The sequence below is a fragment of the Cnephaeus nilssonii genome, assembly GCF_951640355.1.
Source record: "Cnephaeus nilssonii genome assembly, chromosome: 13".
NCBI lineage: Eukaryota > Metazoa > Chordata > Mammalia > Chiroptera > Vespertilionidae > Cnephaeus > Cnephaeus nilssonii.
This window is the reverse complement of record NC_137084.1, coordinates 69,482,117-69,554,205: the sequence shown is the minus strand read 5'-3', so window position 1 is coordinate 69,554,205 and position 72,089 is coordinate 69,482,117. Positions and strand designations below refer to the sequence as shown.

At 38.3% G+C, this 72,089-nt stretch overlaps 1 pseudogene across 1 annotated transcript; it reads right to left on the bottom strand.

Moving 5' to 3' along the window:
• Positions 1 to 35,788: 35,788 nt before the first annotated feature.
• LOC307110195 (GTP-binding nuclear protein Ran-like) lies at positions 35,789 to 39,415 on the bottom strand (annotated as a pseudogene). Its single transcript has 4 exons — positions 38,916 to 39,415; positions 38,327 to 38,485; positions 37,233 to 37,421; positions 35,789 to 35,907 (listed from the first exon to the last, which is right to left on the bottom strand). The product of its transcript is annotated as a GTP-binding nuclear protein Ran-like (transcript).
• Between the last annotated feature and the right edge of the window lie 32,674 nt (positions 39,416 to 72,089).

Below are 72,089 nucleotides of genomic sequence, written 5' to 3'. Positions count from 1 at the left end.
GCCAGGGAGCTGAGCCTTCCAGCTGGGCCTCTGCTGACTGATGAGGGAGAAATGGCTTCATCAACACAGCAGACTGTGCTCGCCGCCTGTTGGGGAAGCGGGTGGGATGTCACATGTGATTTGGGGGGGAGGGGGGCAAAATTAGAATTAACAGGAAAACTCTTACCCTGTTCCCACTCCCTCCATCTATTTGCACCCATCCTGTTTCTGATCTCTGAAACAGATGCCTATCAATGTTGAGAGCTCTGAGATTTTCTAAATCAGATCACTGGACTCCAGATTAACAACATGTCCTTCTAATCTCCTTTTTACAGGTGAGAGAAATCTTTATTCATATAAGGTGGTTGTATAATTGGTTTCATTCAACTGCAATAAAAAAAAATCACTTCCAAAACCTATGCTGATCCTTTGATTCTTCATGACCCTTGGCAAGTTACCCAAGTTTCAAGGACAGGCTTTTGTGATGATTCAGTGAGTAAATACTAGAAAAGTACTCAAATGTTTCGTGGCATATAGTAAGCATTCAATATTTGTGAATTACTATACTACCTAATAAAAGGGTAATATGCAAATAACCATCACTCTGCTACGCCCACGATTGGGCAGGCGGGAGGCTGGGGGGCGGGACTCGGGGTGGCCTCTCCAGCCGTTGAGAGGCACCAGAGGCTTTTGGCCTGGTGCACGAGCAGACACCAAGCTCCCCTGCCATCGAAAGCGGGGAGCTGGGTGTCTCTCTGTGCATACGGAGAGACTATAAGATGCCAAGAAAGAAACCACTACTAAGGAAAGGACTCAAAAACTAAAACTATGGAACTTACAGGTAAAGAAATAGGAGAAAATCTTTACTACTTTGGAGGTAGCTAGATAGCTTAGAAGGACATAGGAAACACTAACCATAAAAAAGTAATTATTAGATTTGTTAAAATTAACATCTTCTCTTGAAAAAAGACACCATTATGAAAATAAAAAGGCAAGTCATAGGGAGAAATTATTCACAATACGTATGTCTGAAACAGACTTTTATGGAGAATATCTATGAAGCAGTCTTACAATTCAATGGTAAGAATACAGACAACCCAATGTTCAAAATGTGCAAAAGATTTGAACAGACACATCACAAAAATAAGATCTATACCATCATGTGATGATTAATATCATTAGTCATAAGGAAAATGTGGATTAAGCCTCAGTGATTTTCTACAAAACACACTAGAAAGGCTAAAATTAAAAAGACTGACAATAACAAGTATTGGCAAGTATGAGGAGTCACTACAACTCTCATGTAGGTGGGAGTATAAACTGTTGCATCCACTTTGGAAAATGTATTGACAGTTTCTTAGAAAGGTAAACATTCCCTTACCATAGACCCAGCAATGTTACCTCTTGGTATTTAAAATAAATCAATAAATCATAACATTTGTTCACACAAGGATTTGTACACAGATGTCCATTGTAATCCTATATAATAAAGAGCTAATATGCTAATTAGACCAGATGGCAGAACAACCTTCCAGAACGATCAGTGGGCGGGGCTGTGAGGTAGCCGGGGCCACAAGGCAGCAGGGGCTTTGAGGGCTGAGTTCCTTGCACAAATTTTGTGCATCGGGCCTCTAGTTAGTAATAGTAGTCATGGTAGCATTTGTTGAGTGCCAAAGATTTTCAAATAAATGTCCTATCTCTAGCATTCTGTGATGCCTTTAAAAATAAAATAAATCCTTTTTTGAAGATTCATAGTCTCTATCTACTTTTTACTATTTTATTTTAAAGAGTAAATGAGAGATGGCAAGCAAGAGAAATTACAGTAGAAAGTTCACAAGGCTAAAAGTCAAGACAACTGGTACTCTGCCATTAGCTTGCTGAGTGACCCTGGAGAAGTAACTTTGCTTTTTGAAATGTTTCGATGACTTCCTCATTGTCTTATCAACTATCTCTTGAAGATGCCTTCTAGCTCTAACACTTCATGAATCTATGTTCTACACCAATGACTACATTACAGAGTGGGGAGGCATTCACCAACCTAGAGAATCATCTCTTTCTTTAGTGCCTCACATTTGGCTGACTTCCTCAAACCTGACACTGGAAAAATAAACTCAGAACATTTCAATTTATGGCCCAAATAAAAAGTACTCTTAATTAAAATGTAGAAGCCAATTCCATAGACAATGTCTGGAAGTGAGCCCAGGAGAGAGAGAGAGAGAGAGAGAGAGAGAGAGAGAGAGAGAGAGAGAGAGATTATGACATAATCAAATAAACCTGTAAAGGTATAAAAAGGGTTGAAGAGAAATTATTTTGTATCTATGTAAATCAAGGTAAAGTAAGGTCATTTGGGGATAAAAGAGGGTACAATTAACTGCCTTGTGCACATAGTCTGGGCTCAGCTTTGACCCTTTAGGTGGTCAATGTAATATACATAATTAATGACTCATTTTCACTTTTCAATTTGCAGGCTTATCTCTAAATAGAAACATATAACAAAGCACAGAGTGTCTGTTTCTTAGATTCTTACTAATGAGAGATATGAGAAAACTTTGGGGGCAATAAATTTATTATCTGGATTGTTGTGTTTTTATGGTAATACCTATCAAAATTTATCAAATTGTACACTTTAAATCCTGTAGTTTATAGTATGTCAGCTATTACTCAATAAAGCCATTAAAAATATACATTCTGTGACAACTAGTATAATAACCCAATTCTTCATGATCCTATTCAAATGTTTCCCTTGGAATTCTTTTGTGAGGATTAGTTCTGTCCTGGAACACAATTTGAACATCATTGGATCCTTAGCCAAATTCCATTTCAATAGCACCCCACATTCATCTCAGGTAATAACAAAACACAGTATCTTCACCTTTGTATAAGGCAATTTTTCTTTCCCAAGAGACTGTTCTTTCCTTCCCGCCCCCCTGGCTCACTGCAGCATATTGTGATTGGATGGCCCTCTGGTGGCCTCGAGAATAGTACCCCAAACAAGAGGACCAACAGTGGGGAAGCAGCCAGAACATAATGGATAGACCTTGAAACCAGAAGACATTATAGACAGAAAGGCATTAAAGGAAGAAGACGATTTCTAAGGAAGCCATAGTGCACCATCTGAACCCACACAGCCTTCGTTGGGTATAACTGACTATGAGAAAACCTATCATGCACAGCTTAGGGACCCAACTGACAGAGCTCTGCAGAAAACAGCAGCAAGATAAGGAAAGAGGATAATTTTATTTTATGGTTATGTAAAACCAAACGTAACTCAGGGAGGTCTTTGTTTAATGGTTGTTTGAGAAGACTTATAAATATTTATTAAGCATATGCTTTTTATTGTAATGTGAGGGGATTGTAATGTAATAATGCATGTGAATGTGCTTTGTAAAGTACAAAGCATGGATAACACTAAACACTTAGTGTCCTTTAGTACAGCTCAGAAGAACTAATGGTTTTATATAAAATGCATATTGATGATGTGGAAGGCATGAGTAGCAGAATAGAAATCAAAAGAGGTCTGAGTGTCTATAGGATTTATTTCTAGGATATTTAAAAAGAATCACATAAGCCAAAGAACTTACAAAGATAATAGTTTTTATCTTTGTAAACTATAAAGCATTACACAAATGTATACATATACATATACATATACATACATATATGTATATACTAGTATATGTAAATGTGTGTATCCATCTTTTTATTTGTATGTTTATACCTTGTTGCTTGTGGTGGTGGTGATGGTATATGCCTTAGTATTTAGGCTTCTACGTAAGTCTGGCTCTGTGGTTCAGCATCAATCTATAACAACTCTGAATATTAAAGATATATACATGTCATACTGATCAAGTTGGGGCTATTCTTTTGCAGAAGGAGCTATGTGATTTGACTTTAGACCGCATTGAAGAGTCCCTGAATTTGAGCTGCTCCAACTCACTTTATGCTGCAATGCATTAAAGATAAATTTAAATTATGCTTTTGACTGGCCGTGCTCTCATTGGGGAACTCCTCTCCGGCCATATCTAGTGAACGTAATGAGGACACTATCTCCTTGACTACAGTGGTTAGACACATGATCCAGGCTGGGCCAATGAGAATCATACCTGAGAGTTTTTTTATATAATTATTGATCCCTTTTCACTGTGGTTATTAAAGTTATTAGCCTGAAGCTACTGGTGGCTATCATGCCAAAGATAATTTATTTCATAGTAAAACAAATATACAGAAAAGAAAGCCAGCCTAGAGATGAATAGGTAGTACTTTTCATGTAAACTTTTGAGCCTCTGGATGCAATCATTCCTGAAATAGGATGCATAACTGTATTTTGCAAGTGCATAAGCCAATAATTTCTGTATTTATTAAATGAATTTGAGCTGGATTCTCCTACTTACAACAAAAAAAACCGCTTACCGATATTACAGAAAGGATTTAAAATGCAGGTCTCTCATAGCTATGGATTTTACCACTGATGCCAGCTCATTAAGTTCTCTTCCTACCCAAATGTCAAGAAAAAAATAGCTTTCAGAATAGTAATACTTACTTTCAGAAGTCTTAGAGATCTTGGTCAAAAATTCTAGAAGAACCATTGTCAAAGAGTTAAACCTCATAGAAATTCAGGAGCAATGCATTGTCCCATGCCTTCTTTTGGACAGATTGTGAAATATGAGGCATTGTATATATTTGCATGGATGATTTTCAGTTCTGTTTATCCAGTTAAGCAAATGAAAGTATTAATTTATGTTGACCATTTCTATCTTACCATATTGAAGAAAGTTGTTTGTATTTTACCTATTGTGTAAGCACTCTAAAAAATATATACACTAGTGTGGTCATTGTTGCAGTCACCATAAGGGAGACTCCTGGGATCAGGATGGGGATCAGTAACTCTGGTCTGTGGGTGTATTGCAGTGTGTGCAGCGAGAAGCAGGAGGAAATTCAGGCACTTCTTACATTTCCTCATTGTGCCCATGAGCCTCTATAATAGTTATAACAAGGAATCATATCCTGATACAGTACAAATTTTCATTCCTCTGGAATAAATATATAAAATATGGAGTCCAGTACATTGCTCATCTCAAAAAGTCTCCAAATGAGAAGAAACCCCTTTAAATCCATTTGGTAAGCTGGCTTTGTATTAGCCAGCGGGGAGCCCACATCCCTGTCATACCTGATCAACATAATTTATGTCGCAGAAATTTCACTGTATAGATTTTACTGGAATCAATTCTTCAGAGATGAAATTAAAATCGTGTTTTTCTAAATCAATATGAATTCTCAGGCCTGGAACTTTCCTGAATTTAGAAAATATAAACTAGTCTTTGAATACAAATTAGACTCCTTGATAATATGAGTGCACATACATACATGCATGTGTGCGTGCACACACGCACACTTTAAGACTAACTGACATCTGAAGTTTATTTACATTTACTTGCCCATATTTACCTTTGGGTATCTTTTGGCTTCTCCTGTTGTTCTCTGTCAGTGAGGAATAAATACATAAGTACTTGCTTGCATCCAATTCTTTATATACCATTTATTCTGTTTATCTCAATCAATTGTTATTGTGTGTGTGTTTTTTGCTGCCACAATTCAATATTCAAATACATAGCAATTTTTCTGTATTGTAATATGAGAGATCCAATTCCACTATTTTAATTTCCAAAGTAATTTGCCAGCTTTTAAAATAATGAAATATATAATCTCTTGAGTAACTGACCAATAATTGGCATGAAGTCCATTTCCAAACATATATGCTAAACACAGATTCCTCCATGAATTTCTTCCATTAGAAATGGATTTTAAAACGTGAGGTGAATAAAGTGATGAGTTAGGGAAGAGGAGATTAACTGTGAGGTCAGTAGATGACTATAACAAGAAGAGGTAGCTGATGGCATGAGACTCAAAACTGATGATTTCAGGAAGGAAGGGGAATAGGACTAGCAGTGAAAGAGCAAAGGAGACACCTACCCTACCTCTCTACCCACTGGCATGAGGGTTGTGGAAATTGGAACCAGATTTCAGTTAGAATGAGACGGTGGAGGAAATATTCAGAACAGGTTCTGAAATTTTGGGAATATTGCTGACAACTGACCTTGAGTTTCAGAAAACACAGTTCATTGGTTTTTAGAAGCTAGAAATAAGATATCGAGTGAGAAAGGTGATGTGAGTAGCTTGATGGGGATGAAGGTAAGAGTTGAGGAGCGACTCAAGAGCCCTGGATGACTGATACAAACAGTAATGGGAATAATTCTTAAGATGGTTTATAATTTCTGTGATGCATTACATTAGTAAAAGTACTTTTAAATTAAATATTTCCACACATTCTGTATACCCTGTTGATTTACATTTAGAAAACAAATATTGCAGAAATATGATTTTTACAGAGCAGAAATTGATAGAAACGTTATGGAAAAGATAAAAATGATTTAGACAAAGGCCCATTACATTTTTGTGTAAGAAAGAAGGAAAAATAAGAAAGATATGGGTATGTGTCTTAAGTGTTTGTTTTAAGAAACAAAATCATCCAAAAACTAATAAAAATGGTTGACCAACAGATACATGCAAAAAAATGAAACTAGAACACCAACTTACACCATACACAAAAACAAACTCAAAATGGATAAAGGACTTAAATGTAAGACAGAAAACCACAAAAATCCTATGAGACTTCATAGGCAGCAAAATATCAGACATATGTTATAGCAATATCGTTACTGATACAACTCCTAAGGCAATGGAGACTAATGAGAAAATAAACAAATGGGACTACATCAAAATAAAAAGCTTCTGCACAGCAAAAGAAACCATCAACAAAACAACAACAACTGCATGGGAGAACATATTTGCCAATGTTATTTCAGATAAGGATTTAATCTCCAAAATTTACAGAGAACTCATACAACTTAACAAAAGGAAGATAAACTATTCAATCAAAAAATGGGCAAAGGACTTATATAGATACTTTTCAAAAGAGGACATACAGAAGGCCAAGAGACATATGAAAACATGCTCAGTCACTAATCATCAGAGAGATGCAAATAAAAACAACAGTGAGATACCATCTCATACCTGTCAGAATGGCTATCATCAACAAATCAACAAATGACAAGTGCTGTTGAGGATGTGGAGAAAAAGGGACCCTCGTGCACTGCTGGTAGGAATGCAGACTGGTGCAGCCACTATGGAAAACAGTATGGAGTTTCATCAAAAAGTTAAAAATGGAACTCCCATTTGACCCAGTAATACCACTTCTAGGATTATATCCCAAGAAACCAGAAACACCAATCAGAAAGGATATATGCACCCCTATGTTCATAGCATCACAATTTACAATAGCTAAGATTTGGAAACAACCTAAGTGCCCATCAGCAGGTGAGTGGATTAAAAAACAGTGGTACATCTACTCAATGGAATACTACGCCGCTATAAAAAAGAAGGAACTTTTACCATTTGCAACAGCATGTATGGAACTGGAGAGCATTATGCTAAGAGAAATAAGCCAGTCGGAGAAAGATAAATATCACATGATCTTATTCATATGTGGGATATAATGATTAACATAATTTGATGAACAAGAATAGATCCAGAGACAAATGGCAGGGGAAGGGTTGGGGTTAGAGAGCAACCAAAGGACTTATGTGCATGCATATGAGCATAACCAATGGACAGAGACACTGGGGCGGTGGGGGCTTGCCCTGGGTGGGAATGGCTGATGGTGCGGCGGGGGCGGGGGGAGGGGCAGGTGTCAATCAGGGACAAAGGAGACATATGTAAAACTTTAGACAATAAATAAATAAATAAAGTGGTTGACCAAGAGATTAATAGAAATAAACTGAAAGAATTAGTGATGGGAATAACAATTTTCTGAGTATACTCTCTTATAATTTTCACTTTTCAAGTATATGTTGTACATATTCAAAAACTAAGTAAAGTATATTTTAAACCCAAACAAAAACATTGAATGTAAACAAAACTAAGTATAGCATGATATCAAATTGACAATACAGCTACAAAGAAAAATAATATTAATTCAAACAACTTTTGAACATGATTCTCTGACTATACATCCTTAGGAGGATATAATCTAAAGACAAAAATAGCAGTAAGATATTTTGAACTATATTTAGTCGATTTGTTGTTGGTCATGGTCTTGATGTTGTAATTCTGAAACTATTTTATGTATGTTGAAAGATAGAACAAATGATTCAAATCATTCACATTTGAGGAAATGGGGTTTTGATGGTAGGAGAAGGAAAATAGAAACATGCAATGGAGTAAGGTCAGAAAACGTATGGCACTGAGATGTGAACTTTAAATGTTGGTATTTATTTATAGTGCATTTCTTCAGCTCTGTTCACTGTCAGCCCTTAGAGGCAATACCTGATTGCAGTGAGCATGCCTATCAATAATATTTTGATTTCTAAATACCATTCTCCACTCCAGAGCTCCTTGAAGAAACACATGGCTGATTGTAGGTATGGAGGAGAAAAAAATACAACCTTTTGTTATGCCAAAAAGCAAGGAAGTACTCAAAGAATTATGGGGACATATCAATATGACAGAAGCAGGCCTAAGGTGCTCCCATAGTTATAGTCCATAATTATTGTAATGGACTATAACTGATCGAAAGAAGAATTCATGAGTTCATAGTGACACTACAAAAAGAAGAGGAAAGGGGTGAAAATGCTTTGCTCCACAAAATAATATCAAGCTATATGTGGAGAAGAAGTGATATCATTAGAAAATCTACAATTTGCAGTTACCAGTATAATAATTGAGTCAAGCATAGAGCATAACTGGATGCTAAAACTGCTTAGTGACAGTTTGTGGGAATTCCACTTGATCTCAGTGTTTCATGCAACTATTTATTAATTACAAGGAACAGGAAGCTCCTTTACCACAGAGGTCTTTATCTATGAGGGCTTTCAGATCGCCAAAATGACCTAGTGATCGATGGTGAAACAAATGGACATTTATGCTTTCTGACGATGTAATGGGAAGGGCACATACATCTGTGGTATTCTTATAAAAATAACAAAAATGTTTTCCTGAACCTATTCATGAGGAAATAATCATACAAATAAGATTGGAGACATTAAGCAAGACAACTGACCAAGCTTCTTAAAAATGTCAATGTCAAGAAAGGACTGGGTGGAGAGTGGGGGATAGAAGTAACTGTTCTAGAATAAAGGGAAGTAAAGAGACCTGGCAGCTAGGCTAGATGCAATGAACTATCCTTGGTTGGATCCTGAATTTTTAAAATAGTAAAAAAGAAAGAAGGAAAAACATAAGTACAGAGAAAATTCAGGGGAAAACTAAGGATTTTTTTTTCATTTGGACCAAATTAGGATAGCACTATTATATATTTTAAATTTCTTGGGTGTGATAATGGCACTGTGATTATTTGGGAGAATGTCCCTGCTTTTAGTTTAAATGGGTATTTAGCTATGAAGTTTAGAATGTTCAAATGGTCAGCAAAAATAAAAATGGAAAGGGAGAGGGAAAAAAGCAAATGTGGCAAATTATTAACAATAGAGGAATCTAGCTGAAGTCTATATGGGTGTTCATGTTATTAATTTTTAAGTGTCTGTAGATTTGACATTTTTTCAGTAAAAAAAAGTTAGAAAAGAAAACCTCAGCTCTTGATGTTGGTAAGTCTTATATTTCAGCTCAACCAAAAAACACCGTGTGCCAGTACCCTTCATAAATCTCTTAAGCTGATTTTTGCGATTTCTCTTTAATTGGTCAAAGTTGTTTTAATAAATCCACAAGATTGTTTCTGGTTAAAATACAGAGAAGTCACATAAAAGAAAAATGGCATCTGGGATCCAAAGAAGGAAAAATCATTCATTAAAATGTTAGTTTAATTCATGTTTTTCTTGTGCCCAGCAAGTTATGTCACTTAGTTATTTTTAATTCCAGTTAGAGAAGTTTAAATTTATTTTAGAAAGGCAAGTGAAAGAGACCCCAGCAGAATCTGTCTGTATCAATTTATATCTCTATTCAAGCTGCAATGTGTTCTGTTTAAATGTGTTTTAAAAATTTTAACCTAAGGATAAAAGTCCCTTTAAATTTTTGATGTAAGTTGAAAGACTGATAAAGCTGTATGGTTTTGTTGTTGTTTTTTAATATATGTCCTGTTTTGGAACTTCTTGATTTTTATTATGAGAATAGTTAAGGAAAGAAAGGGTGACATTGGAGAGATTAATAAGTGGTTTCTAGAAAACTCTGTCTCATTTGGAAAGAATGCGCACTGTGTGTCCACACCTTTCCTTTTGTTTACATTTCAATTTTGCCACAAAGAGGGGAGTGGAAGCAGGGACTAGAGCAGGTAATTTATATGAAAAAGTTAATCTCTTGCTCAGCCAGAACTAAATGTTTGACCTAATGGGAGTTTCTTGAAAGGCTTTTGATACCAAGGTGCTCCTGAGTCCAGAAGGAGATCTAGAGGCAGAATTACAAGAAACTTAAACACCTTTACTCAAGAACTTGCTCCATGCAGTGTGAACCACAGCACCAGCACCACTTAGGAGCTTGTGAGAAATGAAGAATCTCAGGCCTCACTTCAAAACTAGAGTGTCAGAACCTGCATTTTAACAAGACCCGCCCAAGTGATTTATATGCCTATAAAGTTTGAGAGACTGTACTGGAAGAAGTGGCTCTCTGTATTAGCTACTAAGGCATAGAATCACGGAATAAAAATTACTGATGTTGGCTGTGGTAGGCTAAATTGTGTTCTCCATAAATGATACACTGAAGTCCTAACTTCCAGCAGCTGTGAATGTGACCTAATTTGAACTAAGGTCTTTGTAGATGCAATCCAGTTAAAATGAGGTCATATTTAATTAGGGTGGTCCCTACATCCAATTGGTGTCTTAGAAAGAAGAGGGTGATTTGGATACAGAGACAGAGGAGACATAGGGAAGGCCATGTGACTAGAGAGAGAGAGATTGGAGTGATGCATCTGCAAGTCAAGGGTTGCCAAGGATTGGTGGCAGCCACCAGGAGCTAGCAGGGAGCAAGGAAGAATCCTCCCATAGGGCCCCAAAAAGACCATGGCCCTGCTGACATTTTTATTTCAGCTACTGTGAGAGAATACATTTTGGTTGTTTAAGTCAACAAGTTTGGGTAATTTGTTATGGCAGCCCTAGGAAATTAATACACCTGTTTCTCACCTCCAGAAATTCTGATTTAATTATTCTGGGCTACATTCTGTAGATTTTAATTTATTACTGCTTAAAGTATTACATATATCTCCTTTTTCCTCATTGATACCTCCTTGGCCACTCACAACCCCCAGCACATGCCCTCACCCTCCTACTGCTGTGTCCATTGGTTATGCTTATGTACATGCATACAAGTCCTTTGGTTGATCTCTTACCCCTCCTCCCACCTGCCCCTGACTTCTCTCTGAGGTTTGATGGTCAGTTAGATGCTTCTATGTCTCTAGATCTATATTTGTTCATCAGTTTATGTTGTTCATTATATTCCACAAATGAGTGAAATCATGTGATATTTATCTTTCTCTGACTGGCTTATTTTGCTTAGCATAATGCTTTTCAGGTCCTTCAATGCTGTTACTGATGGGCACTTAGGCTGATTCTAAGGGTGCATATATTCTGTCTGATTGGTGTTTCTAGTTTCTTGGGATATATTCCTAGAAGTGGGATCACTGGGTCAAATGAGAATTCTAATTTTAACTTTTTGAGGAAACTGCTGTTTTCCACAGTGGCTGCACCAGTCTACATTCTCACCAGCATTACAGGAGGGGTTTTTTTTTCCCCTCAGCATCCTCACCAGCACTTGTCATTTGTTGATGTGTTGATGATAGCTATTCTGACAGGTGTGAGACGGTACCTCATTGTCATCTTGATTTGCATCTCTCAGATGGTTAGTGACTTTGAGCATGTTTTCATATGTCTCTTGGCCTTCTGTATGTCTATTTTCAAAAAGTGTCTAAGTCCTTTGACCATATTGTAATTGGATTATCTTCCTTTTGTTGAGATGTATGAGTTCCTTATAAATTTTGGAGATTAAACCCTGATCAGATATAACACAGGAAAATATGTTCTTCCATGCAGTTGGCTCTCTTATTGTATTGTTGATGGTTTCTTTTGCTGTGCAGAAGTTTTTTATTTTGATGTAGTCCCATTTGTTTACTTTCTCCTTAGTTTCCATTGTCCTAGGAGCTGTATCGGTAAGGATATTGCTATGACAAATGTATAACATTTTGTTGTCTGTGTATTCCTCTAAGATTTTTATGTTTCCACCTTACATTTAAGTCCTTTATCCATTTTGAGTATATTTTTGTGTATAGTGTAAGTTGGTGGTCTAGTTTCATTTTTTGTTGTTGCATGTATCTGTCCAATTTTCCCAACACCATTTATTGAAGAGACTGTCTTGACTCCATTGTATGCTCTTGCCTCCTTTGTCAAATTAATTGAGCATATTGGTTTGGGTCGATTTCTGGTTTCTCTGTTCTGTTCCATTGGTCTATATGTCCATTCTTGTGCCAGTACCAGGCAGTTTTGAGAACAGTGGCTTTGTAATATAGCTTTATATCTGGTATCATGATCCCTCAAACTTTATTCTTCTTTCTCAGGATTGCTACAGCTATTTGGGCTCTTTTTTTACTTCATATGAATTTTTGGAGAGTTTTTTCTAAGACTAGGAAATATTCCATTGGTATTTTAATGGGGATTGCATTAATCTATAAATTGCTTTGGGTAGTATGGACATTTTAATGATGTTGATTCTAATGAACATGATATATTCTTCCATTTGTTCATGTCTTCTCTCTTTTTTCAAGGTCCTGTAGGTTTCTGAGTACAGGTCTTTTACCTTCTTAGTTAAGTTTATTCTTAGGTATCCTAATTTTTTTGTTGCAATGGTAAATGGGTTTTTGTTTGTTTGTTTGTTTAGTTTCTTTTTCTGTGAGTTCATTATTGGTGTATAAAAAAGCCATATATTTCTGGGTGTTAATTTTGAATCCTGCTACATTGCCAAATTCATTTATTAAGTCTAATAGTTTTTTGATGAAGTCTTTAAGGTTTTCTAGGTACAATATCATGTCATCTGCAAATAAGGACAGTTTTACTTCTTCTTTTCCAATTTGGATGTCTTTTATTTCTTCTTTTTGTCTGATCACTATGGCTAGCACTTCCAGTACTATTTCGAACAGTAGTAGTGAAAGTGGGCATCCCTGTCTTGTTCCTGTTCTTAAGGGAAATGAGTTTAGTTTTTTCCCATTGAGCATGATGTTGGCTGTAGGTTTGTCATATAAGGCTTTTCTTATGTTGAGGTATGATCTCTCTATTCCCACTTTGCTGAGAGTTTTTATCAAGAAAGGGTGTTGGTATTTGTCAAATGCTTTTTCTACATCAATTGATAGGATTATGTGATATTTGTCTCTCAGTTTATTTATGTTATGTATCATGTTTATTGATTTGCAGGTATTGTACCAACCTTGCATCCCCTGATTAAATTCCATTTGGTCATGGCATATGATCTTCCTAATGTAATTCTGGATCCAATTTGCTAGAATTTTGTTGAGAATTTTAGCATTTATGTTCATCAGGGATATTAGCCTGTAATTCTCTTTCTTTGTAGTGTCTTTATCTGGTTTTGGGATTAGGGTAATGTTGGCTTCATAAAAAAGAGCTTGGAAGTGAGCCTTCTTCTTGAATTTTTTGGAATAGTCTGAGGAGGATAGGTTTAGTTCTTCTTTGAATGTATGGTAAAACTCCCCTGTGAAGCCATCTGTACCAGGGCTTTTGTTTGCTGGAAAATTTTTTTATTACTGCTGCAATTTCATCGGTAGTTACTGGCCTATTTCAGTTTATTGATTCTTCCTGATTGAGTTTTGGAAGCTTGTAATTTTCTAGGAATATGTCCATTTTATCTAGATTGTCCTGTTTGTTGGAGTAGAGTTGTTCGTAGTATTTGTTTATAAACCTTTGTATTGGTGGGGTCGGTTGTTACTTAACCTCTTTGATTTCTGATTTTGTTTAGTTGGGCCTTCTCTCTTTGTTTCTTGGCGAGCCTGGCTAGAGGTTCATCAATCTTGTTTATCCTTTCAAAGGACCAGCTCTTGGTTTTATTGATCTTTTGTATTTTTTTTTTTTTTGTATTTGTATCATTTATTTCCACAATGATCTTTATTATTTCCTTCCTTCTGCTACTCTAGGCTTTTCTTGTTGCTCTCTTTCTACTTCTTTAAGTTGTGGGGTTAGATAATTTCTTACCAGTTTTTCTTATTTTTTGAGGTAGGCCTGTAATGCTATGAACTTCCCTCTTAGGACTGCTCTCACTGTGTCTGATAGATTTTGGATTGTTGTGTTTTCATTGTAATTTGATTCCAGGATGCTTTTTATTTTCTTTGGTAACCCAAATATTGTTTAATAGCATGCTATGTAGCCTCCAAGTGTTTGATTGTTTTCATTGTTTTGATTGCAATTGATTCCTAATTCTATGCCATTGTGATCTGAGAAGATGCTTGAGATGATTTCTATCTTCTTGATGTTAAGAGGCTTAGCCTGTGTCCTAATACATGGTCTATCTTTGAAAATGCCCCATGTGCACTTGAGAAGAATGTAAATTGTATTGCTTCCAAGTGAAATGTTCTGTAGATGTCAATTAGTTCCATCTGATTTTATTAGTAGTTTAAGATTGCTCTTTCGTTGTTGATTTTTTTGCCTAGAAGATTTATCCAGTGATGTCAATGGGGTAATAAAGTCCCCTAGTATGATTGTATTATGGTCAATCTCTCCCTTGATATCTCCCAGAAGTTTTTGTTTTGTTTTTTTAATGCATTTGGGTGCTCCTGTAATGGGTGCATATATGTTTACCAGAGTTATATCCTCTTGTTGTATCTATCACTTTAGTATTATGGCCTTTCATATCTCTTATTATGGCTTTCACTTTGAGGTCTATTTTGTCAGATATAAGTATTGCTACCCCAGATATTTTGGTGTCTTTTGGGTTCTTCTTGTTTGGGACTCTGTGCTTGTGTGACTTTTTTCTACCCCAAATCAGGGACGTTTTCTGTCATTATTTCTTCAAACAGGTTTTCTATTTCTTGCTCCTCTTCTTGAATTTCTGGCACCCCTATTATGTGTATGTTGCTTCCTTTCATGTCCCAAGTCTCCCTTAAACTCTCCTCCTGCTTTTTAATTTTTTTCCAATTGCTTATCAGATTTGTGTGTTTTGGTGTTTTTTTAACCACCCTGTCTTCTAACTCACTGATTCAGTCCTCTGCTTCTTTTTGTCCACTATTGAAACCTTCCATTGTGTTTTTTAATTGCAGCTATATCATTCTTCATTTCCTCTTGATTCTTACATATGTTGTTGGTTTTCTCACCCAGCCAGTTTAGGAACTTTATGTCTCTTACTCTGAATTCTTTCTCTGACATATTGCTTGCCTTCATTAAATTTAGTTGCTTTTCTGGAGATTCCCTTTTTTTTGGGGGGGGGGGTGTATCTTTGTCTCCCCATTTTTCCGTCTCTTTTTGCCCTTGGGAACCATGCTTGGAGTTTGAAAAGTTGAAGTCCCTATCAGACCACATGGTCCGGAAATTGTTAGCCCAGAGGCTGGGTCTGCCTTGAGTCTCATGCCTTTATTGTCTCTGCTCTGAATTGTATCTCATTCTTCCACAGATCTAGTCCCTCAGTTATCCGCTTCAGATTCTTGGGGTGGTGGGTGTGTGTGCACAGTTCCTCTGGCGTGCGACTTCCTGTGAGGACACAGAGCCCTCTAGCATGAAATTTGCTGTGTGGCCCTAGCACCCATGACAGTGTGGAACCCTAAGTCCCTCTGGAAGTGTACTTATAGAATAGTCCTGTGGCCCCTAGGGCGGCACACCAGATTGCTCCAGGTCACCCTAGCAGTGCTCTCCTGTGGCCCAGAGTGGTGCATGTATTTGGTTGCTCTGGGTAGTCCCTCCTGGGGTGAAGCTGGTGTGGGTTGAACTGGGTCGCAGAGTCCACACTGCCTGTGGCCCGGAGTGAGGTGCACACTGGGTTGTTCCCGGTTGCCTTGGCAGTAAGTCCCAGGGTTCAGGATGGAGCGGTCACCAGGTGGCTCTGGATCAGACTGGCAGCATGGTTCTGGGGCCCAGGGTATGGGCAGGGTATAAGGTCCCCCTGGCTTGTACTCACTGAGGGGTCCTGGAGCCAGATCCTGGGATGCTGGATCCCAGCAGGTTGGTGAAGAGGCCTGGTGTGGGAGGTCACTCTGACGAGTGCTCACTGCAGACATCTGAGAGCCTGCTGGGAGATACTGTGCCACTCACTGCCTGGGCACAGTTGTTCCACACAGGTTATGTCTGGCAAGCAGTGTTCTCTAGTCTTCCTCTGCCCTTATTGAAAATTGTCTCCTCAGCTGAGTCTAATTTGTTAATTCTGGTGGATATTCTCCAATTTCGTTGCTTTTCTGGCCGGGCCCCAGGACAAGGTGCATGACACTTCTGCCTATTTGGCTGCCATATTAAAATCCCCCACATTGGGGATTTTAAAAATTCTTGTGATTCTAATATGCAGCAGATATTGAGGCTCACTATTCAAAATGTTTGGAGCAGATAAAAAGTGTTCTAGCCCTAACCTGTTTGGCTCAGTGGATAGAGCATCGGCTTATGGACTGAAGGGTCCCAGGTTTGATTCTGGTCAAGAGCATATATCTTGGTTGCAGGCACATCCCCAGTAGGGGGTGGGCAGGAGGCAGCTGATCAATGTTTCTCTCTCATTGATGTTTCTAACTCTCTATCCCTCTCCCTTCCTCTCTGTAAAAAATCAATAAAATATATTTTTAAAAAAGTGTTCCACATAACTCTGGGAAATAGTCAAGAGAATTAGAAAGTACTAAACAATATTGTATATAGAGCATCTTATTCATATCTGAGATACTTTTAAAATATATTGTAATTTAGTGAAGAAAAATCCTAAATGTCCCCAGGTGTTTGTGTTTCTTTTATGCTCAAAATAGTATGCATAGCCATTATATATCAAATTTATATATTATAATATCCAATGTTTTCTTTGTTTTGAAGACTAATAAAGTATTTTAGTAGAATCATAATAAATCAATGAAATAAAATTGACTCATTTGATCACATCTGCTAAAGGATTTTTCACTCTGCTACAAGGCCAAGTCCTAGCATTCATATGCTGCTGCAATAGTGTTTTAGAGGAAAGAAATAGTCTGTTTTATTCTGACATTGCAAAGCCAAATCCCCAAAGTGACAGAAAATGTTTTTGCTCACAGTTCTCATATTTTCCACATTTGAAAAATTTAAGCTTAATCTGAGACTTTAGTTACAAACATTCTCAAGTACAATATTTATTGTTTATGGGAACATTGAAGAGAAACCATTAAATGTGTTATAAACAATACATTATTAATAGAAAAGACAGAATTTTAAATAGCTAACCTGATTCACATCATACAGTAGCAAGTTATTAATTTGCCTGTATATTCTAAAGCATGTGAAAAATAGAGGTTGCAGTGCCCTTTACCAAATCTTCAAAATATTTGACAGAGAACTTGACAATTCTTAGTCATATTTAGGTGGGGTCCATACAGACATAATGAATCACATATAAAACTCAGAAGAATATCTGGAAAAGTAGTAGGATTATGAGTTGTTGTTTTTATCAAATTTTATACTTAATTTTATTTGCCCATGTTTTCTAGTTTTCCTTATTAACAACTAGAGCATTTGTAATAAAAATAATAATGGTTATATTTAATTTTAATAAAAGAGCTAGAATAACTTTCTTTTTTAAAACTTGTTTTTTAAAGATTTTTAAATTGATTTTTAGAAAGAGAGGAAGGGAGAAGAAGAGATAAAAACATCAATGGGCTGCCCCTTGCATGCCCCTTACTAAGGATTGAACCTACAACTCAGGGAATTGAACCAACAAACTTTTGGTGCCCAGGATGATGCCCAACAAACTGAGACACACTGGCCAGGGCTAGAATCAATTTCAATGGAACAGAAAAGGCTAAAATATTTTAAGTCTGAGAAAGCACATCATCGCTGGTCTTGCTCATAGCTACTAAGCTACCCTTCTTACGAAAGGCATGTCTTAACCAGAGCTTCCAAGAGAATAAGCATGGGAGATGGCGACATTGGTAATGCTGATAATGTTTAACACGAAGATTAAACCTGAGGTGAACAGGCCTTGACAAAAGGAACACATGAGAAAATATTCACAGTGAGTTTCTAATAATGCCACAAATTCTGGATACAATAGGCTTGGAGTTAACCATTGGTATTAAAGACTTGGGGAAAATGTACCAAATGGTGATTCATTCCCACCTGAAGATTATTGTTACTTTTTTACATGAATTACAGCTATAGAGTACCTTCAAAAATTTCCTAGGGCAAAAAAAAATTAATTAATAGTAAATCAGTAAAATAATGTATAAGAATTATGTCATATGACTCAGTAGAGAGAGAGAGAGCACAGAAGAACAACACAACACATTTTGTATATTAGTAGCTGAGGTGAAAAAGGGAAAGAGTTAAAATTAAACACAGCAGTTGCTCATGCAAGGCAATGTAATAGAAACTTTGTATATGAAAGCCCATTTAACTATGACAAGTGCACTATGAAGTATATAGTGAAAGCAAGCTCAGAGAATCTTGACTCACCCATGGTAATAACTGTAAGTGCCAGAGCCTGCCTTAACACTGCACTTTCTGATTTCTAGTCAGAAAAGTATTGACTTTCAAACTCAGACTGCAATAATGTGCATGAGGGGCCAAGAATGAGGATTTCCATAGGGCTCGCTTTGTTAATGTTAGGCTTAATGGAAACCACTGAACTGAAAAAACATTGAGAATAAAAAAATCAAATAAAATGGGAGTGTAAGAAAGAGAAAGAGTACGATAATGAATAAACAGTTAAAATAATTAAAAAGTAAATTAATAAGAGACTCATGAGAGGTTCTGGTCAAGATTTTGGCATAGGTAAATGTGGTAGTCAGAACCTCTCACAACCACATCAAAATTACTAGTAAAATGACAGAACAACTATCATTCAGAACCACCCAAAATTCAGCTGAACAGAAGTTGTACAACTAAAGATAAAAAGAGAAACCACCTTGAGACTGGTTGGATGGGTGGAGGTCCAGAACAGGCTGATCCCACACCCACGTGTGGTGGGTAAAAGTTAGGAGGGACACCTTGGCTGTGGAGGTGGTCCCTGAGAAGAAAGGAGTCCCAGCCCCACACCAAGCCCCTCAGCCTAGGATTCCAGTGCTGGGAAGAGAAGTCCCTATAACTTCTGGCTGTGAAAATGAGAGGGAGGGCTTCTGGAGTTTCAGGCAGTTCCTCTTAAAGGGCCCAAGCATGGACTTTCTCAAACTCACTAACCCGAGTTCCGGCACTGAGGCAGCAACTTGAAAGGCACCAGAGACATACGGGGAATAATTGAATTGTCTGCCACAAGGGTGACAGCTAGAGGGGCATCCTTCTCCCAGAGAGACATGCTAGCAGAGGCCATTGATCCTTTTCTGAGCTCTTCCCCCACAGAGACACAGGTGTGTGCCATACTTATATCACCACTATTCGCCCCACCCTGGTTATTCCCTGATTCCCTGTCCCTCCCAACTTTCAGGGCCCCCAAGCAATTTCCCGTGGCTTTTCCATACAAATGGCCCCTCTTAGCTCATGCTTTTTACATTCCTAAAACCTTTCAAACAAGTGGCATTTGGACTCTGCGCGCCCCATACCTCTTACTAAGTGCCCCCAGACCCAGCACTAGTAGCAGTCAACCTCAGTTTGCAGATTAGCTTCTCCAGGGCACCTACAAGTCCAGCACAAGTAGCAGCCATCTGCTGATCTCTCTGTAGCTCATGTCAGGTGGCCCTGGTCAAGGCAAAGGCAGTAGCTGACTTTACACCTTCCAGGAGGCCCTAGAGCTAGTGCATCATTTGAGAGCTTCAGAGCCAAGCCAGATTATAATGCAATCACCTCCATGAGCAATATATTCAAGGATTGGCCTTGGTGGGCACAAAAGCCCCACTGAAGGCAAGTCCTGTTTTGTGGGGTAGGCTCCTGTACAGTAAGTAGCTCTTCCACTGTGGTCCCAGCTAGTACTCCCAACCAATCAGCCAGAGGTCAATCCCTCCCAGTGATGTGCCAACAGCAATCAAGGCTCAACTACAACAGGGCAGAGCGCACAGCTCGCACAGGGGGCACACCTGAAGTACCCAGTTCAAGTGATGGGGAGGCTGTACCACTGTCGACTACAGGACACTTAGTATGTAAGGCCACTCTACCAAGTCTGGGAGATGTAGTGGCTCTACCTAATACATAAAACAAACACAGGGAAGCAGCCAAAGTGGGGAGACAAAGATACATGTCTGAAATTTTAAAATTAGGAGAAATATCCATAATGAGAACTGAATGAAGTGGAGGCAAGCAAACAATAGAATACAGAGTTCAAAACGATGGTTATAAAAAGCTTAAGAAACTTAATAAGAACTTCAACAGCATGAAAAGGACATGAAAATCATAAAAAAGAATCAGAAATGACAAATATACTGACTGAAATGAAGAATAAATTACAGGGAATCAACAATAGAGTAGATGAAGCAGAGAATCAAGTAAGCCATTTGGAAGATAAAGAAGCAGAAAAACCCTCTCATAACAGCAAAATAATAATAGTAGTAATTTTTAAAAATGAGGATAGTATAAGGAGCCTCTGGGACAACTTCAAGTGTACCAACAGTCACATCATGAGCATGTCAGAAGGAGAAGAGGGAGAAGAAGAAATTGAAAAACTATTTGAAAAAAATAATGATGACAAATTTCCCTAACCTGGTGAAAGAACTGGACATATAGATCCTGATAGTACAGTGTCCCAAACAAGATAAACCCAAAAAGGTTCACAGCATGACACATCATAATTAAAATGTCAAAGGTTAAAGATAAAAAGAGAATATTAAAAGCATCAAGAGAAAAAACATTAGTTACCTATAAGGGAGCTCCCATAAGAGTATCAGTTGATTTATCCACAGAAACTTTGCATGCCAGAAGGGAATGGCAAGAAATATTTAAAGTGATGAAAAGCAAGGATCTATAACCAATATTACTCTACCCAGAAAAGCTATTGTTTAGAATAAAAAAATAAACAAAGAGTTTCCAAGACAAGAAAGAGCTAAAGGAGTTCATTACCATCAATCCAGTATAAAAGAAATGTTGAAGAAGGAGAAGAAGGAGGAGGAGGAGGAGGAAGAGAAGGAGGAGGAGGGCAATAAACACATATGTATCAATAATTACTTTAAGTGCAAATAGGTTAAATGATCCAATCAAAAGACGTGTGGTGGCTGAATGGATAACAAAACAAGACCCTTCCATATGCTGTCAATGAGAGACTCACTTCAGATAGAAAGACACACAGAGACTAAAAGTAAAGGTATGGAAAAACATATTTCATGAAAATGAAAAGAAAGAAACAAACAAAAACTAGGGCTAGCAATACTTATACCAGACAAAAGAGACTTTAAAAGAAAGGCTATAACAAGAGACAAAGAAAGAGCCATCAATTCCACTTCTGGGTATTTATTCAGAGAAACCCAAAACACTAAATCAAAAAGATGTATAAAGCCATATGTTTATTGCAGCATTATTTACAATAGCCAGGATATAAAAACAACCTAAGTGTCCATCCAGAGATTAATGGATGAGAAAAAAGTGGTGCCTATATACAATGGATTATGACTTGCCAGAAAAAAATAATGAAATTTGCCATCTGCTACAACATGGAAAGACCTAGGGTATTATCCTAAGTGAAATAAGTTAGAGGAAGACAAATGCCAGATGGTTTGGCTTATATGTGGAATCTAAAACAAAATAAAACAAACAAACAAAACAAAACAAAAAAAAAACAGTAGAACAGAAACAGACCAGATTCATAGATACAGAAAACATTTTGATGGTTGCCAGATGGAAGAGGGGTTGGGGGATGAGTGAAAAAATGAAGGAAGTACAAAGTACAAATTGGTAGTTACAGAATAGTTACAGGGATGTGGAGTACAACACAGGGAATATAGTCAATAATACCGTAATGACTGTAGAATAGGTACTAGATTTATTGGGGTGATCACTTCAAAATTTATATCACAAGGTCATACACATGAAATTAATATACTATTGTAGATCAACTATAATTTAAAAATAAAAAAGAAGAGTTTCATAACTTAGTTTGGGAAGGTGGTAAGTTAAATAACCTATGATATATCAAGTTAAAACAATGTAGAAAATATAAATAATAAAAGAAGGCTTATTGTTAGTGTGTATGTGTGTTTGCTGATAAATAATTATAATATTCATTGAAGTCGCACATTTCCAAATAAAACTATATATATCAGTGGTGGGTGCAGTAGGCCAGGCAGAGAATTCCAAAGCCTAATGTGAATGCGGAAGGGTATACAATTGAAAGGGGCTCCATTTGCCCCATAAAACCCTAAACATTAACCGGATTTGGTATTCCCAGGTATTAGAGAGGGCGAGAACACTCATAAACTGGAGTAGAAGGGAACATCCTCAATCTGTTGAATTTCGCCTACGAAAAACATACATCTAACATCAGGATGGCGAAAAACTGAAAGCCTTCCTAAGAGTAGGACTGAGAAAAGGATGCTCACTCTTGCCAGTTCTATTCAACATTGTGCTGGAGGTCCTAGATAGAAAAAATTAATCAATAAGAAGAATAAGAGGCATCCAGATTAGAAAAGGATCCCAGAAGCCCGGCCAGCATGGCTCAGAGGTTGATCATCGACCTATGACCTATGAGGTCACAGTTCAATTCCCAGTCAGGGCACATGCCTGGGTTGCAGGCTTGATTCTTAGTGGGGGAAATGCAGGAGGCAGCCAGGCAGTGATTCTCTCTCATTATTGAGGTTTCTATCTCTCGCTCCTTCTTCCTTCCTCTCTGAAATAAATAAAAATATATTAAAAAAAAAGAAAAGAAGAAAAATTATCTCCATTGGCAATTAATGATCTTGTATATAGAAAATTCTAAAGATACCACCAAAAAAAATAGTAGAGTTAATAAACAAATTCAGCAAGGTTGCAGGGTACAGGGTGAATATGCAACAACCAGTTATGTTTCTACACACTAGCAATAAACAATCCAAACATGAAATTATAAAGCAGTTCCATCCTGACTGGTGGCTCAGTGGTAAGAGCATCGACCCATGTACTGAAGAGTCACAGATTCAACTCTGGGTCAAAGGCAGGTAACGGCATTGCACGTTCGATTGCCACCCTGGTAGAAGCTTGTGCGGGAGGCAACCAAATAATGTTTCTCTCTCTCTCTCTCTCTCTATCCCCCCCCCCCATCCCGGCCCCGTCTTTTTCCCTCCTTCCTTTCCACTCTTTCTAAAAAAAAAAAAAAAAATGCAGTTCCATTTAACGTAACAGCAAAGAAACATAAGACGTGTACACCGAAAACTATAAGACATCATTGAAAGAAATTAAAGAAGACCCAAGTAAATGAAAAGACATCCCAGCCCTAGACAGTTTGCTCAGTGAATAGAGCATCGGCCTGCAGACTGAAGGGTCCCAGAATCAATTCTGGTTAAGGGCACATGCCTGGGTTTTGGGCTCGATCCCCAGTTGGGGCGTGCAGGAGGCAGCCGATAAATGATTCTCTCTCATCATTGATGTTTCTATCTCTCTCTCCCTCTCCCTTCCTCTCTGAAATCAATAAAAAATATATTTAAAAAAAGAAAAGACATACTATGTTCATATATTGGAAGCTCTAATATTGTTTAAATATAAATAGTCTCCAAATAGATTTGCAGATTCAATGAAAATCTTATCAAAACCCAAACTACCATTTTGCAGAAATTGACAAGCTGAACCCAAAATATATATGGACGTGCAAGGGATATAAAATTTACAAAACAATTTTGAAAAAGAAGAAAATTGGAAGATTCCCACTTTCCATTTCAGAAATTACTACAAAACGACAATAATCAAGACTATGTGGGGCTGACAAAAGGATAGACATATAAATCAACAGAATAGAATTGAGAATCCAAAAAGAAACCCATACTTCTACAGTCAATTAATTTTGACAAGGGTGCCAAAACAATTTAATGAGGAAAGAATAGTCTTTTCAACAAATGGTGCTGGGACAACTGGGTATTGACACATAAAAGGATAAAGATGGAACCCTACTTCACAACATATAAAGAAATTAACTTCAAATGGATCAAAGAACTTAATGTAGGAGCTAAAACTGTAAAACTCCTAGAAGAAAATATAGACAAATTTTTTTATGATTTTCCATTAGGAAATGATTTCTAAATATGACACCAAAAGCACAGAAACAAAAGAAAAAAATGGGTAAACTAGACATAAAAATTAAAATACTTATGCTTGAAAGAACACCATAAAAAAAGTGAAGAGACAACCCATAGAATGGGAAAAATGTTTAATTAGATATCTGATAATGAACTTATAACTAAAATATAGAAAGAACCTTTTCAACTCAATAATATAAAAGATATTTAACCTAATTAAAAATTAGCAAGTTTTGAACAGACATTTCTCCAAAGAAGATAAACAAATGGTCAATAAGCACAAGAGAAAATGCTCAACGTCATTGGTCTTTAGAGAAGTGGAAGTCAGAACCACAATAAAATAGCTACAATAAAAAAAAGTCTGAAAATGAGAAATGTTTAGTGAGAATGTGGAGGAACTGGAATGCTCATGTATTGGAGGTGGGACTATGCAATCGTGCAGCCACTTTAAAAAAAATATTTGGCAATTCATCAAAATTTTAAATAGAGTAATCCTGTGACCTAGCAATTCTACCACTAGGTATATGATGTCCTAAAATAACTGAAAATATTCATGTAAAAATTTACACAGAAATATTCATAGCAATGTTATTCATAACAGCAAAAGAGTGGAAACAACTGAAATATCAATCAATTTTAAATGGATGAAAACATGGGGTATATCTATATAATGGAATAATGAAATGAAATACCAATACATGCTCTAACATGTATGAATCTTGAAAACACTAAGTGAAAGAAGCCAGAGACTAAGGTCACATATTGTGTGATTCCATTTGTATGAAATTTCCAGAATAGAGCAATCCATACAGACAGAGAGTGGATTTATGGTTGCCAGAGGCTGGGCAGAGGGTCATGAGGACTGACTGCTAATGGATATAGGGGTTTTTTGTGGGAGATGAGGGGAGAGGTGATGAAAATGTTTTAAAATTAGTGGTGATGGCTGTACAGCTCTGTGACTACATTAACAATTTATTGTTCACTTCAAAAGAGTGTATTTTATGGTATGTGAATTATATGTCAATAAAACTATTATTTCAAAAACACAAGGAGGCCTAACAGTGATTAGGAAAAAGAAAATACAATAATAATGAAAATAAGGTTAATTCTGGGTTTCTATCATATAATAGAAAGCTAGAACCTGAATCCTTTCGACTTGATATTCAAGAGTGGCTCTTCCCTCTGTTGAAATATATACATTCTTAATTTTTTTTCATATATGCAGTTTATATTTAATATCTTTATCTTTCCAAATTTCAAGAGGTTTTGGGAGAAAATAACAGAGAGGGGCTTTGCCTCTCTGGCATCAGCTCTGGCCAATCCTACGTAATTAATATGTACTATTTATCCTCACCCCACCAGGCCTGATGGCTAGGAAGCAATAGATTGAGATGATACCATTTGTAAAGCTTATAGGCAGGGAAGCATTTTGGAGGAATGGTACATCTTTTGAGACAATCTGTGGTTAATGCCTATAGTAAGCAGTGCTGTGACTCCAAATTGTGGTAAAGAAACGCAAGACAATCTGAAAATGCCACCCCTAAAAGCTCTGAGTAGCTTAAAACCAGAGAAGTATAATGACTCAAGAATATTTGAAAAGATCGTATGCTGTTTAAAGCTAAAAGAAAAGAGCAGCAGAAGAAAAGACAAGACTAACCTTGTCTGGTATTAGCTGAAGTAAAGACAGCCTGTGAAAGCCTTTTCCTGACACGGTAAATCACCACCATTCATATGTCAACTCGAATTTAGCTTAAAGGCACTGTTGTAACATACCAAACATAGGTGGAAACATGCTAAAAGCTCTAGTATTCTGTCTAAAACACCAAGACTAACCTTATATCATCTCCCTGGAATTGCTGGAACCATCTGGTTGAAATCAATGGGTCAATGCCGAACCTCTCCTTGCCTCTATATTTACTCACTAGGGCTGAAAGAATTGTCTTAGTAATTGAGAAATGCCTTCGGACTCGTATCTAGTTTAAAAAGCCAGCTTTTCCTTGGGGTCTGAAAGCATTTCAATCATTTTATTTTAGCAATTTATACCTCATGTACTTTCTACTCTACCCTATGGTTGGCCCCAGGAGTAGTTCTGCATTGGGCAAGAAGCCATTTTTAAAATGCCTCAAGCCAAGATTAGAGAGAAAAAAATCTAGAGCTTAAAAATTTTAAGCTCTCTAGAGAGCTTAAAAATCGAGAGGGGAAAACATCATCCTTATACGGTTTCCAGACTGATGCATTTTATATAAATAAAAAAGCTATGGGTGTGCATACCGAATACTTCACCCCCCCCCACACACACACATACAAACACACACACACACAAGACAGAAATCCAAAGCAAAGTCAACTTTCACTGGCCTCTGGCAGAAACAGGTTGTATGCAAGGATGAACAGGAAGATACCAATACTTTTTAATGTATTGATTTGCAGCAACAAACCTGGTCAGGTCTGGAAATGTCTAGTCAGTTGCCTCCATACAGTTACTTAAAGGCACAATGATTGCATTTTGTAAACCTACATCCATCACGCCTGCCCCATGAAGAAATGTTCAGTGTGTCAAAAGCAAGAGCCAACTTGTGCCATGGGGGCTCAAACATACTTGTATCTAAACCCAGGCGCTCAAATATTCTAGAATTTACGACTGAGGAGGAGTTACTCATTTAAAAATAAAATTCAAAACTAGAAAACCTGAAGCCATCAAGAAAAGAGTGTTGTCATTCTTGTTCTTTGCACTGCTCTGTTCAGAAATTTATCAGAGCCATAAACCGTTGAATAAATCAGATATACAGATGTAACACAAAGCAGTAAATTTACTTTTGTTTTTGCATTTGTTTATACACTCATAAAATCATCAAATTAATTCCATCCTGGAAAAGAGACTATAATATAGTCATCCAGCTGCTAATAGTTCATTTACTAACTCAGTCTTGGACCATGGCTGATTATATTCTTTAACAAGTAGCTATACCCTTCTAATTACTTAGCATTAGTATGGTAGTTAAGATCATGAGCTTGGGGTTATGCAGATCTGAGATTCAGACTAAATCTTAATTCTACCACTTAACTACATCACCTTAGGTAAGTTAACCTCTCAGAAGGTTGTTATGAAAACTAAGTAAGATAACATGCTGTAAGTGTCCTATACAGTACCTCACACATAATAGATGTTTGATTAATTCTATTACTATTATTTATAATAGGACTAGAGGCCCAAAATTTGTACGAAATTTGTACACTGGGAGAGTGGGGTGGTCCCTCAGCCCAGCCTTCCCTCTCTCACAGTCCAGGAGCCCTCAGGGGATGTCCATGGGAAGCGGGTCTAAGCTGCAGTCTGGCCTTACTCTGCGGGAGGCAACTGGGCTGATCAGGGGAAGGCACCACCCCCATCACCCCACTGCTGCTGCCACTGCCGGCCACTGCAGCCACCAAGGTGTTTTCATAAACATGGACTTCAGTCCCTTCACCACGAAAAAATGACAACTTTCTTTAGGCATTTTCAAGATGTCTCTTTCATTGGATATGACATTTTTTTCTTTTTTTTTAAAATATATATTTTATTGATTTTTTACAGAGAGGAAGGGAGAGGAATAAAGAGTTAGAAACATCAATGAGAGAGAAACACCAATCAGCTGCCTCCTGCACACCTCCCACTGGGGATGTGCCTGCAACCAAGGTACATGCCCTTGACTGGAATCGAACCTGGGACCTTTCAGTCCGCAGGCCGATGCTCTATCCACTGAGCCAAACCAGTCAGGGCTTCTTTCTTTCTTTTTTTATCTTCACATGAGGATATTTTCCCATTGATTTTTAGAGAGTGTGGAAGAGAGAGGGAAAGACAGAGAGAAACATCAATGTGAGAGGGACACTTCAATTGGTTGCCTTCTGCATGAGCCCTGACCTGGGCCCCAGCCAGGGAGGAGCCTGCAACCTAGGTACATGCCCTTGATCAGAATTGAACCCGGCCCCCCTGCGGGTTTGTGTCTCCGCTCCGACCCCAGCAGCCCAGTGCCGCAGCCGTGGGACTGGGGCTGGAGGTTGGCCCCCCTGCATGTTGATCTTTCAAGCTCTGGGGCCGGGTGCAGGCCGCCCTGTCTCTGTTGTTCTCTCAGGCTCTGGGCCTGCACCAAGCTCCTTCTCCTGAGCTGGCCATGACCATTACGGTGTCCTGGCCTAATTTGCATATTATATATATATAATAGTAAGGTAATTTACTGACTACATAATAGTTTAGAATGATAAAATACTCTGGGAAACTAGAGAAGTTTATTTTAAATGTAATATATTTGTCGCTGTACCTGGAATAAAAATTATTTTATTTTCTATCCCTACTCCAGGCTTGTTGGCCATATTCAGCAGATGGGTGTATTGTTGGAGCTGGGAGAGAAAAGAACTGGAATATTTTAGTTAAAAAAGGCCATGATTTACTCCAGAGAAAAAATGAGAATGATAAAGTTAGGGTAGGAGAAAGTAAAAAGGAGCCTACATGATATGAGGTGAGAGGCAGTTTTGATAGAATTTGAAATTTGTGGGTGGGAGAGTCTTAGAGGAAGCTGTGGAATATGAAAGGGTAGGACCAAGACAAAAAGGGGGGGGAGAATTTTTTCAATTTTATAATTTTTTAATATTTCTTTCCTATTTTTCAATTACAGTTGACATCAATATTGTATTAGTTTCAGCTGTACAACATATTGGAAATTCAATAGCTTACAAAGTGTTCACCCCAATAAGTCATCTGACATCATAAAGAATTATTATAATACTAGAGGCCCAGTGCACAAAATTCATGCATGGGGGGAGGGATGTCCCTCAGCCCGGCCTGCACCTCTCGCAATCCAGTACCCCTTGGGGGATGTCCAACTGGCAGTTGGACATTCCTCTTGCAATCTGTGATGGCTGGCTCCTAACTGCTCGCCTGCCTGCCTGCCTGATTGCCCCTAACCACTCTGCATGCCTGCCTCATTGCCACTAACCACTCGCCTGCCTGTTTGATTGCCCCTAACCCCTCTGCCTGCCTGCCTGATTGCCCCTAACCACTCTGCATGCCTGCCTCATTGCCCCTAACCACTTGCCTGCCTGTTTGATTGCCCCTAACCCCTCTGCCTGCCTGCCTGATCACCCCTAACCACTCTCCTGCCTGCCTCATTGCCCCTAACTGCTCACCTGCCTGCCTGATACCCTTTAACCGCCTCTGTCTTGGTCCCCGCGGCTTTGTCCGGAAGGATGTCAGGAATGATGTCCAAAAGGTCATTTGGCTGACTGGTCTAATTAGCATATTATGCTTTTATTATTATAGATTATTGACTATATTTCCTATGCTGTACTTTACACCCCTGTGACTATTTCATAACTACCAATTTGTGCTTCTGAATCCCATCACCTTTTGCACCCAGTCCCCCAACACCCCTCTCCTCTGGCAGCCATCAGTCTGTTCTTTGTAGCTATAACTCTGTTTTAATTTTGCTTATTCATTTATTTTTTTCTTTATATTTCACATAGAAGATCATATACTATCTGTCCTTTTCTGTCTGACTTATTTTACTTAGAATAATACCTTCTATGTCCATCCAAGTTGTCATAAATGGCAATATTTCATTCTTTTTCATGACCAAATATTATTTCATTGTATATATGTACCACTTTATCTGATAACCTATCAATAGACACTTAGGATGCTTGCATATCTTGGCTACTATAATTAATGGTACAGTGAACAGAGGGATGCATATATTTTTTGAATTGGTGTTTTGGGTTTCTTTGGATAAATACTCAGAAGTGAAATTGCTAGGTCATGTGGTAGTTCTTATTTTTATTTTTTGAGAAAGCTCCATGCTGTTTTTCATAGTGACTACCCAAATTTACAATAAATAGGGGAAAGAATTTTAATAAAAATTCAAATTTGAGAAATTCCTATTGAGAAAAAAAATTAGCCTTTTGAGTTACTCCATCAGTATTGTAGATGGAGAATAGAGATGTTCTTTGAGAGATATAAGTAAAAATTGGTATTGCTTTTATTAGTTTTAGTTGCAGGACTGATTTTTTCTTCTTCTGCAACATGGTGACAGATATGAGTGACATAGGTATGTAGGCTATATTTGGGTTACACATAGACAAATGGACCTTCTGAGGCCATGGCAGGTGGCCAGACATCCAGTTCCTGCAGGTTCCCCATCATTGCAGTCAGTTTCAATGTTGTGGCTGAGCAGGCACACTTTCTCTGATAGACTTGCCCTTGAATTTGTGCACTGCCATTAGCTGGGTGGGATAGTGAGGTGAACAGTATAGTTGAGGTGAACATTATAAATTGCTAAAAAATATTAGGAAATATCACAATTTTAATTATTTGAAATAAAATACAGTAGTTGATTTACATAAAAAGCAGAAAAGTAAGTAATTCCATTAATAGCAAAGGACAACACTTTTTACATACTGGGAATAATAATAATTATATTAATTATAATAACAGTTACCATTTATTGAGTAATTTAATAAATAAAAATACTGATTGTCAGAGAGGGTGAATGACTTTCCCAAATGTCACAAAGCCAATAAGTTGTGAAATGGATTTTACAAGACTCACTAAGGCTTTGCTTCCATCATGCTATGTTACCAAAAAAATGAATAATAATGCACTTTTTTCTAAACTATGTTTATAGTATGTGTTCAATAGAGAGAATATATAAGGTAAAAAAGAAGATGCAAAGAGAAAAGTAAAAATAACTCCTACTCCTACTTCCAGACGTGACTACTGATAATATTCTGAAACATTTTCTTTCAGCCATGTGTTTTCGTTTCTTTATTTCTTAACTCAAATTTAATTACTCTGTTTCAGTTCTCTCTAAACTTATTCTCAAACAAGTAGAACAAGTCCCAGTATTTAAATATTAAGAGAAACCACCTTGCTATTTCTTCTAAATTTCCACATAACAATACAGAGCCTTCAGTGTACTTGTTCTGCCTTTTCTGTAAATCAGTCTGTCTCTTCCCTGATATCTCTGAAACCACAAACCTCTGAATTACTCTCCCTTCTCAGTGCCCAACATACCTGTTCTACTAACTAGAGGCTCTTCCCTCAGATACATTTTATTAATCCCTCCAGACATCCGGGAGAGGTAAATGACTCATCAACCTAACTTTTTAATTAAGCTAGACTTGTAAACTCCATGTTCAAACACACACAACAAACACAGAAAACAATATTTACAACTTAATCCTAGTGAATTAATTTCCAATAACCCCTAATCCTGATGAAATAACATAGGCAATGAACATGAACATGAGTTTTCAAGCACTGATTTAAGAAATAGATGGATCTGAATTTCTATTCTAGCCCTATCACCTTCTAGCTATGAAAATTACTTAACTTTTCTAAGTTTCAAATTCCATCATCTGAAAAATGAGAATAACAGAAAAATAGAGATAAAATGTCAAGGCTGCTATGGAATTAAATTATATATATAGTATATGTAAGTTACATAATAAAATGTATGCCTAGAAATAATCAGGACTCAATATAAGTTTGTTCCCTAATCTCTTCAAAAATATGTTAATAAAATGTATTATCTGTTTTTAAAAATTAAAAATGTATTAATGATATTGAGAATAAAAATATGTATGTCAAGAGCTATGAAGTATCATGGTAATGTAATAATATATTACTATATTTTAAAAATAATTTCATTGTTTTTATTAAAAGCAATTAGGCATATGTAAAACTATATAATGAACTTGACACTTTCTAGATTCATAGTGGTTGAATATCACTAATGCCTAATTCAATTTCATGCTTTAATTGCAAAATTATTTTCATAGAGACAAAAAATACCATCAGATATAAGTTTGAACTGAATGATCTGAGTTAATCACCATTAAATTGTTTTAACTATTCTCAAAATGCTGTGCTTCTAGCTATATATATATAGCAGCTCATTTCTTGATTACAAGAAAAACAATAAAGGAAATCAAATGATGGATCATGAAACATCAATCAGAAAGGATATATGCACCCCTATGTTCATAATAGCACAATTTACAATTGCTAAGATTTGGAAACAACCTAAGTGCCCATCAGCAGATGAGTGGATTAAAAAACTGTGGTACATCTACACAATGGAATACTATGCCACTATAAAAAAGAAGGAACTTTTACCCTTTGCAACAGCATGGATAGAACTGGAGAGCATTATGCTAAGCGAAATAAGCCAGTCGGAGAAAGATAAATATCACATGATCTCACTCATATGTGGGATATAATGATCAACATAATTTGATGAACAAGAATAGATCCAGAGACAAATGGCAGAGGAGATGGGGGGTGGGGTTAGAGAGCAACCAAAGGACTTGTGTGCATGCATATGAGCGTAACCAATGGACACAGACACTGGGGCGGTGGGGGCTGGCCCGGGGTGGGAATGGCTAGGGGTTGGGGGGAGGTAAATCAGGGAAAAAGGAGACATATGTAAAACTTTAGACAATAAATTTTTAAAAAAAGATGGATCTTATAAATTCTACCCAGTAAAACAAAATAGGATGCAATACCTGCAGTCATAGAAAATAGGAATGCAGAAGTAAATAAACACAAAAAGCCATATGTCTTTTTTAAAGGAGAGGTTGGGAAGGATAATAAAGTGACACATTCTCCTTGTTATACACAATGACCTGGGATAGGAAATCTATACAAAACAAGGTGTCACAGTGGTGGCCAGGAGTTGCAGGAGTGGAGGGGGATGAATATGCAGAACACGGAGGATTATTAGGAGACTGAAAATATTCTGTATTATGCTATAATGATGAATAAATGCCATTATATATTTGTCAAAACCAATAGAATATACAACACCAAGATGAACTGTAATGTAGACAATGTACCTTGGGTGACAATGACATGTCAAATGTAGATTCATCAATTATAAAAAAAATGTATCACTCTGGTGGGAGATGTTGATAATGGGGAAGGCTATGCATGTGTGGAGGCAGGGGCTCTATGGAAATCTCTGTACCTTCCTTTTAACTTTCCTGTGAACCTAAAACTGTGCTAAAAAGTATCTTTTTTAACATGAGGTTTCAGATCAGTGAGCCCAGCTACTCAGCTGCTATGTGTGTTTAGGGATTTGTCCTTTGATAACTCATAGTTACTTGAGGGGGACAGAACAGGAAGAAATATGGAATCAAAAGAGACAAAAGGAAAGAAAAGCTCAGAAAACTAAAAATATAAGATAATAGATAGAGGTAACAGCCTGTGAACAACTAAAACTTGGATGTTGGGGTTTTCTCTGACCAGCTTTAGCGGTGGTGCCATTTTGACCCACATTAGGAGTAGAATAAATAAGATCAATTCACTGCAGGACTAGACCAATACCCCCGGTGAGCTGCGTCAGACATGTTCATGCTTTCAGTGGGGAGATGCAGAGACATTGTTCCCAGAGTGAATTTAAAGGCTCATGGATCTAAGTCCCCTGGGAAGATTCAATGACCCAAGGACAAAGCTGGCAGGGCCTACCTCACTCACCTCAAGACGCTCTCTCTCTCCTGCCCTTGGCTGATGTCCCCCTAAGTGTCCTCTGTTCTTCTGATGCCTACAAAAGGTATTTGCTGAGAAAGTGGCTCTGCGAAATGATATGGGCTGTGCCATTCATCCTGCCAGGGGCTGGGTGACAGGTGCGGTAATTAAGAATGGAAGAAATGCCAACCGCAGAGCAGATTGGAGTAAAAGACTGATTGCTGGGCCAAGCAGGTTGCTTGCCTTTCTTGTGAGAGCCTCCAGGGTTCGGGAGCCTGGCCTGTGATAGAGTGTGGGCAGCAGAGACTGCAGATAAATAAATGTCTCCTTCTGGACAGATATACGATCTGCAGTGCTCACGGTGAGGCACAGTGTAGCAGGCCTGGCATCCGTGGGGATGGATGGCCTGCGACAGAAGCTGAGCGTTGAATCGAGATAACAGTTTGCAGGCTCAAGGAAGGATTTTTTTCTATGTGACTAGAACTTGCAGTGAGACCAGGCTGCTTTTCTCCAAAGATGCTGTTGTTCAGCACCCATGTCAAAGCATGAAGCAAAATGAGGGAAATTAGGAAAGAGAAACCTGAAGAAAATGACCTCCCAGTCTTCTTGCAAACATCAAACACTTCAAAGGAAAAGGAAACGCTTGCAAGGATGCGGCAAACTGCTCTCACCACATGGGAAAAAGAACTTATATACTCATCCTGAATACTAAAGTTCCAGGGGAGAAAGGACCGAATTGTATTCTTTTTTCTTCCTGTTCTCATCCTCTCTGAGCCTTATTTTGAATTCAGTGGAGGAAACGTTTACTACATTTTAAACAATATCTTCTTTCTCTGTCAAGTTGTAAATTGTTTCGAATAGCTTTTCATGATTTTTAATTTCACCAACATGAAGCTGGTAATTATTTATGGCTTATCACACCTGAGACAAGGTTTCTGGAGATACAAGTAATTTAGATGTAAAGTAATTTCTCCTGAAATAAAAGTTTACTTCCTAATCATGGGAAGATTTATCTTGGCTCTTTCTGTATCTTGCTAATAAAGCCGAAGTCCTCAGGGAGGCTTTATCTGTTCACATTTTAAGGAATTTAGAGCTAGAAAACAGATGCAATTCATAGTAAAAGCATCCTCAATATATATAGATTAATTGATTTATAGATCAAAGACAGACTATATGAAATATGATTCACTCAGAAGATGGACATGGCCTACAGCTAGGAGCTGACTTGACATCATCCCCAGACAGGACAATCGAAGGCTCTGAGCCTCTGGTACACTGTAGGTCACGTGCTTTGTTTAAAAACAGTGAAGAGTGTAAATTAAAGAAGAAATAAACTACTAAACATGACATTGTATTTCTAGCTGGCAAAGTGGCCAAATCTTATAAAATTGGGTGTCTCGGTAAGCCAGGGCTGGATAATTGTAAATGAATGTCAGGTAGGCCACGTGGTCCTTCTTACTATTCAAGGGCAGCTTCTCCATGGCCTATTAAATGTCAGAAGGGTCCATAGAAATATGAGGACTCGTTAATAGAAACCTGAAGCCTATGCTTGCTGTTAAATGAATGCAGAATGGTAACAGCTCATTTGTAAGTACCTGGGTATTAAAGTATTTAAGGCTTAAAAGAAAATGTCCCCAAAGTCAGTTTCCCTAAATATAGCAAATGTTGCATTTATCCTTGCCCATAGATTTCTTCTTTAGGGTCAGAGAGGATAGAAGGAGATTTAATTCTCTGACCAGGATACTGTTCTTAGATATGTGCCTGTCCATCTAAAAAGCAAATCATTATCTCTTATCCCAACTCCAGGAGATCTGCAGCACTGTCAAATCATCCAAATGATTTTAAATGGGAAAAAAGGGATAGACTGCCATTTAATGGTAACTAACCCTTACTGAAAACATACTATATGTTAGGTGGTATGTTAAGGCTCTCATATGTATAATGGTATTTAATTATTAACCACTTAAATAACCCCAGACAGTGAGGACAGACCGTTAGGTACTTGTTAAATGACACTGTAAGTGACAGCGCTCAGGCTGGAATCCAGGTGGGCCTTGGAGAGCCATGCCCGTAATCACTATGCCCACTGCATCTACAAGGTGATCTAATTCAGCTGATATAAATCGGAATATCTGCTCACATCACTTGTTAATCCCTTCTAAGGAAACGTCTTATTTTATACTAGAGGCCCAGTGCACAAAATTCCCTTCCCTCAGCCGGCCTGACCCCCGAGTCAAACTCCCGGAAGAACTCCAGTTGAGGGGACAATTTGCATACTACGCTTTTATTATATAGGATGTAAATATACATACACCAAAAATGATAAGTTAATAACTTAGACGATGGTGATTTGCAGTACTAAAAAAAAAAAAAAAAAAATCTCCAATTGACAAATAATCCTCAAAGTTGGAGCTCTTAATTTAAGGGCCGGAGATGGTATTTAAGAATTTTGGGAACTCCAGAAATTATATGCAAAAGTATGGATCCATAGCTTTCTTTGTGACCTCAGAGAGATTTAGAATTCCACAATGGAAAGAGCCTCGGCAGGTCACCTGGGAAATCCAAAAGGGGAGAGGAGAAAGGTAAGAATTGTGTAACACAGAGGTTCCTAGAAGCTGCACCAGCTGACCTCCATGAAGAGGTCAAACACAGCTGACCACTGCTTCCTTACAGGGGATATAGACACATTACAATGGCTCACACTCGTTGAGTGCTTACTAACTGTCAAGCACTAAGCACTTTGTTATCATGATTAACCCAGGCAGTCAGATTCCAGAACCGTCACCTGTTACCCACTTTGTAATACTGCCTCATGCTGATAAGGAGTTGACTGCGCGTGATGTGGAAGCGGAAGGGGAACTGATGTATCAGCTGATAATTAGCACACAATTACCAGCATCAGCATTCTTCTGCCTGATCATTTTTTCCCTCCCCAGAGAGAGGGATATATGTGCTCCTGGATATGTTTGTGAGCTATGGGGTCAAGTGCCAGCTAAAGGGCTACCTGGGTTTATGGGAGGGCTGGAACTTGCAAGGGGAGCATGACAACATGGGGTGGAGGCAATAAATGGGAATCTGGTAAGGAAAAACTGGGAACAGATAGGTGGAAATAGGTCAGTTGGAGGATTTAACCCCAATGAAAACCAATAATAAAACAACTTTGTTTCAAAGAATCACTGAGAGTTTAGATATAAAAATTGAGGAGAATCTTGGTAAATGAGCTTGATTGGAGATAAAAGGAGGATTCAATGTCAGATGATGCTGACAATGGAGCAAAGTATGTTTGTTGAGGCAGCAGGGGTAGTATGGGAGTCCTGAGCAGACTTGCAATTGCATAGTAATTCCCACATTTGCTCTCACCAAGACCCAGTTCTAGCCACTTCTGAAGTGAAAATGTAAAGGCCAAGGAAGCTTCCTACCTGGTTGCAGGGGACTCACTATCAACTGGAAGCACCTGATATAAAGCTGTTGCCCCCTGGTTCCTGCAGCCGGCTGGGTCATGTAAGGTCGTGACCTGCCCAAGGTCACACAGCCAGTAGGTGGTAGTGATGCTGGGATTTGAACTGAGATCTGTCTTCAAAATCCACATTCTGCTGAGGACACAGCAGTTCACACGAGACGTGCCTCCTAGTAAATATCAGGGGAGTCAATAAAAATATTCAGTGCTGTTCTCACCAAAATAAAATCATTATTGACCAGTATTGATTCGCTATTCAGAGTCTGAGCAATACCTCTTCAACCCCCAGGGAGCTTAATAGGAATCTGTTAGAGCTAAGCCTCACCACATACATATTTCATTTTGATTGTTTTTTTTACTATTTTCTTCAAGTTTCATTAAACTGCTTCCTTCTCTTTATTTCTTTCATCAGTATTATCGCTAAACACAAAATCTCTTTATATAGGGACTTTGGGGACTATGGATTTTTAATTATGCAGTTACCACATATAACATCCTAATATAGCTATTATGGAGATGGCATCTTTTTCATTCCTGCTAGGAATTTTAAGGTAAATATAGTACAGGAAAAATCCAATTTCTTCCCCAGACAAGTTGGCTCCCTCGGGTCCTACAAATAGTCTTTCTAGGCACAGGTGTCCAGAAAGCCTCAGAATGGTTCTTCTGGCCCGTTTTAAAGATTTGATAATATTGTTTTGGTTTCTTTATTTTATTTTTGATATTTGGAATACAACTTTATCCTGATTCTAAATGAAAAGGAATGGGAACCACCGTAACAATCAAGGTCTCGCCACTGAATGTCATGATGTGACTGCAGCAATCTTATCGTTGAAACTCAATAAGGAAACAACTGTGTTCCAAAACAGCTAAATATGCAGGTCCAAAAAATGAAGCTATTAACCCCCACATTCATTTGGAAGCCTTCATGTTCTTCAGCATCCCAAAGATCAAGAGCTCTTCTCAGCTACATGATTTAGTGGCAAACACCACACCTCTGACTGACAGCATGGGACGGTTGCCTATGAACTAGACTTCTGACGCTGGGCTGCAGCTTTCCTTTCTCTCAGGCCCTCACCCTCACCCAGGAGAGCGGTGATCTGGGCAACCTCTGGGTCGCACTCATACTGTGCTGCCAAAGCTGGGTCCAGGACAACCTCTGGCAGGGCAAGAGCAGGCATGGCCGCAAACTCCCAGGTAGGGTCTCCCATTAGTTTTCTAGCAAGCCAGAGAAGGGCTTTTCAAAGTGGTAGTGTTAGAGAGTGGGGATTTTTGAGCACTCCGGAGAGGCCATGGACTATGCCCCAGATAGGGTTGTCAGTGCTGACACCAGGCCAGGCCTTGAGATATGGTCTCATGGCCCCTTCCCCTTGCACCTCACAAAATAGCCTTGCAAGATAGAACACTGTCAGCTTTCTAAAGAACAGGATAACCCTGTAAATAACATGGTTGTCAATAGCATGGCTCTGACATTATTTGGGAAAAACTGTTTTGTCTTGGGTTGCTTACTCTGCAAAAACAGGATGTGGTTAATGTGCTTAAAAAGTGGTCTTGCACAAAGGGTCGGAGCTGTTCTCTGACCTCCCTGCGTGGAGAGAGAACAGTCGCCGGTCGGCAATTAAAGGCTCCCTAAATTTTAATTTGGTCTGGACTCCAGTGGTCTTTACTCGCGTTCGCTCCACAACAGTAGTTACTTTTGGAAGAAATGCCATAGTAGCGAAGATTCTTCTTTCGGTAGAAGACTATTGATTTAGCCTTAACTTTCCTGTCTTTAATATCCACTTTGTGGCCACACAACATGATGGGGATGTTTCCGCACACTCGTACCAGATCTCTGTGCCAGTTAGCTCATTCTTGTAGGTAACTCTGGAAGTTGCATTAAACGTTATAATGGCACACTGGGCTTGTGATAGCCGTCTCTCAGTCTGCTGAACTTCTCCTGGCCGGCTCTATCCCACACGTTGTCTCTCTGTTGGTATGGAACACAAAGGGAGGGACCTCAACACCCAGGGCGGCTACATACTTCGCAAATTCACCAGTCAGCTGATGTTTCACAAATGTACCTTCCCAGTCCCACCATCACCATGCAATACAAGTTTGAACTGAACTTGGGGTTCTCCTTGGCCAGCCATGGTGAGGTTACTTCCAGAAGCATCTCCAGACCCATCGGGCTGAGAGCTCTTAACTTGCTTTTAGATTAGGAAGTCTAGAGATTTACATAAAAGATAGCCCAGAACTTCTGTCACCTATTTCATTTATTTCAAAAGTACAGTAACAATAACACATTTATTAGCATATTAAAAATACTAGACAATGCAACAACAAAAATCAATAATCTGTAACCCCACCTTTCTTCTGAGACCACTGTTAGCAGGTTAGTGTGCCTTCTGTCTTTTTCCTCTGACATATTTTTTATCTGGTTATAGTAACACAAGATATTTAATTTTGTATTTTGCTTGTACATGTTAATATTATACTCTAAGTACTTTTTTCACATTAGTATATAACCTTCAAAGCATTATTTAATGGCTATAAAATACCATATAAGTAAATGTGTCATGATTACAAAATCTCCTATTTGATACCAATTCAATCATTTCTATTTTTATATTATGAATAGTTATGAATATATTAATCTATATAGATTATTTTCCATATTTTGGTTTTATTTCTATGCCTCTTGATATTAATGGGAGATATGGGCTGCTACAAAAACTTGGGGTGGATAAAAACTCATGGGGACTAGGATAAATGTCTGAAAATATGACATAATAGAGAGAAGAAATGCACTTGATAATAGGAGTACAGGAAGTTCACTGCTGTGTTGCACATGCAGGCTGAATTATACTAAAATGAACTGTCTTCTGCAATATGGTAAGTTATAAATACTGCAAAAGGATTAAAGTCTTACATAAGAATTCTAGCAGATACATAATACTAAATTGCTTTCCCAAAGTGTTCTATCAATTTATAATACACCCAGAAATAAATGATGATGACATTATTTCAGCACCTTCAGAAGAATTATATAGTATCAGTTTTTAAACCTTTGATAATTTAATGAGAAATACTTGGTTCTCATTTACATTGATTATAGGCCAGTTGAACATGTAACTATACATTGTGTCTGGAATACACGTTTATTGCTTTCTGCCAATGAGTTTCCCTAGGCACATTCCCCTTGCAATCTACTTCTGCCCAGACTCCCCCAAATCGAAGGACCCATATTTCTACCTCTCAAGAGTTTTACTGTTATCCATGGTGTTGTTTGCACTTCATTTACATTGTCACCTCCTCACAGGATGGATTTCTCTCTGGTGTTTCATGTTTTGCAAACTGCTGTGTAACACTCTGATGCTCTATGAATAATAAATAACAGAAGTCCTGTAGTCCTCTGCCAGCAGTCCTCTGATCAAGGGGGGCTTTCAAGTGACTTCGAGTGAGTAGACATAAAGAAGAAAAAGAAGGAGCCCTCTCCATGTTTGGTTGTTTATCTGCAGTGATCAAACAGGTTGCTGACAGGGAGGCATCAGAAACACAACCCACACCAGCTCACAGAGAAACTGTTTCCTGGTGGATGCTCTGCACATCCGAGACAGCTGCTGTGAAATCTCGCTCAGGTGCCTCGCAAAGTGGGAAGATTCAGTACCCTTTAGCCTTTCCTGTTTATCAAGAGACCCTGTAAGTGAAGATGCCCATCATCTCAGCGGCTTTAGGCAGAGAGAGCTGGAACAGTGGGTTTCAATGGCAACATTTCTACTAGAGCAGTGGTTCTCAACCTTCCTAATGCCGTGACCTTTTAATACAGTTCCTCATGTTGTGGTGACCCCCAACAATAAAATTATTTTCGTTGCTACTTCATAACTGTAATTTTGCTACTGTTATGAATCGTAATGTAAATATCTGATATGCAGGATGTCTTAGGCGAACCCTGCGAAAGGGTCATTCGACCCCCAAAGGGGTCGCGACCCACAGGTTGAGAACCGCAGCACTAGAGGGTTTGAGCCAAGAAGCAGAATGATTCTCAGGAGGAATCATTCAGTTCACCTACTTTTCAAACAAGGTCAAAAATATAAAACTTTAATCCATTGTTTTCACCACTTTAAAAAGAAAAACATTTTTCAATTCAATGTCATGGCCATTTGTTAGAGAGATCAAGAAAAAAGAGGGTATGTAGAGAAAGAAAGGAGAGAACAATGTCGATGAAAGAGAAAGGAAGAGAGGTAGAGAAGGAGGGGTAAAACTAGGTAGACATTACAGGGGAGGGAGGGGGGAATAATATTGTTGACAAGGGAAAAAGGAAAAAGGAATCCTTGGAAGGAAATGGATACAGAATAGCATTCAGGTAAGGGGAGTGAAACACAAAAACTTTTGTTGTTATGCTTATCTAGCTAGGCAATTTCACCTACCTTTCTAAATATTTGTGTTTTCAAAAAAAAAAAATCTGGAAAAAACTTTTTTTATGTTATGGTGCTGTAGAACACTTTAAATGTACACTAAATAAGAAGGAACAATTACCAACCTAAGGCCCAATCTGGGTTTATCTCTATACTTATTCACTACCCCATTCCTACATCATTTTCATGCAGACTCTAGATATCATACCACTTCAATTTATCAGTATAAATTTCTAAAGCATAATGTATTTTAAAATATATTACTACAATACCATTATCACATCTATAATAATAAAAGTGTAATATGCTAATTAGACTAGACGTCCTTCTGGACGACCTTCCGGATGAAGCTGGGGCTGCAAGGGTCCCGGGTGACTGCCAGAGGCCAGAGAGAAGCCCGTGTCCCAGGTGCCAGAGGGAAGCCGGTGCTGGCAGCTGGGTGAAGGAAGGCCTACTCTTGCACAAATTTCGTGCATCGGGCCTCTAGTTTAATATATAACACTACTTTCTAATAGTACCGAAGCATCGGTGCTCAAATTCCTAGTCATCTTATAAATGTCAATGCTTAATGTTTTTGCTTACTTTTATTGGGGTTGTTGTTTCTTGAATGTATAGCTAAATAAGATCCATAGAGATTGGTGATATGTCTTTTAAGTCTCTTTTTACCTATGGATTCTCCTTCTAGCTCTGTATTTCCTTGCAATTTATTGTGAAGAAATAATTCATTTTGTCTTATAGAATTTCCTACAATTTAAATTTGCTGATTGCATTCCCATCATGTTGTTAAACATGCTTTCCTCTCTTTTGTATTGCTTAAATTGTTGGTTGGATGTAGAGAAGTGACCAAATACAGATATGACTTTTTTTGGAAGTCTATTTCGTGGGTTATGTTTTGTTCTCCCTCTGGGGAACAAATAATGTTTGATAGTCTCTATTTTGAGGAAACCATGAATGATTGATGGCTAGATCCATTAATTCAATGTAGGTTGCAAATGGTACTATTATAATTTTGTAATCCCTTCTTTTTTATTAGCTGAAAACTTTTATAAAGGTAAATCATTTCATCAACTTTTCATTTATGTGGTGGATTAGTTCTAATCGAAATGATAGGATACATTTTTTAGAGTTTTTTGTTGTTGTTTATTTGGTTTTATAGTTTATTTGCCAGGTTTCAAAATGAATTTATTCATTAATATCTCCTAATAGTGACCAATGGGAATTAAAAAAATATCTTTATGAACATGTAGATTTAACCATAGTTTATGTTTTAATAATTTGTTGTTCCTTCCTTATTGATGTTCCAATCATCCTATCTTTAGCCAGTAGGAGCCTATTTAAGTTTTCTCCTGAATCCTTTTGACATTACTTTATAGTCTTTGATAGTGTCATTGTTTTCTGATAATGACAAGATGTTCCAAGCTTACCTTATACTTTTCCTCCCCAAATCTGGAATTAGTCAGTTCTCCAAGAAGCCTTGGTTTCTTGTAGTGAAAAATTGTATTTTAGTGCAAAATTCTGGAAGTTAATCATTGTTTCTAGACTTTTTAGTAAACAGAGCTATAAAACAAAACAAAACAATATATATATATGTATATATATACATATATGTATATATACATATATATACATATATGTATATATATACATGTATATATACATATATATACATGTATATATACATATATATACATGTATATATATATATAGCTCTGTTTACTTTTTAGTAAACAGAGCTATAAAACAAAACAAAACAATATATATGTATATATATATATACATATATATATACATATATGTATATATATATATGCAAATAACAATGTCATGAGTTCATCCTCATACTTCTGACTAAATTGAGGATCACCGAGATTTTACTTAATTTCTTATACCTTATAGTTGTATCTCCTACTTCTGTATAAAGAATTCCAATTATTATGACAATGGGAATAAAAAAAGTAGAAAATAATAATAATAATAAATAAAAAATAAAAGTAGAATAGTATGCAAGTACTCCTTTGTTTTATTCTACAATACACAAGTACCAATCTCAGAATAATAATACCAACACTGCTATCAAAAATACCATTACTGTAAACATTTCAGTTATTTTTTTCTGTAATTTTTGTCCTTTGGGTCATATCCCACTAGAAAATACATGCAAATAATTGGGCTTCAAGATCACTTAGAATAATTATCTGTATTACTTAAAGATTTTTAGAGATCGATTTTTAAAAATTAATTTTGTTTCATGATTATGCATAACATACTAATTGTTCCAAAGTCAAATGTATAATACAAAATACTAAAATAAGTCTAGCTTTGACCCTTGTCCCTTCCACTCTATTTCCTTTTCCTCTCTAAGTAATCTTTTTATAATTTATCCCTTCTTTTTTTCAATAACACACATTTATAGTCCCTCTTCCACCAGATTAAGCATTCTGTGCAAGTATTTCCTCTCTTTTTTCCCATACAACCATATGTTCTGGAATATGTTTCACAGTGATAGATGGGTTTTTCTTATGTTTTTTCCAGCTGCATGGAACTCCTTAAGGTGGATTGCCATGGTTTATTTGTCTAGTCCTCCCTTATAGACATTTCTGCCTTTTTAGTCTTTTGCCATTATAGATCATTCTGCAATGATTATCCTTGATCATACATTTTTTCATATTCTGCCAGTATATCTTCAGAATAAAATTTCAGAAGTTTGGTTGCTAGGATAAAGAAAAAGTGTATTCATTATTTTGCTTGGTATTGACAAATTCCCTTTCAAAGGGTTTGCATAAGAATCTTTCCAACTATAATATATGAGTGTCTTTTGTGTCACATCCATGCCAAAGAATTATGTTTTCTAACTTTTAAATGCTAGCTAATCTCATAGGTGATAAATGTTATCTTATGATGGGTGAGGTTGATCATCCTTCAACTCGTTAAAAGAAATTTGATATATTTCTTTGAACTTTGTTCATTTCTCTAGACTATTTTTTTTCTATAGAGTTCCAAATCTCTTTTCTCTATTTTTAGAAACTTTTATAATATTAAAATGTTTTTTCTATATTTAGAACTCATTTTTGTATTAAAGAGTTTAATCCTTTGTGTTATATAGTTACAACTATTTTCACAATTGTTATTTGTCTGTTTCCTTTGTTTATAGTGATTTTTGTTTATTTGTTTGTTGTTGTTGTTTGCCATGCTGATTTTTTAAAATATATTTTTTATTGATTTCAGAGAGGAAGGGAGAGGAGAGGGGAAAGAGAGAGAGAGAGAGAGAGAGAGAGAGAGAGAGAGAGAGAGAATCATTGATTGGCTGTCTCCAGCACACCCCACACTGGGGATCGAGCCTGCAACCGGGGCATGTGCCCTGGCCGGGAATCGAACCCACGACCTCCTGGTACGCAGGTGGACGCTGAACCATTGAGCCACGCCAGCTGGGCCTGGCCATGCTGATTTTTTAATGTAATTAAATTTATCTCTTTCTTCTTTTATTTCTACTGGATTTTGACTTAAATTTCAGGTCCTTATGGAATTTTTCCTTTTTAATGATATAAGAGATGGATCCAAATTTATCTTTTCCATATATTACATATATCCCATTACTTCAACACTTTAATTCAATGCTCTATTTTTTTCTCTTTTTCTTAAGTATGTATTTGTTATTTAGGATAATTTGTTCCAATGTTGTTGGGTTTTCCTTTTTAGTGGAACAGGTTTTATTAATTTGGAGGCATATTAGAAATTTGAAAACAAGTATATTTTCCTTGCAAGTGGTTAGATGTGCAAACTAATACTGCCAACAATAAACCCTATATAATAAAAGCCTAATATGCTAAGTGTCCAACTGTTTGTTCGACCAGTCGCTATGACATGCACTGACTACCAGGGGGCAGATGCTCTGACAGGTATATTAGCTTGCTGCTGGGGTCCGGCTGATCAGGACTGGGCGAGATGGGCCAGATATGCCCTGGAGCCAACCTCCCCGTGGTCCCTTCCCTGCCTCTAAAATATTTTTTAAATTAATTTCCTTTCAATGTGCATGAATCCATGCACCAGGCCTCTAGTAAAATAATAATAATAATAGTAGTAATAATAAATCCACAGTGGAGCTAAATCAAGGTAAGTCAATGGTTACTTTTATTCTAATATTTTTACTCACGACAACCCTTTTTTTGTTGTTATTTTCTAGTGATTCACCACTATAAGTCCATTAACACTGAGTTGCAACCTCTCTTTTCTTTTCCCTCATTTTCCCCCAAAATCTGATTTGAAGAAATATCTTTTTACTTTTAATTAACTATAAAGCAATCGGCAATCTTATTCTGCCTTCCACATACTATTCTCCTTCTCCTTCCTGCTTTCTTCTACCCGCCCCCCCACCCCCATTTTATTTTTTATAGTGTTCTTTACCTTCATTGTCTTATTTACCTGCTCTGTCTACTTTTATGGGTAAATTTAGAAAAATTAAAAATGAGCCCTAGCCAGTTTGGCTCAGTGGATAGAGTGTCGGCCTGCGGACTGAAGGGTCCCAGGTTTGATTCTGGTCAAGGGCACATGCCTGAGTTGCAGGCTCCATCCCCAGTGAGGGGCATGCAAGAGGCAGCCAATCAATGATTCTCTCTCATGATTGATGTTTCTATCCATCTCTCCCTCTCACTTCCTCTTTGAAATCAATAAAAACGTATTTATTTATAAAAATTGATGCTGCTTCTGGTGCCATTTTCCCAGGATTCTCCACTGTTTCTTAAAAAAATGTTTTTATTTAATGTAATTTTTTTGGTTTCTCTAAACAGTAGTTCCCAAAGGGGTCAGTTTTGGAAAATTGTGGTGTTATTTTGGTTATCACAGTTATTAAGGAATCCTAAAGGCATTCAGTGACTTTAGGCCAGGGGTACTAGACATCTGCAAGACCTAAAACAGTCCCATTCAAAAAGGAATTGCCCCATTTTCCATTTTTGTCCTATTTCCATGACTTTTGAATGTCTTATTGGAATTCTTATAAGTAAAAAAAATGTTGATAAGTTTCTAAGCTTATAATTCAACTCTGCGGTATGTATAAATTCAAAGTATTTTTTGCACAGTTTCATTTCAATATTTGCTGAATTCCCATGAGTGCAATTATCATACAACTAAGATAACTACACTTTGTTTTGTTTGAAATTATACCAAAAGTTTTTCATCGTTTGAGAAAATTGTCACTGATGACAATGCTATTCACAGTATTTGATTAACCAATGCAAGAAACTTGTATCAAAGTACATCTGTAGCTGTTGCATTTACAACAATTCTTCTTACAAATGCATCTCACTACTTCATAGTGTAGTTATCCCCTCACATTTGCATATCAAATATGTTATCTATAATAATAAAAGGGTAATATGCTAATTGCACCGAACGTCCTTCCGGATGTCATTCTGGACGTCCTTCTGGATGAAGCCAGGGCCAGAGCGAAGCCCAGGTCCTGGGTGCCTGGCGGTGGCGGCCAGAGGAAAGCAGCCTGGGTCCCGAGTACCAGAGGGAAACTGGTGTTGGCAGCAGGGGTAAGGAAGGCCTACTCTTGCACGAATTTTCATGCATTGGGCCTCTAGTTTTATAGTAAATCCGTCTAATTACATTTACTTTTAGTTGACCTTCTAGTTCTCTTTTAACTAGGGCATATTATTGATTTTTAAAAAATATATCAGTGAAATTCCATTTCAGGAAAATAAGTACTACAAAATATGTGTTTTGATCTGTGTCAGGGAATAAGTCTGACAGCGTTTTGAACTAGGGATCTGCATGGTCCTGAAAGCCAAAGTACAATGAAGGAGCTTCTACCTTTGGACCACAGTAGCAACATCCACAGAGGTAATGATGACCAGAGGTAAAAACTGCACAAAAACCTGGTCGTGGCAGAAGCAAAGCCCTTTCAAGAGTGGTGCTCAGGCCCTGGCTACTTTGGCTCAGTTGGCTGAGCATTGTCCCATGCACCAAAGAGTTGCTGGTTCAATTTCCAATGGGGGCACAGACCTAGGTTGTGGTTTTATTTTTTTTTTTATTTTTTTTTAAATATATTTTATTGATTTTTTACAGAGAGGAAGAGAGAGGGATAGAGAGTTAGAAACATCGATGAGAGAGAAACATCGATCAGCTGCCTCCTGCACACCCCCCACTGGGGATGTGCCCGCAACCATTAGGTACATGCCCTTGACCGGAATCAAACCCGGGACCCTTGAGTCCGCAGGCCGACGCTCTATCCACTGAGCCAAACCGGTTTCGGCTAGGTTGTGGTTTTATACTTCTCTCTCACATCCATGTATCTCTCTCTCCCTCTTTCTTTCTTTCTTTCTCTACCTCTCCCTTCCTCTCTCTCTGTCTCTGTCTCTCAAATAAATTTTAAAAATACATATAAAAAGAGAATGGTGTTGCCCTGTCCGGTTTGGCTCAGTGGATAGAGCGTCAGCCTGCAACTAAAGGGTCCCAGGTTCGATTCTGGTCAAGGGCATGTACCTTGGTTGTGGGCACATCCCCAGTAGAGGGTGTGCAGGAGGCAGCTGATTGATGTTTCTCTCTCATGGATGTTTCTAACTCTCTATCCCTCTCCCTTCCTCTCTGCAAAAAAATCAATAAAATATATATTTTTAAATATATTTTTAAAAAGAGAACATGTTCATAAAGAAGCTTGCTCTCACCACCCTCTGTGGAGGTGTGAGGAAAAATAAAATAATTACATACAAAATGTTAAGAAGCTATTATAAACCAGATAAATATAGATTACTCACCAACTGGGTAATCAGATTATATATTGGTCAATTTATGTGATGTAAGTCATATCTTTATTTATGGAATTCCATAACCCAGACTTCATTCACCCAATAAAGCTGATGGACTTTAAAGTTGTACGTGGCACTGTATTACATATTATATAAGAAAAATTAAATGATCAAAATTAGCTTTCACTAGCTCTTAAGCAGCCACATCTCTGCATGTGACAGTGTTTTTAGCTAATATTCTGACTGCTTCTTGCTCTGTAATTCTAGATTGTGTGAGAGCAAGTTTTAGCAACACCAAGCTAACCTGATTTGAACTCTTCTTGTTGGCTTCCAGGCTGATGTTCTCTGTGTCAGTCATTCCCCCTGGATCACAGACAAAAATATATTCTGCCAAACTAGTGAGATAGTGGGATCATTTGATTGATAATGAGAAATGCTATAAGAATCTAGTCACAAGTGGCTATGTAAGTAGAGTATAGTGTTGAAGACATCAATGATGAATTATCAGTTTGCATTTACCATGTGATTCCAGTTGGTAGATCCCAAAGGACAGCCCATTTGCAATTGGATTTTGCCCTTGGAAGCAGCACAATTCATTCACTTTATGATCTCCTCGTGGTTTTCTGACAGCGAAAATCTATCTAGTTCACACTCTGAAATACTTGTCTAACTTACTCTCAGGAAAATGTTTCCAATACTCTTGTGGTTTGCAATGGAACAGTTCTCTATTCTTGGGAATGATGTGTTTTCAGTTATAATATGTGGGATATTATATATTCAATATGATTAGCTTCCCGAGGGAAGGAGTTTATTTATTTCTGTATCCCCATCATTTAGCATTATAGACGTTCACTAAATATTTATACAATTAAAATAAATGTAGAATTAATTTCTAAGTTAAAGGAAATAGAGAAAGTTTATGGAAAATATCCAGCAATGTAGACAGAGATAATATCCATTTAATAAATACCTATTCAAGACTCACTTCTATTCCAGCCCTTCATTGTTTTCCTAGACCAGCATTCTCAAATTTATGATACATGGACAACTGGATGAGAAATCGCAGGGAGTCATTCAATAAGTCTGAGATGTGCATTGGGGATCTGAATTTTTAATAATCATTATGTGGGTTGAATTGTGTTCTCTAAAAATTTATGTTAAAGCCCTAACCCCTGCTACCTGTGAAGGTGAACTTACTTGGAAATAGGGTCTTTGTAGATGTAATTAAGGCAAGGTAGTACTGGAGTAGAGCGGGCCTTTATTCTGATATGAACTGGCATTCTTATAAGAGGAGGAGAAGAGACACAGAGATAAACATACGCAGGAAAGAGAACACCACAGAGAGACTGAAGGCCACGAGATGATGGAGGCAGAGATTGGAGTAATGCAGCTGTAAGCCAAGGAATGCCAGTGACTGCCCGCAACCACCAGAAGCTGGAGGAGAGAGCATGATCCCCTGACACGGGAATTTCAGGCTTATAGCCTCTAGACTGTGAGGACATTAATTTTTATTGTCTTAAGCCACACTCTTTGTGGTCCTTTGCTATGGAAGCCCCAAGAAATTAATCACCTCCCTCCCTCAGTAATTCTGATGTGAATGTTCATAGACTAGAGTTTGATCTTACTTAAATTTTTCATCTCTGGAAATGTATAATTCTCCTTGCTTCATTAATTAAACAGAGAAATGTAATGTTCCCCATCTTATTTTTCCCCAACAAAATTGGTTTAGGAAGGCCTATGTATTGGCTGGGTTGAGATTTGAACACTGGTCCTCCTGTCCCATTAGCTTGTTTTTCTTCTTGCTATATCAGTCTGTCTCACTTTTCCTTGGCCTGACAAGAGACCTCCCTGAAAGCCTGTTGGATGAATTTGTCCTGCTCAGAAAAAAAAATTCATAGCCTATTCTTAGGTTTCTTTGGTCTCTTTGTGGTGGACAACCAGGGGGTCAGAAAATTATTCTTTTCATAACTCTTAAAGTATTTATGTTGCCTTATAAATTCATTTTTCTGTTTCCGTTAATGGCTTTATTGGAGTAGAAACAGCCAAAGATTATGCTCTCTCAAGGCATAATTGTAGAGTCTCAAAGATTATAACTGCTCTAAAATTGCTCCATGTTAACCACACAATTAAACCTTTTCTTCTGCAAAATTTCTAGGAAATGAGGCATATGCAAAGGTTAATTGGTATCATGTTCATAGGTGCCTTTCCCCGGCTAATTTTTATAAGTTGGGCTGCAGAGTTTTGGATGAGGCAGAAATTAAGACACGTTGATATAAGGTGTGGGTTGAAGATATAATTAGAGAGCATCATCAGTTCCACCTCCACTCACCTGTCAGAGATCAGGGAAGAATCACAGCAGCAATAAATTCAGGTTTCCTGAGCCCATCATACCTTATGAACTCAGATTCATAGAAGCGTCAGAAAGATGGGCTTCGGCTTTTTCTCAATCTTCTATGGAACACAAAAATGTTATAAAACATTTTCTTCCCATCTCTAGAAAAATAAAAAAACAAAATTAAAGTTAGGAACCTTTTCTTCAATTCCAAACCATTCATTTATCCAAAAATCATTGTTGTCATGCAGGAACTGTGATGAGGATATAAAGATGAGAACATAACATTCCATTTCTCAGGTTTCTAACATCCAAATGGGGGAAATAACCATATACACAACTAAAATAATTAATAAGCAGAGTAACAGAGGTACAAGAAAAATGCCATTGGAGGTAGTTTCCAGGGAGGCATCAAAGAAGGCTTCACAAAGGGGGTGACTTTTGAGTGGACACTTAAAAATGAGTAAGACGCTGAAGGGCCCAGAAGTTATGATTGGGAGGACATTGAAACAGTTTTAAAAAAGCTGTCCAATAGAACTTTCCATGATGATGAAAATGTCCCCTGCATTATCCAATACATGTGGCTATTGAGTACTTGAAAATATACCTAGTATGACCAAGGTACTGCATGTTTAATTTATTTATCTTAATTAGTTTGTAATTACATTTCAACTAGTGGATCCCTTATTGGGTAACATTAGATAAAAGAAATGGTATGTTCAAAAGCACAGGAATCTGAAAGCATGCTTATTATCACAGAGTAGCAGGTGTTTGAGGGGATGAGGTACTGGGTTTTAACAGAAATGGTGGAAAGTGGGAAGTGATGGGGCTGAAAATGTTGGTTGGGGCTGGATTACAAATGGCCTTAAATATCAGTAACATACCAAAGATGTGTTGGACTTTATCCTTCAGGTTATTGATGCCATAGAAACATCCTATATAATAAAAGCCTAATATGCTAAGTGGCCGTCTGGTCGTCCGTTCAACCAATCAAAGCGTAATATGCTAATGTATGCTAATGCCGCTCAACCACTTGCTATGGTGTGCACTGACTACCAGGGGGCAGGCAGGTGACCGGTCAACCAGTCGCTATGACGTGCATTGACCACCAGGGGGCAGACACTTCGACTGGTATGTTAGCTTGCTGCTGGGGTCCGGCCGATTGGGACTTAGCAAGATGGGCCAGATATACCCTGGACCTCTCCCACGGTCCCTCCCCAGCTGGCCAACCTCCTGTGTCCCTCCCTGGCCCTGATCATGCACCAGTGGGGTCCCTCAGCCTGGCCTGTGCCCTCTTGCAATCCGGGATCCCGCAGGGGATGTCGGAGAGCCTTTTGGCCCGATCCTGATGGCCAGGCTGAGAGACCCCACTGGTGCATGAATTCGTGCACTGGGCTTCTAGTTATTTTTATAAGAAAGCGATATGTTACAATCTTGTTTTAGGTAATTACACTAGTTTCGGTTGGTTTTTATACATATAGTATATGGAATCATATTGACTTTATGTCTATGGCAAGGGGGTTGTGGCCCCTTGGGTTATGGGTGCTTATTCTTCCCCAATGAGAGCTCTGGGATTCCAAAAAGAATGCTGAATGACAACATGTGGCAAAAACCTCATCCAAGTGTTTTTGTAAGATATAAACTAATCAAGGGTACAGATTTCTTAATATAGGGAACTGATCTACCACTGGTTTCATCATCCTTACAAAACACCTGGTATCTAAGTACTCATAACATATGAACAGTAAATATACTTTATTTTGTAGATTATTAAAAGAATACTTAAAATTAACAATCATTCTCCCTTTCAAAATCAGTCCCTTACTTGCCTTCCCTTGGAAATATTTTCTAGTTCTGTTTTTAAAAGAACAAGTTATGGGTAAGAAAAAAGGAACAACATGTTTTGGAATAAATTTGTCGTATCTAAAGCATTGTTTTATAAATCTAAGCTTTCTTTGGTACCCTTTCTGATATAAATCTAAGCTTTCTTTGGTACCCTTTCTGATATGACCTCTAAGGATCCTAAGAGAAACCCTGAGTTTGGTGTTACAATGTGGAAGGTCATTTGTGCCATCCTTTTTCCCTTATAGGAAAAAAACGTGAGTGTCAAGTTCAGCAGTGTCTTCAAATTAAATTTAAGGAAAGAACTTCCTGGCACCAATGATTTTTGCATGTTTAAATTATTTTCTGAGAAATAGCACAGTCACTATTTCCTACAACAAATCTAACTAAAATGGAATGACATTTCTCAGATCAGAATCCCCTGAAATCAAGTACCATGTGATCTTTTGGAATTTTCACTGGAAGCAAACTGGGTTTGTCTGCCTGAAAATAGAAACAGGCCACAAATGGCATGAAAGGCCTGAATTATAACTGGGTTCCTACTCCATTGATTGGATTTGACAAATCATGCAACAAGCAAGTGGAACAAGCTGAAATTATTTTTGCAAATTGTTTAGAAAGTATCATCAGAGAACTGATAACTGATCTGATGTATTTTGAAAGCAAGGGGGATACAGGAATCAAAATTGAAACTGAACTTTCTGCTTAGGCAGCTGTGTGGTGTCATTCACAGAAGTAAAATATACTTTGTTCACTCAACAAATGGTTGACCAGTATTTACTAAAAATTGCTGGTGCTGTCCTAATGAAGATAAACAGCAGTAAGTATTTCAAAGGCCTCTCTGTCATTAAGCTTGTATCCCAGCTGGGAAAACAGATAATCACTTAGTTCAATTTGGGACATAGTGAGTTAAAATTATCTCAAAGTAGAAATGTCCAGATGACAACTGATTATAGGGGATAAAGTTGGAAAGAGATCTGGGTTATAGAAAGAGATCAAAAATCATGTGCACATAAATGGTTGTTTAGGTGGTAGGAGAAAATATAAGGATAAGATTCCACAAGGAAAGAACATAAGGATAAGACCCTGAAGAGGAAAAGATATCTCATAAAGAAATGAGGAAAATACTACCCAAAGCAATCTATAGATTCCATGCAATCCCCATTAAAATACCGACAGCATACTTCAAAGACCTAGAACAAACTCTCCAAAAATTCACCTGGAATAAAAAAAGACCCTGAATAGCTGCAGCAATCTTGAGAAAGAAGAATAAAATTGGAGGGATCATAATACCAGATATCAAGCTATACTACAAAGCCACTGTTCTCAAAACTGCCTAGTACTGGCACAAGAACAGACATATAGACCAATGGAACAGAACAGAGAACCCAGAAATCCACCCAAACCACTATGCTCAATTAATATTTGACAAAGGAGGCAAGAGCATACAATGGAGTCAAGACAGTCTCTTCAATAAATGGTGTTGGGAAAATTGGACAGATACATGCAAAAAAAGAAAGAAAGAAAGAAAGAAAGAAAGAAAGAAAGAAAGAAAGAAAGAAAGAAAGAAAGAAAGAAAGAAAGAAAGAAAGAAAGAAAGAAAGAAAGGAAGGAAGGAAGAAACTAGTCCACCAACTTACACCTTACACAAAAATAAACTCAAAATGGATAAAGGACTTAAACATAAGATGGGAAACCATGAAAATCCTAGAAGAAGCCATAGGCAGCAAAATAGCAGACATTTGTGGTGGCAATATATTTACCAATACAGCTCCTAGGGCAATGGAAACTAAGGAGAAAATAAACAAATGGGACTACATCAAAATAAAAAGCTTCTGCGCAGCAAAAGAAACCACCAACAAAACAACAAGAAAGCCCACTGCATGGGAGAACATATTTGCCACTGTTATATATGATAAAGATTTAATCTCCAAAATTTATAGGGAACTCATACAACTTAATAAAAGGAAGATAATCCGATTAAAAATGGGCAACAGACCTAAATAAGCACTTTTCTAAAGAAGACATAAAGAAGGCCAAGAGACATATGAAAACATGATCAAAGTAACTAATCATCCAAGAGATGCAAATCAAACAATAATGAGGTACCATCTCACACCTGACACAATGGTTATCATCAACAAATCAACAAACGACAAGAGCTGGAGAGGATGCAGAAAAAAAGGAATCCTCTTGCACTGCTGGTGGGAATGCAGACTGGTGCAGCCAGTGTGGAAAACAGTATGGCATTTCCTCAAAAAATTAAAGATGGAACTCCCATTTGACCCAGTGATCCCACTTTTAGGACTCTATCCCAAGAAATCAGAAACACCAATCAGAAAGGATATACTAGTATGCATCCCTATGTTCATATCAGCACAATTTACAATAGTTAAGATTTGGAAACAGGCTACATGCCCATCAGCAGACGAGTGGATTAGAAAACTGTGCGACATATACACAATGGAATACTACTCTGTGGTAAAAAAAAAAAAAAAAAAAAAGGAATTCTTACCACTTGCAACAGCATGGATGGAACTGGAGAGCATTATGCTAAGCGAAATAAGCCAGTCAGAGAAAGATAAATATCACATGATCTCAGTCATTTATGGAATATAATGAACAACATAAACTAATGAACAAAAATAGAGCCAGAGTCATGGAAGCATCAAACAGACTGTCCAACCTATGAGGGAATGCAGGGTGTGTGTGTGTCTGTGTGTGTGTGTGTGTGGGGGGGGGGGGTAACAGATCAACCAAAGGACTTGTATGCATGCATATGAGCATAACCAATGGACACAGATGGGGGGGGGGGCGCGGTGAGGGCATGTGCTGGTGGGTGGGGTGGCCAGGGAGAGGTCAATGGGAGAAAAAGGAGACATATGTAATACTTTAAACAATATCAAATTTAAATTAAAAAAAAAAAGAAATGAGGAAAGATGTATCCAGAGAAGTAAAGGCAAAGTCAGGATAACAGAGTACCATGGAGGTCCAGTGAAGAACGGTTGTTTTTTTTTAATATATTTTATTGATTTTTTACAGAGAGGAAGAGAGAGGGATAGAGAGTTAGAAACATCGATGAGAGAGAAACATCGATCAGCTGCCTCTTGCACACACCCCACTGGGGATGTGCCCGCAACCAAGGTACATGCCCTTGACCGGAATCGAACTTGGGACCCTTGTTCGACGAACTTGGGACCCAGGCCGACGCTCTATCCACTGAGCCAAACCGGTTTCGGCAGGTTTTTTTTAAAGAAAGGAATAACTAGCAGTATCAATGCTGCCAAGAAGTCAAGGACCAGGAAGTCTCTACTGAATGTAGCATTGGGAAAGGCTGGGCCCTCAGCGGGTAAGGAAGGAAGCCAGGTTGAATTGGGAGGAGGGATGGTTAGGAAATGAGTTAGAAAAAACTGTATACATGTAGATATTTCTCCCAGAAAATATATTTTGAGGAGAAAACATAGGACTATAAGTGAAGGTTAGGAACATGGGAATATTTAAATGTTCAGAGGAGAATAAGTGAGAAAAGGAAGAAAACAGATACAAGACAGAAAGGGAAGCGTTGTTAGGCAAGGATCCAGAAGAAGACAGTTCGGGGGCAGAGAGTGAAGGGCCAGCCCTGGAGGTGGGGAGAGAAACACCTTCATTGTAAGAGTGTGGAAGGGGAAGAAGGTTGATTTTGTATGTGCCAGGGAATGAAAGGCGACAAACCTGGAGAGGCAAGAAGAGGAATTTATACTCTGTGCTCCATTTGGACTTCATCTTGTAGGAGATGTGGATCCTCTGAGGGTTTCAAGCAGGGAGATGCCTGGGCAGGCTTGTCTTTTAGTTGTATTAATCTGGCAGCAGTCAATTACACATTTGAGGGGAACAAGACATGAAATAAGCTACCAATTTGAAGAATCCTGTAGTAATCTGGAAGTTTCAGGGATCCTGAGCGTTCAGAGTCAATGTTAATTGGGTGTGGTGAAAGGAGGAGAAGGAAAACATGGATTCCCTCAGATGTCTTGCAGATTCAATGGCAGAGAATTCATAAAGAGAAGGTTTAGGGAAATACTAAGTTAAATACTAGTGATGCTGAATGATGATGTGGGTATATGACAGCCAGTGGAGATGTCCAGCAGACAGTTGGATAGGTGAATCTGAGGCTCACGAGGGGGAACTGGGCCAGAAGCATGATTAATGTTTCACCAATCTACCTTATTCTCATATCAACTCTGTGAGACAGATATTATAACTCCCGTTTTATAGATGTGTCAGCTTTTCCTTAATCACTTAGGTAGTGAGTGGCAGAATCGAGATTCAAGTCCTATTCAGAAGTAATTAGTGCCTATGTGCTAAATGAATCTGTAGGCCCTGAGAAGGTTGCCTGAGGATAGTGTGTAGGGTAGGAGAAGGGAAAGTGAATAACGAATTTCAAGGAGCGAACAAAAGAAGATACTAAGCAGGCAACAGAGGAAGATTACCTGTGTACTAGAATTTGGCAGATAAAATCATGCCCTCTCTATTCTTGCCACACAAACATTCTAACTCAGGGGTCCTCAAACTTTTTAAACAGGGGGCCAGTTCACTGTCCCTCAGACCGTTGGAGGCCCGGACTATAGTTTAAAAAAACTATGAACAAATTCCTATGCACACTGCACATATCTTATTTTGAAGTAAAAAAACAAAATGGCAAAAACACCCGCATGTAGCCCGCGGGCCGTAGTTTGAGGACGCCTGTAACTCAATGTCCTGATGTACAGGGCTTTCTGTACATGTCCCAACTGTACATATCTTCTGTTGTAGCAAAATTAAAAATCACCCATTGATTGTAATTTAGCCACACAGCTTTCAAGGTGACAAGATACACCCTTGCCTCAGAGAACCAGTTGAGAACTACAGCTCTTCTCTGCCAGGTTCTTCACCTTAACATGGCCACCTGGCTCCACTTAGCCCTGGCATGCTGCCAGATTTCAAACTCTATGTGCATACTTCCATTCCAAGATGCTTCCCTGGGCTTAGAATTTCCTTTGGGTTGGGCACTGCTTCCCTCAAGATCCCTAACATTCTGTTACGCCAGCCAAGAAACTTGTGTTCCATAATTACATTTTTTTAAGATATATTTTTATTGATTTCAGAGAGGAAGGGAAAGGAAGAGAAAGAGAGAGAGAGAGAGAGAGAGAGAGAGAGAGAGAGACATCAATGATGAGAATCATTGATTGGCTGCCTCCTGCATGCTCCCTATTAGGGATGGGGCCCACAACCTGGACATGAACCCTGACCATGACCTCCTGGTTCCTAGGTCAACCACTGAGCAACACTGGCCAGGCTTATTCTCTTTCTGAGTAGATACAGCCACAAGGAACAATACAGCCATTCTTTCCAGTGATCTCCTTCTTCAGTGCATTAGTCTTCCTTGTCATTAGAAAGGTTATTGCTGTTATGCTCTATAAGAATATTCACTACCATCCCTGAATTGTAATCAATTTTTGAAAAGAGTGTTATAAGCAGTTTCCTACTGCTGCTGCTTGCTGCCTTGCTTGGGAACTGCAATGCACCAAGTGAATGAGTGCAGCTCGGATGTATTTCCTTTGGATAAGTAGGGATTCATGCCAGGTGGCGGCTCAAGAATTGCTGGGAATGTGACAGAATTCCACTTTGGTCCTACCTGGACATGGTCATAGCAGGGGTGGTTGATAGTTTGATCTGAGAAGGAGCTTAGCACTGTCTCCTAAAACATGTTCGAGAGACCGGCTAACAATGTTAAGACTTGTGACTTTGTGTTCTGTAGAGCTGGAATGGCCTCATAAATCAGATGTGATTGTTTCCAATAGCTCCCAGCAAAGGAAAAAAAAAGACATGCTGAGTATATTTGGGGGAGGCTGTCCTACAAGTGTCTTAGAACAGCAGCAGTGTATTTCTGAAGCTTACCCATTCATAGGCACAGGCCACTCACATATAGAAAGAAGACTGGGACGTTCTCTTTTCTTTTCTTCCTGAGCAAGATGGACTCTATTTCATTGTGATCTCTCTCCTCCATTCTGTTGTGATTAAACACTGAAAAAGATGAAGGTTTCTTCTTCTCGAGTGATCCCTGCAATCTAAGCAGTGTAGCCCATGTGCAGTGGATATTCAAGCCAGTGAGGCAACACCCATGACAAGAACCCAGAAAGGTACGAGGTGTCACCGCCCAGGCATGAGGCTGGGCCACAACTGGATGATTCTGTCGTGGTTGACAGGTGTGAAATGGCAGGCCATCATTTAAATGGGGCTTGATTGATTGGCAAGTTGAAAAATCCTTTAGGACAAAGTGCAGTTCATGACGAGATTAGTATCTGATTGTAGTTTTACTTTATTGCTCCATCAGAAGCAATGCCACTAATGCAGACGTTTAATTCAGGAAAACCTTGGAGAGCCTCTCTCCCTCCTTATTGATGTCAATTTTAACCTATTAAGGTAAGGAAGAATGAAAAAATTAAACCTGACTGAATCTTCTACCCTAGATACCGGGCTTACCCATTCTCTTCCAGACATGCAAATGCCCACATGAATGCATCTTTGAGGGACCCATTTTTGAACTTTTAAATCTTAGTTTATCTGCCATCCTTTCCTGAATATCCAACAAAAGTTGTTTGATTACATTTTTCACAATCCAGCTGAAAGTGCAATATCTTAAAGTAACTTAAAATAAATGCGTTGTGGTTCAGGGCTCAATAAACCTGTCTAATGAGAGTACCAGTCCCCTGTGGGCCCACACAAAGGGACTGGTGATATGCCATGTAATAGTTCCCCAGCCTGTTAACCTATCTCTCTGAGAAATGTGTCTCCCAGAAGGACTGTGAAGAGACAAAAATGAATGTTTTTTAGAATGATTAGGGCAGATATGTTTCCCTATATGGAGGGGGGAAATCAGGTTGAAGGATATTTTTTAAATGTCTGATTATATCTATTCATTCCTTCATTTATTTAATTATTTCTTGAGCTTATACCATATACTAGGCACTATGGGATGCCTAGTATATGGTATAAGAAATGGACAAGACAGTGCCTCGGTCTTCAAGGAGTCACTAGCAAATTGTGCCTACAATAGCTGTGAACTAAATGGAAATATACAATGGGTTGCCAGCCCCCAAGGAACTCAAACTATGATTAAGCAATATGACAAGTTCTTGAAAGACTCAGTGTCAGAGGACACTGGTGTGAACCATGAGAACTCTAGCAGGTTAGAGAAAGTCCAGATTGATAGGGAATGGAGCAGACAGGAAGACCTAACGGGGAGATGTGTCTTGATCTGGACTTTAAAGAGTGAGCATCATTTGGACAGGGAAGAGAGGGAAGGTCATTTGAGGCAAGGAAAAGGCAACAGTAAGACACTGAGCTGGGAATGAACATTGCTTGGAGAACAAGAAGGAGATTAATGTGTCTGGAATATTGGGTGGAGTGTCGGATGAGGTTAGATGAGCAAGATGGTACCAAAAACAATGTTCTTGGGCATTTGAACTTGGTCATAGGCAATGGGGAACTACTCAGTTTTAATCTAAATGGAGGCTTTATAAATGCTCGATAATTTTTCCTGCCTTGTGAAAACTACATTGCCTTTTCATTTCTAAGCTAAAGTAGAGAAAGCATTAAAAATTAAATCAACCATATTTACTTTGCTATGAAAAATGTGAGGAGGAAAATGTCTGACAACAATGGCTAAAGAGACATGGATTTTTATGAAATTCTCTGTCTCTTGTGTTCATTCATTCCCATCTTTTGTAAATAGGTGGGCACAATTCAACCAGAGAAAAATTATAAACTTCTGTAGAAATACTGTAGTGTCATTTGATTAAATTCCTACCAGCCACAAAGCACCATTCTTCTAACAATGATTTCTCGGATCCTCCATAATGGTGTTTCTCAGTACAAAAAGAAACAGAGGTGAAATATCAGAGTTTGAACAAAAAAGATTTGAACTTTCTTTTTATTGTTGAACTTAGTACTCCAGGCAAGTCCAGGAAAGTGAATGTGGGCACTTTATTATCAAGACTGACAATGTAACTTTTTTGGAGTGAGGTATGGAGTGGGGTTGGAAGAGGGCTATTTCCTGATAGCTAGAAAAAATATTCACTTTTTTTTACTAATTCACCATGTTTTATCATTTATTTCTGATCTTTTGCACAAGCTATTTGGCTTAATCAATAAAAGTTTTATTACATGCATCTTGTATAATTATTCCATGTTTGTTTGTTGGTTGGTAGTAATGATATTATCACTAATAATTATAGCAATAATAATTATAATACTAGTTATTATTAATAATGCTATTAGTATTATTACTATTAATACTAATTATTACTAATACCAATTGCTAGTATTACCAATAATAGTATTAATAATAATAATAATACCAGTATTATCATTACTTTTATTGGAAGCTTACCACATTGTATCTGCTGAGAGCACTGAATATGCATTATCTCACTTAACCCTCACAACCATCCTGAGTTATCCTCTTTCATTTCACAAACAGAAACTAAAGTTTAGAGAATAGGCAAGTTGCTGCTTTGCACACCAGATCAGAGTTATAAATATGACTATATTAGCAACCTCAGAAAATAATTGTAATTATCAGTGGGAAATCTTACTATTGTTTTGTGACATTTAAATTTTTTTCTCTCAAAACATTAAGAACTCTATTATAAATATATAATAATTAAGAACTCTGTTATAAACATATAGGTAAATAAAAATAGTAAAATTAATATTATTTAGTACACTGTAATTTTGGAGAATTAAAGTGTTTTACGTTTTCAAACAAAAAAAATCTCAAGAGTAGTATAAACAGTGGTTTCCTACTTCCTGTCATTTAACTTATGTTTAGAGCATCTTTTCTATACCTTGCCAATGTCACACTTTTTTTTCTGTGTTTGAATGAACACCCAACATTTCATCCTTAGCTCCTTTGTTATGAAATACCTCTGAAAGTTTTTTTATTATAAAGTTTATCGCTGAGATCACTTACTCTGTGACATCACATCCTTCTCATCACAACCACTTTCTTCATTTCTGCCTGTAAGTTCTCCCTCACTAAGCTCCTGGGCTGCATGTCTGGGGTCTGCAATAGCAGCAGTGTCCATGTCCCCAGGTCTGGTATTACTTCCAAAACTCCATTAGTGCTCATTTGCATTTCATTTCCAGTGAGAGCATTTTTGATTCTTTGCTGCACTTTCATCTTCATTGGTCAGTGTCTTCTTTTGATTATTCATTTTTGTAAAAAGTCGTGTTAATTTATCACGAACTCAAGAAAGCAACACAACGACACACTTTGCTGTCTGTGTATAAATTGAATAAGATGCATCCTAGTGACTAATCACTCACAGTCAATACATCGAGGTAACTTACATTTGAGCAGTGTTGTATGAGCACTAGTATTATTGAACTACTATACTGTGGTAACTTAAATTCTTGCGATCAGAATTGTGCCAGGTAAGGGCTTCCTGCAATTATTTATCTTCATACAAGTGGAGATGTCAAGGCTAAGAATTGAATTATAGTCTGGGTAGCTCCTCAGACCATGCAAGCCTTGACGAACACTTGCCACTGATTTAGAAATTTGTGTCTCCCCAGAGTGAGAGACAAACTTTCTTTTTCTGAAGGAGGCATAGGTGAAGGAGAGATGAAGAGAGGGAAGTTAGAAGAAAGAAGAAACACTGAAGGGGAGGAAAGGGAGAAGAGTGAAAGAGAGACAGTGGTAAGGAGGGGGAAAGAGAGAAAGAGAAAGCAAGCTAAGGAGCATGCGAGAAAAAGAGAACAAACAGAACAAGGCAAATAACAGTGGCAACAAGAAAGAAGGAAACAGCCGAAACCGGTTTGGCTCAGTGGATAGAGCATCGGTCTGCGGACTGGAAGGTCCCAGGTTCGATTCTGGTCAAGGGCATGTACATTGGTTGCGGGCACATCTCTCTCTCTCTCATCGATATTTCTAGCTCTCTATTCCTCTCCCTTCCTCTCTGTGAAAAATCAATAAAATATATTTAAAAAAAAAAAAAGAAAGAAGGAAGGAAACAGAAAGGAGGAGAGAGAGAACAGAGTTCAATTTCATATGGACTCAGGGGTCAGTGTAAAATACCAGAGTGCTGCTATTTATAAACTGTTCCCTGCCCTCTGTCCTTGACGATACTCAGAGCTCCTTAATGATTAAAATAGTGCATGATTAAAATAGTGCTATTTTGGAATACTATGCCACTATAAAAAAAGAAAAGAAACTTTTACCATTTGCAACAGCATGGATAGAAATGGAGAGCTTATGCTAAGAGAAATAAACCAGTCGGAGTAAGATAAATATCACATGATCTCATTCATTTGTGGAATATAATGATCAACATAATTTGATGAACAAGAATAGATCCAGAGACAAATGGTAGGGGACGAAGGGGGGTTAGAGAGCAACAAAAGGACTTGTATGCATGCATATGAGCATAACCTATGGACACAGACACTGGGGCGGTGGGGGCTTGCCTGGGGTGGGAATGGCTTTTGGTGGGGGGTCAATCAGGGCAAAAGGAAACATATGTAAAACTTTAGACAATAAAAAATAAAGGCTTTAAAAAATAAATAAAGCTATAAAGAAAAAAAATAGTGTCATTTTTATTTTTCATTTCCTTGTGCCTAGAAACCTGCGTGACTCAACAATGCATATTATTGAATAAGCTTCAAAATTATAATACTGCCAACAAAGCATTTGAAATTAATCTTATGCTATTTAATAATTGATATAAGAATAAAAGTGCATAATGTAAAATAATTTCACCCTTTTATTGAAAAAAATTCTACATGATTAAAAAAGGCAAATATAAAATTCTAATAAAAGAAAACAGGTAGACCATAGGATTAAGAAAATTATATCTAACTTTAGAGAAATGATAACTACAAACAAGAAATAATCAACAGATTCAATTACATAAATATTTAAAGCCTTGGTACGATAAAAAGTAACATGACTAAAAAGCAGAAGAAAACAATAGACTAAAAAAATATTTGCAGCAAACAAGGAGGCTCATAGAAATTGACAAGAAAAGCATCTAGGCCCGTGGTAGGCAAACTGCGGCTCGCGAGCCACATGCGGCTCTTTGGCCCCTTGAGTGTGGCTCTTCCACAAAATACCATGGCCTGGACGAGTCTATTTTGAAGAAGTGGCATTAGAAGAAGTTTAAGTTTAAAAAATTTGGCTCTCAAAAAAAATTTCAATGGTTGTACTGTTGATATTTGGCTCTGTTGACTAATGAGTTTGCCAACCACTGATCTAGGCCCAAAAAGTAAGTAACCAAAAGATAAAACAATTCACACAAGAGGAAACACAATTGTTAAACATTTAGACAAATAGTCTCTGACACCACCAAAAACACAGAGTATTGTTTTTCACATGCTACATTAACTAGTATTTTAAGTGAAAATCCATAATCCTGATCAAAATATTTTAAAATTAGTATCTGGTATGCCAATAAATGCAATTTAAATTTGTTCAACCATCTTAAAAAGTTATTTGGAAATGTAATTTATGAGATTTTTAAAAAATTCTTACAGCAGACCCAGTAAAATCACTCATAGGAGTAATGAGTAATCATAAGAATAAAGTATATGAAAAACACATAGGCATGAATACTTCCATTGCAGTGTTCTTTACAAGTTCAGCATGTAAGTGATAACTATAGAACTGTGTGAAATATTATGCAGCCATTATAAACTTAATATAAAAACAAATAAATGTTTGATAAAAGAATAAAGCAAGATATATTTTTTGTAAATGCTATTCTATATATATATTCCAAACATATATGACATTCTAAATCCAGAAGACAATATGGCAAAATGAGAGCAGTTGATTGGAAGGCAGTCAAAATAATTTAGATTATTTTTTTCTTTTAAAATTTCCCTACTTTTTATAATTATTTTGTATAATGCATTACAAAATTGTATATTTTGACATCATACATCTTAGTGAGATCAATCATTCCAAAAGCTTATAATATCCTTTTATTGAGTTACAGAAACTGAGGAAATGATCAAGCAAAAAATGTTTCTCAAGGTAAAAATGAAGCCATGACAAAAGTTTTCTTTTCCTATGCCTTGCCATAATAATCTTGGTATAGAAAAGTGCCCAGCTGGCGTGGCTCAGTGGTTGAGTGCTGACCAGAGGTCACAGTTCGATTCCTGGTCAGGACACAAGCCCAGGTTGTGGGTTTGATCCCCAGTGCAGGGTGAGCAGGAGGCAGCCAATCAATGATTCTCTCTCATCATTCATGTTTTTATCTCTCTCTCACTCTCTTTTTCTCTCTGAAATCAATTAAAAGGTGTTTTAAAAATAGAATAAAGTAAATATAGAAAGGCAAGGACCTCAATTATACCCCAGACAAAAACAATGGAGACTCTGTTTTGAAACTTCGCAATAGGACACAATATTAAAAATACCCCAAACACATTCCTTTTAATGACCATATTGAAGCCATTTAAAGCCCCAACTCCATGTCTTTCATCAATGAGTTAGTCAGATAATTTCAAACAGATATTTTTCATTTTGCTTCTAATTAAACTGTTAGTAACAACCAATCACACTAGTTCCTCTGGATAATCCTGTAAGTACCAAATAAAAATGGCTATATGGTTTGAAGATGCAATGCCCAAATCATCTACTTGATAGCTTAGTAATTAATGGAAATGAAATGCAGGGAACTACCACATAAAAATATTCTGAGACACGTTATGCTTGCAATCAATTGTTTTATTATCCCCAGTGCCTTAGAGTTTCGTGTTATTAATATCAATATATTTTCATCAGTTGAATCAATAAGGATGTGCTACAATGAACGTTTCATGCTCAGTCTTGAGGATAATAGAAAAACCGACTGACTAAGAAACGACTGCGGTGCCCTTCTGCTCTTATTTAACTCATTGCGGTAGCTGCAGAGTTCTTATCCAGGCTGCTCTTCCCTCCCTTCACAGCTCAGTGGCATTTACTGGTCCCCACTACTTCGCAGGCAGCCTCTCCCATCACAGTCCCTGCAGGACAGTAGACAAAGCCATGCTACTCTGGGGGTTGGAAGGCTGAGCCCTGTCCGACAGTCCCTGTAAAGGTGCTCTGGGACCACAGACAAAGGAGGCCATGGAGGCAGCTCCTCCTGTCCCGAGGGAAGGAAGCCAGTGTCTCCTCTCTACAGCCAGGGATGGAGCTATTCTCTCCTCTGCCCTGGGAAGCAGCTCAGAGGCTAGTACAGCCAAGAACCAGAGGCCCTCTTGGGGCTGCCCAGCTGGAGAAACAGGACATTGCTGTACAATGTAGTGAGCACCATGTAAGGATTGTAAAGGGTGTTTCATGAGCCCATAGAAACAGTTCCTAGCCCTGTCCTGCAGAAGGTTTCCCGAAGAAAGTGAAAAATACATTTAGATATTAAGAATGAGAAGGAGTTAGCCAGAAGAAAGGAGGAAGAGAATGGGGCAGGCAAAGATGAAACTGGGATGGGCGAGGGGAAGAGGAGAGGGTTTTGACAAAGGCACTGAAGGAATATGGAGTGACATAAGATGAAAACCAAAAGAGTATGTCCTAGAAATCAAGTGAAAAAAAGTGTTTCTGAAAGGAGGGAATTGGCCCATGTGTCACATGTCTCTAAGATGGGGATTGAGAATCACCATTGGATTTAGCAACATGAAGGTCTTTGGTGATCTTTGAAATTGTTATGAGGTCGGGGGTGGGGTGGGGTGGTAAAAGCTTGACTAGAGCAGAAAAATGAGATGAAAGTAAGTGGACACAGAGAATATAGACAGCTTGATGAGAATTTTTGCAACAAAGAAGAGAAGAGAAATGAAGTGATAGCTAGAGGGGAATTTTTGGTTGAGAAAATATGTTTTTTAAGAGAGAAAATATCACAAAATATTTTATTGTTGACAAGAAAGAATAAGTAGTCAAGGGAAATTGATGGTTCAAGAAAGGGGGAGAACTGAAGAAGCAAAGCATTTGAGAAGACGAGAGGCGATGGGGTCTGTGGCACAAGAAGACATGACACTAAAGAGAAAGGTTCATTCTTCCTTGTAACTGGAGAAAAGGCAGGACACACAGGCCCAGGTGCTGGAGGTGGGTGGAGCAGTGCTGTGAGAGAATGGGAAGTAGTTTAGTTAGGCTGGAGCCTAAAGAACTGTTGTCAAATGAATAAATAATGCTTTCAATTAACCAATTCTAAAGGAGTTGTGTGACACTGATCCTATAGGATCATAACTTGGATTTGAAAGAACTGCTTAGAGCCGTGGTTGGCAAACTGCAGCTCGCGAGCCACATGTGGCTCTTTGGCCCCTTGAGTGTGGCTTTTCCACAAAATACCACGGCCTGGGCGAGTCTATTTTGAAGAAGTGGCGTTAGAAGAAGTTTAAGTTTAAAAAATGTGGCTCTCAAAAGAAATTTCAATTGTTGTACTGTTGATATTTGGCTCTGTTGACTAATGAGTTTGCCGACCACTGGCTTAGAGGAATTTCCCAGTGTGCTCCATTCCAAAGCAGCAGACATGCAATAGACTCCTAACATGCCCACTCCCAACTGCACAGACTCCCAACATGCCCACTTTAAATAATAACAACAATACATAACACATGCCAGGTGTCAGGCATTATTCTAAGCATCTTGCATATATTAGCCCACCTAATCCTCTCAATAAATCTAGGAGGTAAATACTGTTATTATTCTCATTTTGCAAATGAGAAACTGAGACTCGCCTAAGGGCACACAAAGCAAATGGCAGAACTGGGATTTTGCCCTGGGGGTTCTGAAGCAAGAACCCATATTATCAATCATTTGCTATAGAGCCTCTCTGATCAACAACCATTTCCAAGTGTAAATTCTGTTAAATTTCATTTTAAAAGTCATGCTCCCTCCCTCGCCAGTTTAGCTCAGTGGATAAGGTGTCAGCGTGCAGGACCAAAGGGTCCCGGATTAAATTCCAGTCAAGGGCACAAACTTCATCCCTCGGTTGCAGGCTCCTCCTGGGCCTAGGTAGGGGCTCATGCAGGAGACAACCAATCGATGTGTTTCCCTCACATCGACATTTCTCTCTGACTTTCCCTCTCTCTTCCACTCTCTCTAAAAATCAATGGAAAAATATCCTTGGATAAGGATTTTAAAAATAAATTAAATAAATAAATAAATAAATAAGTCACGCTCCTTAGCAGTCATTCCTTTACTGCATGACCTGCACAAGGTTTGTGCTGAAAGTGTGACTGGGAGAGGGGCAAGTATGGGGTGACCTGGGAGAGTAAACCTGGAAGTGTGGCCGTCCGGCTCCATTGGTCTGGTAAGGAAGTGCTAATTGGGCCAGCCTGTGGCCCAGCAGCTTGAGAGTCCGTCCTCTTACCTACTAGGCCTCACAGCATCCCCTTGTATCTCCTTAACAACTTCACTGACTGCAGTACACTGCATAACCCAGAAGAGGGGCTCACCTTCCAAGCTCCACCACAGCCAATTGTCAAAGCATCCAACCAGCCATTGGATGTAGTAGGCAAGCTAAGTACAGCCTAAACAGCTGGTACTAATTCAGTGTCCCGTGTGTTCCTTTATGCTTCCCAGAGTTCCCTACAGTTAAGGGGAAGCCACATGCTGAGTTCTAGACAATGGCCTGGGAGTAGAAGTGACAGTAAGATATGTTAATCCCAGCCCATGGTAAGTAGGAGTCATCCTGCCTTCTCCATCACTCCCTTTTCCTACCTCAGCACCCACAGAAGTCCCTTGTTTTAGATGATGTAGCTATGGGATATAGGAGGAGCCACCCAACCCACATCAGATTTCATGTGAATAAGAAATGCATTTTATGATGCAGGCTACTAAGTTTGGGAGGCAGTTATCACTGATCACCTTGACTAATAGAGTGAGCAAATGACTGTCAGTCGCCAACATTGTTTCTAGGGAGCCAAGTTGCTGCCTCCACAGAGCAGGTGATGAGGAGAACAAAGGCCAGGCCCCAGAAAACCCAGGCAGCCAGCCAGAGAGGAGGAAAGGAGAAAGGGGCTTTGGTTAAAGGCTATGTTGTTGAAAGAAAGAGAACTTACCTCAAGGCAATTTAAGTAAAAATGGGAAGTTATTTTAAAGGCAATGTTTCTCAGGACCATCTAAAGACAAAATGAAGTGTATCTGAGCTGGACGGGGACAAACTGAAATTCGAAAATCAGAGAAGCCACCATATTCTTAAGAATCATGTGGTCCTCCTTTTTTCTTTTCTCTGGTTCTCTTTCTCTCAGTCTGGCTCCATCTGCTTCACATGAACACCCTACCATCCTGACTAGAGCTGGTCTTTCTTCAGTGTCTGCCTTGATGCACTGGCTCAGTCTTAGTGTTGTACTCCTAGATTCCTCTGCGAGAGAATCACATTGGTTTATCCAACCTGCCTGAGGTTCCCCCTGAATTTAAGTGGCTAGATGCACACCCAGTTCAATTAGTCCTGGCCAGAAGCAGGGGTCTTGTGACCTCAGAGGTGGCTGTGGGTGGGCAAACTTCAAAATAGGGACTGGACAGAGACCTTAAAAGGCATTGACCACAGAAGAGAATTTCTATGGGGCCTTAAGACAGTATTGCTAAAATATTTAAGAGATTAAGGGAGACATTGTGGATTATAGAAAAGACAAAGTACAAGTGGAAAGAAAAAGGCCAGAGGAGAAATGAATGCGGAAGTGAGCCCCAGGATGACGTTAAAAGCTGGATTCAAAAGGCAAACCCTTGGTCGGTGGTGCTGATCTATCACAGACACTAAAGCATCATTGAAATATATTGGAAATATGGGACCAGTTAATTCAGGCTTCCACACATGGCACCCCACATAACCAGGGAAATGTAAATTGGTTCCACGGCTGCTGATCTAGGCAGTGTCCCAGAATAAAGTTAAAAAATTCAGATTCTTCTCCAGGGCATACATGTCTCTGTTGAGCATTTTTGCAAGTTGCATAGAACAGTTGCACTCCCAAACCAGCCCACTGACAGTTGCCTGAGATCAACCCTCAGACTCAGCAACATTGGAAAACTGCATCATGCATGACATAAAACTGTTTAGCAAAAACAGATGGTTTATTATTATACACATTTCAAATCCTTGAGTGTGTCTCCCCAGGATGGCACATCTGCTTCAGGAACTCACAAATGAGAGATGAAAAGAAAATAGGAATCTAAAAAAGTGTTTTTATAGAATTTTCACAAATTTGACAGTTTCTACCAGTGGAAACGATTTACATAGTAGTAAGTGAATTTGTTTTAGTATAAAATATATCTTACTAAAAAATCAGTTTCTCGCCTGGCTGGTGTTGCTCAGTGGTTGAGTATCGACCTATGAACCAGGAGGTCATGGTGCGATCCCTGAATCCCTGGTCAGGGCACATGCCCAGGTTGCAGCTCTCATCCCCAGTAGAGAGTGCAGGAGGCAGCCAATCAATGATTCTCATCATTGATGTTTCTATCTCTCTCTCTCTCCCTTTCCCTTCCTCTCTGAAATCAATAAAAATAAAATTAAAAATCAGTTTCTCCTCACCTTCATTAAATGATCAGAGAATATCAATTTGAAAGGGTGTCAAATTATTAGCCTGTCTGGGTACAGATCTTGGTCCAGATATGGCGCGGGCTGTGCAAAAGCAGGAAATACATCCTCTGTAATTATGCAGATAGTTATGGGAAACCAAAATCACCCAGGAGAATGATAAGAAAACATGCTAGACTGTGTCATATAGAATGCCAACCTCAAGTTTGCCCAGAAGACCCCTGCAAAGGAAAGGTAGCCATGGTTATAGAGAGATGCTTTTGCACAGTTAATTTAATATAGTAGTCATATTTAATTTAGGCTTAAAGACAATTTTTATGAAGAGAGACTTTATCTCTCTTTATCCTCAGATTCTCCCATGGTAAACACAGGCCCCAAAACTTCTCCACACTATATGAATAAATTAACTTCCACAGACATTTAAAACATGTTTTGTTTTTTTTAACAATATAGTAAATTTAAGTTTTCCACTTTTTTCTCTTTCTGGAATCTTCTATATACTCTACCTAGGGTTATCTCAATGCAGTAAATACCAGCTTTAATTCAACTTGCTGAGTATTAGTTTAGTTAAATTGATCTACTTGTATTTATGGAGAATCTAATATATGCAAGAAAGTGTTTTCAGTATTAAGAGACGGCAATGTTGAACAAGAGCTTAGCATCTAATAGAGAATATCACCTCTCAAGCATGCCCGGGAGAAGGACCAAGAAGAACCAGGACTTAAAACCAGATGAATGCACACAGTGGGAGAGTCCACCTGTAGGCTCTGGAATGAAGCCCAGTGAAGCAACAAGAAAATGGTACCCAAAGGAAGGCACTGGACAGCAGATGCTGACCAGGTCAGCCCTGAGCTCAGGAAGGGGCCGTGGAATAACAAGTGTCCAGCAAGACAGAGGGAAAGAAGCACAAAGGAATCCCAGAGCAGGTGAAGGTCATATACTGGAAAGTTAGGAGCAGCGGCTGGGAATTTGGGGCCTGATCCTCAGCACAGAAGCCTACTGAAACCACAGGCAGGGATGCTCTGCGGTATAGGCCTGCATGAGCTAGCCAGAGGGTAGAGTGTGTCCAAAAAGGCCCAGGAAGCCTTGGACAGAACCTTGGAGAATGCTGTGCTATGGGAGGTGTAGGAACAAAGGGGTCATAATGAAGAGACAATGAAGAAGAACTCAGGATATGCAGTCACAGAAACCAATGAGGAGAGAGCCTTATGGAGGAGCTATCGGTCACCAAAAAGGTCTGGAAGATCAGACAGAGAAAGAACCAGTGGGTACCCATTAGGAAGTTGTCAGAGACCTAGAGAGCCCAAGTGAGGATTGGCTGAAATAGTCACCTAAGCAGTCCTCTCCTCCTCTTCTTGACAATCCTGGCAGGTTAGCACCCAGGGCATCTTCATAGCAAATGCCAGACTCATTAGATGAATCACATTTTTTTCCTGACATTCAGCTTACAGGACTCCCAAATGGTATGAATATAAGTCATTTTTAATTTCAACAGAAACTGGAGATTGTTTCCAAACAGAATGAGAATTTTTTTTCAACCTTGCTATTGAGGGAGCTCAAAGTCACTTACTGAATTTATTTTTTTTTCTTTGATCAATTATTTTATGACAAGGAGATGTCTAAATTTCCACTTGGATCGACTACAGGAATAAATTTACAAAACAGGCACAAATCAGTGGGGGGCAATCAGAGGCAGGGTGGTGGACCAACCCACGTGGAGTGCGAGTGGCACAGCTGGGATGTTAGTCTCAGCTGATGGACCTGGGGACATGGTTCAAGGACAGCCTGTGGGTAAATAATGGGGGACAGAGAGCACAGCCAAGTCCCAGGATATACCCACATGATGGAGAGGGAACACACCCCTCCCTAGGTTTTTTTGGTGTGGGATTCTATGATTTTTTTTAAAGAGACAGTCCTTTTAAAATCACAGCTCTTGCCATACCTGTACTTTTTTAGAGTTAGAAGTTCTGACTTTAAAACCTAGCCCCATTACTTTCTAGCTATG